Here is a 72,089-nt window from a genome sequence, read left to right on the forward strand (position 1 = left end):
TAGGTGAGAAGATGCTAGGGTGAAGGACCCGACACCTCATAGATAGGCTAGATCCTTTCCTGACTAGTCCACTCTATATACTTAGCATTGTTCTTTTTAATATGTGGGATGTTTGATCGCGACACTCCTCCTCACATATGATGAGTGAACCCATTTTCTTTGAGTGTTCTTGAGGGTATACCAGATAGGCCGAGTCAAAGCGACCGTTCTGTAGGTGTCCACTGGCGTCCTAGGTGTACTGAGTCACACACATCACACACACCTCGAGAGTTTACCTGTTTATACTCGAACTTATATGCTTGCATTAACTCTGAATGTGCCACTAATTAACTTCATGTGAGTATAATGCTCTTAAATGACATATAAACGATGAAACTTGCATGGGTGACGTGTTTTGGAGTTGTGTATACTGAATATAAACGAGCTTGTGTGAAATTCAGTTATGTTCTTGTATGTGAAGTGGTATAATATTGTCACATGTGCATTGATTTCATAATCACCGGAGTATGTAGTTCTAGACACCACCCTGAGATTCATTCACGTCATTTGCTAGAGACTAGCAAAACGTTAGTTGGGGGGTGTGATTATACGTCAAAACTGCGTAATTGGGCGTTTAACCCGAGCTTTATGGTTTATATTTTTAATTAAATGTACAAAATTGTCCAATATTTTAATAAAGTGCCAAAATCATCATTCTTGAACTTTATTGCACAATTTATGAAGTTTTGGTAATTTTTTGTCATAGGAAAATTCCCAGGAATCAAAACCGACACCTATTTGTATTTCATGCATAACTTTTCTGTCCGAGCTCCGATCGAGACGATTCAAATTTTTAGAGAAAGAGAAAAGGATTATCTACAACTTTCGTGTTTTGAGTTTTGCGAGAAAAAGACTCTAGAAGAGCAGAATTTGCAATGAACAGAGAACAAAAAAATATAATAATTCGGGTCCTCTAAATGGGTCAAATCTCTAATCTGGGTCTAGGGCACCCAATGCCTCCTATTTAAGTTCCTCTGTTTCTTCCCCCTCAACAGGCAGCCCACAAGGGCTCCCCCTCTCCCCTTCTCTCTTTTCCCTTTCTCTTTTCTCTTTTCTCTTCCATGGTTTTTCTTTTGACTACTCTCTTTTCATTCCTCAGTTTCTCTCCTTGAACTCTCTCTTGTTCTCTCCTTCCGGCAGTTTTTTCTTTGTCTCTATTTTTCTCTCAACTTTCTCCTCTGGCCATAGCAGTGCTGCCATACCAACACCATCAGCAACACAGAAGACCCCCATCCCACAGCCAACTCTAGCAGCAGCCCCGGCCTCCATCACAGCAACACCAATTGCAGTCCTCTGCCTCACCTCTGCTGCAGTTACGGCCAGCACAGCCAGCCTCCTCCACCATTCTCTGCTGTACCAGCACGCAGCAGCGCCTCCTTGCAGGACTCTGGCCCCTCCTTCCTGCTAAAACTCACCTCTACAACCAGCCATGCACAGCAACCTCCACAGGAAACCAGCAGATGCAGCAACCATGGCTAGGCTTTTCTCTTTTCTTTCTTATTTCCTTTCCTTTTCTTCTTTTCTTTTCCTTTTATTTTTATGTTAAGTACTGTGGTGTTATTATTCCAACTCTCTCTCTCTCTCTTCTTTTATTTCTTTCAATATTAAGTTGGATGCTACTATTTTAAATTATTTGCTGAAGTTATTTGGAAAGACAAGATCTTGAATTTTAAATATTTTATTATCATTGTAGTGGTTAATTATTTATTAATGTTTTTTTATTGTTTTCGGTGGTAGATTTAATTATTGTTCGAGTCATTTAGTTAATTTTGTTAAGGTTTGGTTTGGTTATTAAAAAGAAAAAATATTGTTTTTGTTTTGAAGTTTCCCAAGTTTTAGTTTTTTTTGAAGCTCGGTTTATTTACGGTCAGATTTATCAAAGTTTGCATTTTTATTGTGTTTCGTTAGTATTTAAATTTAGGTTTTTATTTGTGTTTTTTTATTTTGGTTCGAGTTCTTGCTTTGTGTTAAAGTCTTGGTTTTTAGTGTGTGCGTTTGAATCTGATTGAGTTTCCTTGCCTGTGTGTTTTTAATTCCATGTTCAAAATTATCATCTTTAATTAGCGTGTTTTGATATTTCCTTAAGTAGATTAGAGTTTCCATCCTTACTCTTTAATTCGAAGCATGTTAGTTTTAGGACTTTAATTTATGTTTTTGTTTAAGTCTCCACAATCTTGAAAAACCCGAATCTGAACTGAGTTCAGTACAATTTTGTTTTCGATTGGACGAACGTAAATTTTGAGATTAAACGCATTTCCTGAGGATACGATCTAGCCCTTGGGCTTAATATTACACGACAGAACTCCTATACTTGGGATAGCTTTCGAGCTGCTCATTTTTCGAGTGAGTCAACCACTGCCATAGCTGAGGGAAGAAACCTTAAGGAAATGACACTGGATGAGCTTATTGGATCGCTCATCACCTATGAAATGGTAGTATATAAGAGGCTGAATGAGCACAACCAAGCAAAGAAGGTGACAGCTCTAAAAGTCTCTACGAGTAGCTCCAATGAGGAGAGTGATAAGGAGCCTGACGAGGATATGGCCATGCTAACCAAGAAGTTCAATAGGTTCTTCAAGAAGAATGGGAGATCCTCTAGAAAATTCCAGAACTCAAAATCTGAAAAGGGAGAGTTGAGCAGGAAAAAAGAAAAATCAGATCCTCTCATATGCTACAATGTAACAAAGTCGGTCACATCAGACCAGAATGCCCACTACTGCAAAAGGATTCGAAGAAGAAGAAGAGAGCAATGATAGTCGATACGTCTTGAGACTGACATGGCACCAGCGGTTTAGACATCGACTCTAGCGACACTGAAGTTGTGAATCTGTTCTTAATGGCACATAGAGACTATGAGGTATACTTTTCTGACTCTTTATCATCTTATTATTCTAGTGATGAATCTGATTTGGATAACATGCCTACATATAAAGAATTACAACTTGAGTATATTTATATTCATATTCATAAATTGCTTGATAAAATGGCTAAGAAAAATAATGAGTTGAAAAACAAATGTGAGAATGGGTCAAAACTTTTTGAAATCGGAAAAATGTCTCATATTGCTTCATTGAAGGAAAAAGATTTGAAAATTGATTATCTTGAAAGAAAAATGGAGGATAACTCCAAAATCATTTTTAAATTCACAGAGGGCAAAAATAATTTTGAAAAACTTCTTGGGGTCTAAACAAACTCTTTTGAAAAAGAAGGCTTTGGTTTTAATGGGATAGAAAATAGGAGGCAAAAAAATCTCTACATGGGATACTTTGTAAAAGAATCAAAATCTTTTATCCCATCTAAAGACTCCTATAGGCATACCACATGTTATAAATGCAAAAAGATAAGCCACATTAAATTTGATTGTCCATTTAAAAACAGAGATGTGAAAAATTAAGAAAGTCTGGAGAATCATGCACTAACCCCTATGGACCCAAGAGAATTTGGGTACCAAAATTAGTTACTTGAATAATTATTGCAGGTGTGCTTGCAATTGTCCTCCACCAAGGGCAAATGGTACATGGATAGCGGCTGCTCATGATATATGACATGCAATAAGGCTAAGTTCGCTTCCATTGCACCCAAAGATGGAGGATTCGTGACATTCGGAGACAACGCAAAAGGCAAGGTCATTGGGGTAGGTAAGATTGGTAAGGAACCCTCTCTAGTTATAGATAATGTCTTACTTGTCGATGGTTTGAAACATAATCTGTTGAGCATAAGTCAGCTATGTGATAGAGGTTATAGGGTGTCCTTTGAGCATGATAAATGCATAGCAACGAATAAATCTGAAAACAATTTTTTTTTTATCGTTGGATGCCATGAAAATGTCTACACTACTAGCTTTGATAACTTAGCTTCTCAACATGTGAAATGCTTTTCTACTATAAATGAGGCTAGTTGGCTTTGGCATAGGAGACTAGGGCATGCTAGCATGGATTTATTGTCAAAGCTAGTCAAAAAGGAATTAGTTAAGGGCTTACCAAAGGCACAATTTGTGAAAGATAAAATTTGTGATGCATGTCAATTAGGTAAGCAAACTAAATCTAGCTTTAAGAAAAAAAAAAATCTTCTCCACTACTAGACTACTTCAAATGCTGCACTTAGACTTATTTGGTCCTAATCAAGTTCATAGTCTAGGAGGGAAATCATATGCATTTGTTATTGTCGTTGACTATTCTAGATTCACATGGGTAATATTTCTTGCACATAAAGATGAAACATGTGAACAATTTACTAGACTTTGTAGAAAGATTCAGAATGAAAAGGGCAATAATAGAACACACATTCGAAGTGATAGGGGCACATAATTTAAAAATAAAGATATAGAAAACTATTGTGACACTCAAGGAATATCTCACAATTTCTCAGCACCTAGGACTCCACAATAGAACAATGTTGTTGAGAGAAAGAATAGGTCCTCACAGGAAATGGGTAGAACAATGCTTAATGAACACAAATTACCCAAATATTTTTGGGCTAAAGCAGTGAACACTGCTTGCTATGTAATGAATAGAGTTTTGATCAGGCCCACTCTCAACAAAACCCCCTATGAATTGTGGAATGGCCATAAACCAAATATTTCCTATTTCCATGTCTTTGGGTGTAAATGTTTTGTGTTTAGAGATAATGAACACCTAGGTAAGTTTGATGCAAAATTCAATGAGGGAACCTTCCTAGGTTATTTATTAGATAGTAAGGCCTACAGAGTACTTAGTAAGAGAACATTGGTTGTTCTAGAGTCTATCTATGCAATGTTTGATAAGTCCAATCCCTTCTCTAGAAACACTGATGAGGATGATATTGAAATAAGAAAGGGATTAGAAAATTTATCTATTAAAAATGATACTGAAAAGAGTATAGAGATCACTTACTGAGGAAAATTAGGTAGAAAGTGAGGTGCATGAACTATCTAGAGAGTGGAAATTTGTGAAGAGTCACCCAAAAGATCAAATCATTGGTGAACCATCTCGAGGTGTTGCTACCCAATCATCCCTTAGAAACTTGTGTAGCCACTTTGCATTCTTGTCCTAGGACCCTAAGAATGTGAATGAGGTCATTGAGGATGAGTCTTGGGTAATGTCCATGCAGGAAGAACTTAATCAATTTGAAAGGAACAAAGTCTGTACCTTAGTTCCTAGACCTGATGATCATACTATTATTGGAACTAAGTGGGTCTGCAGAAACAAAAAGGATGAAAATGGAATAGTAATTAGAAACAAAGTCAGACTAGTAGCCCAAGGGTATAACCAGGAAGAAGGCATAGATTTTGAAGAAACATATGCTCCTGTGGCTGGGATGGAAGTCATTTGTATGTTAGTTGCATATGCTGCTTTTAGGAACTTCAAATTATATCAAATGGATATTAAAAGCACATTTCTTAATGGCTACATCAATGAGGAGATATATGCAGAACAACCTCAAGGATTTGTTAACCACAAATTCCCTAATCATGTTTATTGATAGACTAAAGCCTTGCATGGATTGAAGCAAGCTCCTAAAGCTTAATATGAGAGGCTTAGTGGTTTTTTGCTAGATAATGATTTTACTAGAGGAAAGATAGACACAACTCTCTTCATAAAGTCTAAAAATGATTATATGATCCTAATATAGATATATGTAGATGACATCATTTTTGGAGCTACAAATGATGAGTTGTGTAATGAGTTTGCTAAATGCATGCAAAATGAGTTCGAAATGAGTATGATGGGTGAACTTAACTTTTTCCTAGGACTTCAGATTAAACAGGCCAAGCATGGAACATTCATATGCCAATCAAAATATGCATGTTAGAGACTTACTCAAGAAATTTAATATGGAAGATGGTAAAATTTTAAGAACACTTATGAGTTCTTCCACAAAACTAGACAAAGATGAGTAAGGCATACTAGTAGATCTTAAGCTTTACCGTGGCATGATTGGTAGCCTGTTGTACTTGACTGCGAGTAGACCTGATATATGTTTAAAGTATGCATGTGTGCGAGATTTCATGCTGCACCTAAAGAATCACACTTGTTAGCAGTCAAAAGAATACTTAGATACCTCATTAAAACCATTGAGCTAGGATTGTGGTATCGTAAGTATACTTCCTTTGAAATTGTCAGCTATTCTGATGCAGACTTTGCTCGGACCAAAGTGGATTGGAAAAGCATGAGCAATACGTGCCATTATTTAGGACAATCTCTAGTTTTCTGGTTCTCTAAGAAACAAAACTCAGCTGCACTATCCATAGCTGAGGCTGAATACATAGCGGTTAGGAGTTGTTGCGCTCAAACGCTTTATATAAAGCAACAACTCATGGACTATGGATTGCACTATGACATAGTACTCATAAAATGGGATAATACTAGTGCAATTAATATCTCAAAGAACCCCATCTCATACTCACGAACTAAGTACATTAAAATTAGATATCACTTTATTCATGACAATGTGCAAAAAGGGGACGTGTCACTTGAGTTCCTGTGCACTGATGAAGAATGGGCAGATATATTCACGAAACCTCTTCAAGAGGATAAATTTATATAGATTCGATGTGAATTCGGCCTTATGCACAGTAGAGAAGTTTCCTAGAGATATGATGGAGTATATAATCCAAGGGAAGGCAACTTAACTTAAAATACTACCCTCTAAACATTTAAATTTCTCACATGTATTTACTTATATTTATATACTCTATATCTCATGTGGAGTGCAATTGCTATCCATAATGAACTGCATGTTTAATCTTTTCATGGATAGTTGATGTAATTTACTTAGCATGAGTTGCCTTGGTCTATACTGAATTGTTTGCAAGCTTGTAATGAAAGTCTTATGCAAGAATGTTGCAGATTTGATGAATGCATGTTATTAATTAATTAAGGCATTGGATGTTGGTTGAAATACTATTTTGTGCTCAAAATGATAAATTTTTTTCTCAAAATAATTGAATTTTTTTTTAAAGAAAATTTCTCTGCTTAAGGTTTGTTTAAAATTATCATTCTTTTTACCATAGTCCTTTTTGTTGATCTGGCTTGGGTCGACCAACCCTTGCGTGTTCAAAACATGTTAGTCGATCGACCACTTATTTTAGGATTTTATATTGCTCAGTTGACCGGCCTTCTTTAACACGTAAAATGCTCACTTAACTGAGAAAGTATGTCTTGAGTCATGCTTGTTCAAACTCTTATACAAATCCGTGACTACTTGTTTTGTGTGCATAATAGGGTAATCTTCATGTAATAGTAATGTAATCTTCTTTGAATATGATAATGCCTTAATTAAAATGGAGTATGAATCCTCAATTAATTTGATGTTTCCCAGTGTCAAAGCTAGAATAACATAGAAGCCTCTTTAGTGGAGAGTGAATGTTCATTAATTATTGTATAATTCACTAGCTTTTATAGAAGTTTTTAGACTATTTGCCTCCCTTACTAAGCACATGTTGCCTACTTTGGTGTAAGTAATGAATTAAGTTGCTTTATATTTTATTGTGTAACTCTCATTTGCTTTCATGATTGTTGACTTACTTCCACTTATTTTGCATTGGATGGTCATTAGTTTTTTATGTGATGACATTGCAGTGTACTTTAAGCTAGTTCCACTATTGTGTTTTAATGAGTGGTGCACGATCACTCATAAGGTGTGAAGTGTTCAATTCATGACATCTAGGGAAACCTAAGATCTACCAGAAGAGCAGAATAGGGTGTCCCCAGGATAAAATTAAGGGCATGGCTAAAAGAAGACAAGAAGTATTAGGGAAGACTACAAATACTTAGGAAGGAACAAGAAGCAAACAACTAGGCAAGAAAAAATCAAATGAGTTGAAGTGTCGCTTATATACAAGAATGTGAAAAGACATAGGTGGCCATAAGACACATGATGAGTAAAGGGCACAAAGGCATTCCCAAGTAACGACACTAGGTTAATGCATGTGTGTGCCCCCCACTCCCCTAAGGATGTGTGGGCTTTGGATAGCGCATACAAAATGATTGTATCTATTCCAATGTATTTCTTGTTAAATTGAGCAAACTAAATACTACTAGGTGCCGTGAAAGGATTTTTGGCTTGAGAACCCGATGAGACACATAAAAAGGAGACTCAATCCTTGTATAACCTTAAAACATCTTGGAGCTCGGTACTCTTCAGTCTTTAGGCTTGGGAGAGTTAAGGGGGCGTGGCTCATTTCGATTGTGAGCAAGGTTAATATAGAAAAATGAAAACTACTTAAAACTAGTTAAATGTTTCAACAATGGGCTCAGAAAATTAGGAAGAGGGTGCTGGACAATACTTCATTATCTTATATTGTTACATAAATAGTCAATGGAAGAAATTTGGGAATGAATGGAGAAAGTTATGCACATTCATCTATATAGATAAACGAGGAAGTAAAGTGACTAGAAAATCATAATTTTTGTATACTGTCTTTTTATGTCTAATTACTATATAAGTTTTCTTGAGTCTTGTTATCTTACCCCCCTTGTCTTCTCTTGTAATACCAAACATTAGACAACCTATTCTCTTCATAGAAGAACCTCAGAGCAGTCCTCCCCAAGTCGCAAGTTGAATGACTAAATTAATCCTCAGAATAGGAGGCCAATTTTTTAATTCGAGTAAAATCATAAGTGAGCATCTATACTATTAAGCAAAATTTGTTTAATTCCTATACTTTTAGTTAGTACAATTCTATGCTATTGTTTTGGTCATTCTATTTAAATTTAAAGATATTAGTGAATCTTCCTTTCATGTATAAAATGTTGGATTAATATCATACCTCGTATCAGTGCACTATTTATCATGAGCTAGCGCTAAAAAACCTAAAAAAAATTTTATTTATGAATTGATTATGACATCAAGTGCATAACTAATATAAAATAATTTAAAAATAATATATATTTTAAAATTAATAATATTCGAGTCCTAAATAGACCCACTAACCCAAGAGCATAGGGATCTTCTCTTAATTTTTATTCTCTACTTCAATAATCAAATTGATTTAAATGACAATTTTAATGGAATAAAATTAATAAATATAAAATTTTAATTATACAAATCAATAGTCCAAACTTCAATTGGTTATTCAATTACCAAGATCATTTGTCCTTCCGCCCAGCGAGGTCAACAGGGGGCGAAAGAGGGCGGATGTCGATCCTCTGGGAGAAAAGCCAGACATGGAGGTGGATTGTGCGCATGACAAAAGAATCGAAGCCCTTCTTCTTTACATTCGCCGCCGTCTGCGGTGTAATCCCAACCATAATCGGCTACGGAGTCATGCAAGTCACTAACTCTAGCAACCCACAGCTCGAAGCTCATCTCCGCCAGACCGCCCGCCCCGACTCCCTCGTACGTTCTTCTTCTCCTACTCTACCTAATGCTCCCCATAAAAGTTCCTTTTGGTTTGAATAATAAGTTACAGACTAAGATTTGCACTCAAATGTGCTTGCTGCTACTATTCTGGTTCACTCAAATGCACGCTGTTCTTGTGACCTGAAATTTACATTATTTCTTTCATTTGTCAAGGTTTCTCAGCTGTCAAACAGAGCTAGTTGATTTATTTGAGTAGGGTTTGTCGGTGTGAAGAGGCTCCGTTTATCAGTGTTTTTTTTTTCTCTTCTGGTTTTTGGCGTTGTATGAGAGGAAAAAGAAAAAAATTCAGTAGCTCATGATCTCTCTACTATTATTATATATATATTTTCTATGAGTGAGAGTAATGTGTTGGAATTGAAAGAAAAAAGGAATAGGGACTCCAAAAGGGAGTCGCTCCGTCGCCTATGAAAAGGCTCTCAATAAAATCTTTAAAAGAGACGACACATTTATTTTTTTTAAAAAAAATCTAGTGCAGACTTGTAAGACACAAAATCATCTTCCTTTCGACTCTCCCTCCACTTTCCCTCTGCCTTAACTTCTGTTTGAAACTTGAAAAATATTGAGGAAATAAAAATATATACCACATTAACAAAAAAAAAAAGAAAAGATTTTGCACATCGTTAACATTTTACTTTTCTTAGTTTCTAACCATATTAGAACTAATTTTCATATCTAATAGAATTTGATATAGAGAGAAAAACAAATGAAATGAATTTTTGTTCCTATTCTCCTTTCCTTTCCTTTCTTCCGAACAAATTCCTTGATCCAAATGGGCCTTAAAGGCTTTGGAATTCCTTTAGTTCTCTACAATAAGCTAGAGCACTAAGAGTGGGGTATCATCTTGCTGATCTATATCTCTTTCATTTCTCTTCAGAGCTTCCATGATCTCTCCATTATTATATTGTGCTATTTATTTGATTCTTTGAATTGATTGGTCAATATTTGTTGAACTATTGTCCTAATTGGTTATTGAAGAATACAACTCAATCCCTAAATTACATAGCATCTATCATATGCAATCCAATCAGGTGTTGTGGTTCACAAGAAAACAAATTGGCAAGTGATCTAAGGGGTTAATTGGATTACCTGGCAATATCTAGAACCTGGGGTGGAAGAACAACAAACAGTAAGGCAGTAATCCATAAGATTCAATACCATTCATGCTATATGGAGGGCTGTCATTGTTGGGTGACAAGGACCACCCAAATTGCAATTGGCAATGAGACAAGACAAAATTGCGAGAAAAAGAAGATTGAACAACCACAACCACAGTTCTAAAAAATCATTGTGTTACGGCTGCAACGATATCTGTGGCTTCCAAGGCCGTTATAGGGTGATATCTAGAAGGTCTTGTGATTCATGACCATACAACCATAATGGTTGTTACGACCTGTTATAGGCCGTTATAGTCTCAAATTGGTTGTAAATGACTAAAATAGGCTCTTGTGTCCTTTTTTTTTTTTTTTTTTTCGTTTTCCCTCTATTTTCCACTTTTTGAAGCTTAGAAAGGTTTATTTTTGTTAGTAAGTTTTTTTATAAAAAAAAAAATCATTTTTGGATTTATTTTCCTTGACATTTAATATGTATTTTTTTTTAAATAACTAGCATTTAAAAAACTTTTTCTCTCATTAAATTATATATGTTCATATTCTAAGTTCTTTAAATATTGGTCTCTTCGATGAAGTTTGATGTGAATAAGTTCAATGGAATTGGTAATTTCGAGCTTTGGCAGCGAAGGGTGAAAGAACGATGCAAATTGGAAGGAGCTTGAAGCAAAGGTTGTGTCCACTATCCAGCATTGTCTAGCCGAAGATGTGATGGATGACGTCATGGATGAGGAATCGCCAGCTGCCCAGTACATGTCCAAGTCGCTTACGAACAAGCTGTATCGTAAGCAAAAACTTTATTGGCTTAAGATGGCGGAGTGTTCAGACCTCACTCAACACATCAATACTTTCAATCAGATCATTGGTGATTTGAAGCGAGTTAATGTAAAGTTCGAGGAAGAGGATAAAACATTGATGCTACTGAATTCCCTGCCGATGTCTCCTACATACGAAAACCTGGTTATGACGTTGACTTGGGGGAAAGAAACCCTGGAGTTGGAGGACATCACGAGTGCATTGTTGGAGGACATCACGAGTGCATTGTTGGGGTTCCACCAAAGGAAGAAGGCCAGCGATGAGGGTTCACATGCTGAAGGGCTCGTGGTGAAGCTGAGTCAGGATCGTAGGATGAGTGGTTTCTGGGGTGGATTGAGCAGCCATAGGGCTCGGTCCAAATCTAGGAAAAAGAAGAACGTGTGGTGTTTTAAGTGCGGGAAAAGTGGGCACATAAAATTCGAGTGTCTTGAGAGGAGGAAGGGAGTTGTTGAAAGCAAAGAAGGTTTGTCAACGACGGCAAATGTAGTTGAAGAAGGAGAATTTGGGAGCGGTGATGGTGATATGCTTTCAATCTCATCGGGGTCGGATGAGTTTGCAAATTCTTGGATCTTGGACTTTGCGTGTTCGTATCATATGACGCCCAACAAGGATTGGTTCACTACGTATAGATTGGTTAATTCTGGTTCTGTTTTGGTGGGGAACGATGCTGCGTGCAAAGTGATCAGGATGGGGAATGTCAAAATCAGGATGTACGATGGTGTTGTGAGGACGTTGTGTGATGTGAGGCACATACTAGAGTTAAGAAAGACTTTGGTTTCGTTAGGCACCTTGGATTGTAACGGGTTCAGTTACAACATCGAAGGTGGGGTAATGAAGGTGAGTAAGGGAGTTTTGACCATGATGAAGGGGAAGAGAGTGTCGGGTAATATATATACGCTGCTAGGTACCACAGTTGTAGGCGGAGCTGTAACCATAGAGTCTGAGTCTGACAGTTTTGTTTTGTGGCATATGCGTCTAGGGCATATGGGTGAGCGTGGGATAAAGAAACTTTACAAGAGAAATCTTTTGAAGGGAGTAAAATCATATAAGCTGGAATTCTGCAAGTATTGTGTGCTTGGAAAGTAGAATCGGGTTGAGTTCATGAGAGCCACGCACAAGATGGAGGGAGTACTTGACTATATTCACTTGGACGTTTGGGGACCGGTGAGAGTGGCATCATGAGGGGGATATGTGTATTTTGTGAGTTTTATCGATGACTACTCACGAAAGGTTTGGGTTTACTTCATGTGTCACAAGTTGAAGACGTTTGCCAAGTTTAAACTATGGAAAGCTGAGGTGGAAAATTAGATTGGGAGAAAGATCAAGTTCCTCAGGACAGACAATGGAACTGAGTACACAAACTTGGGTTTTAGAGAATTCTGCGAGCAACATGGCATACGGATGCATTTTACCGTACACTGGACACCGCAGCAAAACGGTGTGGCGGAGAGGATGAACCGAACCCTAGTTGAAAGGGCTCGGTGCCTAAGGCTGCATGGTGAGCTCGCCATGAATTTCTGGGCTGAGGCGGTTAGTATGGTGTGTTTATTGGTAAACAGATCACCAAAGGCATCACAAAATGGGAAAGTTGCTGAGGAGGTGTGGATAGGTGACAAGGAGACTACTCTGGAGTTAGAGCATTTGGGTGTTCAGCCTATGTGCACATTCTCGGTGAGGAGATATCTAAGCTTGAGGCAAAGTCTAGACGGTGCATCTTTCTGGGATATCAGAAAGGCGTGAAAGGGTTCAAGCAATGGGATCTAGTGATAAACAAGATGGTGATTGGTAGGGACGTGGTTTTCGATAAGAAAGTCATGTCGCGACATATTCAGTAAGAAACAGAGAAACAGGTGCTAGAAAATCGGAGTAGTAATGAGCATGCGATTCAGGTGGAGTTAGAGACTTAAGGGCAGACATGCAGGGAGTCCTAACCTAAGAGGTCAACCAGCGGTGCAGGTGGAGTCAGAAACTCAGGGTGGAGATGACATAGGGAGTTCTAGCTCGGATGACCGGCAGCCGCGTCGTAGCATAGTTGAAGACAGACCCAGACGTGTTGTCAGACCACCCCCTAGGTATGGTTTTGACGATCTGGTGTCTTATGCACTTATCAACAACAGCGGAGATTTTGCTACTTTTTAGGAAGCCGTGTACAGCAAGGAGAAGGGTAATTGGATAGGCGCTATAGTGGAGGAGATGAAGTCATTGCATGAGAACCAGATGTGGGACTTGGTGGAGCTTCCAGCTGGGAATCGGGAAATTTGGATGCAAGTGGGTATACAAGAAGAAGGAAGCAGTTTCAGAAAGGGAAAGAAAGAAGTACAAGGCTCGCTTGGTAACAAAGGGGTACTCGCAGAGAAAGGGAGTAGATTATGATGAAATCTTTTTTCCTTTGGTCAGACACACTTCCATCAGGGTAGTGTTGGGACTGGTGGCGCAACATGATATGCATCTCGAGCAGATGGACGTAAAGACGACGTTCCTCCATGGTGATATGGAGGAACTGATTTATATGACGTAGCCAGAAGGGTTTAGCCTACCTGAATAGGAGCACTTAGCTTGCAAGTTGAAGAAGTCACTGTATGGACTAAAGCAGTCTTCAAGGCAGTGGTACAAGAGGTTTGATGCCATGTGAGTACGATTGTTGCGTCTATATGAGGAAACTTGTGGACGGGACTCTTATATTTTTGTTGCTGTATGTTGACGATATGCTAATTGTTGCTAAAGACATGACTGAGGTAAATCGTTTGAAGACTCTGTTGGGAAAAGAGTTTGACATGAAAGACTTGGGTGCAGCCAAGAGGATACTTGGCACGGAGATTCGCAGGTACAGAGCTGAAGGGAGACTATGGTTATCTCAGGGTAGCTATGTAGGGAATGTGCTAGAGGTTTAGCATGACTAATGCTAAGCTGGTGAGCACGCTTTTGGTGAGTCATTTCTGGCTGTTTACCACCCAATGCCCAAGGACGGACGATGAGATTTGTGATATGTCGAAGGTCCTCTGCTAGCGCAATGAGGTGTATGATGTATGCCATGGTGTGTACGAGGCAGGACTTGACACATGCTATTAGCGTGGTGAGTAAGTTCTTCTCGAATTCGGGTCAACAGCACTGGGATGCTATGAAGTGGATTCTCAGGTACTTGAGGGGTACGACTGGATATGACATCGTGTTCAGTGGACAACAGAGTGATCCGTCGGTGGTAGGTTACGTAATTGTTGACTACGTAGGAGACCTGGATGACAGGAGGTCTACCACAGGGTACGTATTTACCCTTGTGGGAGGACCCATTTGTTGGAGGTCTGTGGTGCAGTCGCTCGTGGCTTTGTCTACTACTGAGTCGGAGTACATGGCAGTGGCTGAGGTTGCCAATGAAGTGTTGTGGCTTACGGGATTGGTTAGAGAGTTGGGTATCCAGTAAGGTGGAGTTCGGCTGCAGTATGATAGTCAGAGTGCCATCAACTTGACGAAGAATTAGTTGTACCATGTGAGGACGAAGCACATTGATGTGCGGTATCACAGGGTTTGGGAACTGATTGCTTCAGGGGACTTATTCTTGAGAAGGTTCGTACGTCTGACAATGCGGATGATATGCTGACGAAGCCGGTCACAACGGACAAGTTTAAACATTGCTTGGACTTGTCCAACGTCTCCAAGTGTTAAACGGGAGACGAACCTAATCTACTGTCCCAGGTGGAGCAGCAGTTATGCTTTTAGATTTCCTCAGTGGTGAATATTTGCCAAGGTGGAAATTGTTGGGGATGTGGCTTATATTTTGAGTGGAAGCGCATGCATTGGGAAATTTACGTGAAGCGAGGAGCAAAAGCATGAGAGGAGGCTGCAGACAAAGGGATAACCATCGATGGTTTGGGCCTAAACTATTGATGGTGTCAGTCGGCGCAAGTCACGTAATTCAAATCGGGAGGCCAGTAGATTGGGCTAATCGGAGGGGATTGTTTAGACAGGATCTAAGGTTCTTGTACGTTTAGGGTTCGCATATAATAAATGATTTGTAACCCTAATGTAAGCTTTGACATTGTTCATAGTGGAAAACGAAGTTGCTCCTCCCGTGGACGTAGGCAAATTGCCGAACCATATAAATCTTGTGTCTTTTGGTTGTGTTTTCATTCTTCTCATTACTGAGTGTTTGCTTTTTTAGTAAATTTCATCATCGAGTGATTGCATTGGTTGTTTGTTGTTTAAATTGTTGTGTGATTGTGTGCTTCCGCTATGCATCCAATGAACAACATAATGATTGAACCAGTGAAGGAGCTAGAAGAGGTTGAGAATGTCTGTGCTGATTTATATTAGGAAGATATGGAATTTGATGACAACGATCAATCTATCACTTCTTTAGTTCATGCTTTAGCTAGGTATGCTAATCCTCAAACCATGAAAATTAATGGCTTCCTAGAACACCAACTTGTCACTTTCTTGAACGATACATATAGCATTAATAATTTCATGGATACTAAAAAACTGCTAAACTAGCCTATCCTATGGAGCAATGTGAAAAGTTTGATGTGATGGTTGTAGATGTAAGGACCTTGACATGTCAAAGCAACCGAAGGTTAAACTTACTATGCAGAATCATGATTTGTATGCTGGTTTCTTTTTGCTGTCGGTCTGCCACTTGAAGACTATGAAGTGGTTTGGGTATTGAATGATTACGGGCTTTAGGTGATTTAGCTTGAAATATGTTGTGAACTGCCTAAGTGACTCTTGAAGGCAAACGCTGTGGTTATGTCACTATAGTCTCTAGCCATCGTATAGAGAAGCTTCTTAAAGAGGAGCAACATTGCTGCCTTGTAAAACTTCGAGCACCAAAGGAGATATGCCATCAATATGGATAGAATGAATGACTAAAATCTTTTATTTCAGAGTTTTCTGACTTGTTTGTGGAGCCCTGAGGATGGCCACCTCAGCGAACACATGATCACCCTGTTCCTCTACTACCTGGTAGTGTCCTTAGTAATGTTTGTCCTTATCACTATCCTTATTTTCAAAAAGCTAAAATAGGAAAGATATTGAAAGAAATGTTAGATTCAATCAAGTGTAAGTCCACATGCTTCCTGTCTATTGGTGACAGATGGTTCTTGTGGCATATGCGTGTTGATTATCGAGCACCGAACAAGAGCACTGTGAAGGAGAGTTGTTAGATGAGTTGGGAGATGCCCAACAGTTTACCAAACTCGATTCCAGATCAATCTATTACCAGATTCAAGTACATGAGGATGAAATTTTCAGAATATTGTGTTTAGAACTTATAATGGCCGTTATGGGTTCTTGGTTATGCCTTTTGGGTTAACCAATGCTTGTCCCACCTTCTAGAGTCTGATGAATGATATTTTCCAACCTTATCTACATAAGTTAGTTCTCATTTTTTTATTTGAATACATCCTGATATATAGCTTATCTCTTGAAGATTATTATGTTAGTTGGGCGGCATAGCTAAGTCTGAAAAGGAAATTATTGATCAATTAGGTCAGAGCCGATCTCAAAGCCTTAGAAGAGGAGGAATGTTTTTTGCTGAAAACAACGAAGATTTTGAGGGGGAGGAGATCCTTAATAGTAAAAGTACAGTTATGATCCCATAGAAATCGAAGAGAGATTATCTTCAGCTGGACCCCAAGAACGTTTAAGCTGGTACAAATTTTATTAACAATAATTCTGATCATTTATTAGCTTTTAAATAATGAGGGGCCTTTGTCTTTCGATCCCAGCCTTAGGCTCAATATTTATTCTGTGGTTAAGTTGGCTATTTCTTCTAGTAGCATTTGGGGGGATGAGTCCAGGAAAGGTGATCTTCTCATGAAGGATCCTGGTTTATCTAGAATTAGTAAAGGTATCCTTCCTCTTTCTATTCAACACTTTCTTTTTTCGGATGCATTATGCCAAAGGGAGGTTTCTAATAGAAGGGAGGGCTGTGGGGTTCGCTTTTAGGGTGGTGAGAGAGACAACCTAGACCACAAAAACTCCTCGGGGACTTAGGTTTGGAACTATTAGACCATGCTGGAAATGTGGTGAGGGTGGGTTTTAGCCCTAGGACTTGCTAGAGGAGGAAAAATAAAGTCCAAAAAGAGCTAAAAAAAAACCTTGTTTCTTTGTGTAATCGTGTTAAGTTATGAAGATTATTAGTTGGAATGTTAGAGGGCTAGTGGGGACTAGGAAAAGGAATTTGATTACGTATTTGAAGCACTCCTCAGCCATTGTCCTCATCTTGGAAACTAAATTGGAAGTAATAGATGCTTTGGGGGGGGGGGGGGTAGTTAGAAGTATCTAGGGTGGTCATTGTAGGGATTGGGAATACCTACCCTCATGTGGAGCCTCTGGTTGTGGGATTCTTAGAATGTATCTAGGGTGGACACATTAGTGGGTTTTTTTTTTTTTTTTCTTCTTCCTTTCGGTGCAATTTGAAGTGAGAGGGAGGGGTCAGTGGTGGGTTTGTTAGTGTATGGGCCTTCTAGAGCAACTCTTAAGAGTAGTGTTTGGAATTAACTTTACTTTGTTTATGGTTTTTGCGCTCCTAAGTGTATAATGGGAGGGACTTAAATGTGGTAAGATTTCCTATAGTGACAGGGAGGGGGGGGGGGGGTGGGTTTTTGCAAGTATGATTCGTTAATTAGGGACAATGGTTTTTACTTGGTTTGTTTGTTTTATTATTATTTTTTTTTTAAGGGGGGGGGGGGTGGCTAGTGCAGTTGCGAGTAGATTGGGTATATTCTTGTTTTGCATGGAGTTGGAGGAGGAGTTTTAGAATCTCAATCAATGTACTCTCCCTAGGACCACGTCTGATCATTTTCCTATCTTGTTGAAATCCAATAGAGTGGCATGGGGTCCCACTCCTTTTAGTCAAGCCTTTGGTCAGGGAATCTTGGGGGAAGGTTATGGAAAGGGGATGCGAAGGTTTTAGATTCATTAAGAAATTGAAACATTTGAAGAAGTTAAAAGTTCGGAATTAGGAGGTGTTTGGTGATGTTAGAATTAGAAAATCTAAACTTTTGTGAGAGTCGACTTTCTTGTCTAGGAAGCAGGAGGAGACTATTCTCTTGAATTGCAAGGAGACTAGAAGAGTTTCTTTGAAGAATGAGTTGGAAGAGGTGATTTTTTCAGGAATTGAGGAGTTGGAAGAAAAAGACTAAATTCAAATGCATAAAAGAGGGTGACTGTGACTCTTCTTTCTTTCATAGGTTAGCTAATGGCAAGAGTAAAAAAATTTGATTAGGGAGTTAGATGTGAGAGGGTGGGGAGTCGCTAGTGATCAAGGTTAGATCTTAGATGTGTGGGTGGGGGGGAGTCACTCTTGATCAAGGTCCTCTTTTATTACCAACTTCTTTTAGAGCTTGTATTTGGAGGACCTTTGTAGATCAATGTGGGAGGGTTGGGTTGGAATCCTATTTCTGTTGATCAAAAGATTTAGCTAGAGACACCCTTTGAAGAGGAGGAAGTGAGGGGGATGGTTTTTGGTATGGAAAGAGATAAGGCCCCAGGTCTGGATGGGTTTAACCATATCTTTTTTCCAAGATTGTTGGGAGGTTGTAAAGGGTGATTTGTTGAAAATTTGTATTGAATTTTTTGGCTATGGGATTTTGAGCAAAAGCATTAACTCTTCTTTTATTGCCTTGGTGCCTTAAAAGTCTAGACCTATTAAGGTTATGGATTTTAGACCTATTGGCCTTGTTTCTAGTGTGTGTAAAATTATCACTGAAGTCTTAGCTAATAGGAAGTATGGTGCTTCTTGATATCATTTCTACGGCCTAGTGTGCATTGATGAGGGGGAGGCAAATAGTGGATGCTATGCTAGTGGCCAATGAGATGGTGGAGGATGTCTGTAGGAATAAGAAGAGGAGTTTCATCTTTAAATTAGATTTCAAGGAAGCCTATGATAGAGTGAGTTGGAGCTTTGTGGATAAAGTCATTGAGAGAGGGTTTTGGTGAGCATTGGCGTTAGGATTAAGGGCTGCTTGTTTAATGTGTGAATCTCGGAGATTGTTAATGGTGAGCCAAAATCTTGGTTTTGTGCATCTAGTGGCATTAGACAAGGTGACCCTTTATCCCCTTTTTATTTGTCCTTGCAGCTGATGTGTTGAGCAGGATGGTGGATAGGGCTATGATAAAGGGGCTGGTTAAAGGTCTAGATGTAGGGAGAGAGGAAGTGGTGGTATCCCATCGTTAGTTTGCTAACAATACCATTACGATCAAAGCCCTTCTTTTATGAAATTTTGGGTATTCTTCAAATTTTCGAGAGAGTGTCTGGCCTTAAAATTAATATGGGGAAGAGTCGTTTAGCAACTATGAATGTGCCCGTAGTGTAAGGGTTAGGGCTAATGAAATGGGGTGTGGCATTTTGGATTGGCCTATGACTTATTTAGGGGTTCCTTTGGGGGGATAATCCTAATGGATTTTTGGAATCCGGTAGTGGAAAGGGTGATAAAGAGGCTAGACGGCTAGAAGGAGGCTCTCTTCTTTTTAGGGGCTAGAATAACCTTGATTCAGGCTTGTCATTCTAGCATTTCATTATATTTCCCATCCGTTTTTATTGCTAGCAAGCTTGAGACTTATGAGAGACTTTTTGTGGTCTGGTTTGGGGTGGGGGGGGGGGGTGTCACAAGGTCCACTTAGTTGGAGTGAGGTTTGTTAGTCAAAAAAGGAGGGAGGGCTGGGTCTGAGAAAGTTGGTGTCTTAAAACATGATTTTTTTTTTTTTTTTAAGAAATGGCTATGGCACTTCCCTCTTGAAGAATCATCCCTTTGGCATAGAGTAATAAGAAGCAAGTTCCGGTTGGATGAGAACGGTTAAGGTACCAATGGTAATTTAAGATGTTCATTGGGGAGTCATGGAGGTCTATATCTCAGATTTATCCTTGTTTCATCCCTCACACTAAACTTGAGCTGGGGATGGGCTCTCGGATCCATTTTTGGAAAACTCCGAGCAAAATAGAGCCATATCATTCTTTGTTGATGTCCTAGGGGAATTGAGTAGCCCATTGGTTTCTTGGAACCTCCGTTTTTTAGGAGACCTCCTAAGTCCTAACAATAGGGAGTTGGTGGAGTTGTCTTCTTTGTTATCTCGTTTGAATGAGATTAATCTTTCTTCAGGGTGGGATGTTTGGTCATGGTCATTGGACCAATGGGAGTGTTTTCCTGTAAATCTTTTTTTGAATTCTTGACTCACCGGCTATGGCACTTCCCTCTTGAAGAATCATCCCTTTGGCATAGAGTAATAAGAAGCAAGTTCCGGTTGGATGAGAACGGTTAAGGTACCAATGGTAATTTAAGATGTTCATTCATTGGGGAGTCCATGGAGGTCTATATCTCAGATTTATCCTTGTTTCATCCCTCACACTAAACTTGAGCTGGGGATGGGCTCTCGGATCCGTCTTTGGAAAACTCCGAGCAAAATAGAGCCATATCATTCTTTGTTGGGGTCCTAGGAGAATTGAGTAGCCCATGGGTTTCTTGGAATCTCCGTTTTTTAGGAGACCTCCTAAGTCCTAGCAATAGGGAGTTGGTGGAGTTGTCTTCTTTGTTATCTCGTTTGAATGAGATTAATCTTTCTTCAGGGTGGGATGTTTGGTCATTGTCATTGGACCAATGGGAGTGTTTTCCTGTAAATCTGTTTTTGAATTCTTGACTCACCCCAGTTCTTCTTTCCCACTTTTTCATTTCATCTGGAAGGCAAGGCTCCTCCAAAAATTAAGACTTTCACTTGGTTGGTTGTGCTCAATAAAATTTATACTATGACTTGCTGCAAATTAGGAGACCTTTAAAGGCTCTCTCTCCCAATGTATGTGTGCTCTGTTACTAAAATTTTGAGACAGTATCTCATTTTCTTCTGCACTGTGAGTTTTCTTGGAGGATTTGGAATAAGCTTTTTAGCATTTCAGGAGAGCTGGGTATGCTTCAGTGGGTGAATTGTTAGCTATTTCTTTCGTAGGCTTTGGTAGGAGGAAGGATAAGGCAGTCCTTTGGAAGTGTGGAATACTTAAGAATCTTATGAGGGTTATGGTTGGAACATATTGCAAGGATATTCACCAGGAAAAAATTAAATTGGGCGCTGGTTTGGGATAAAATTCAGTATTTGGTCTCACTATGGTGTGCTGGATTGGGATTTTACTGAGGAAATAGTTTTCATGAGTTACAAAGAGATTGGAGGAACCTATTGGCATGTTGATCTTTTCTTTTTTTGGTATTTATTAGTTTTTTTTTTTTTCTGGATTGTTCTGATGTCTCATTCTCCCTCATGTAAATTCTCTTCCCATTATTGAAATCTTCTTTTGCTATATATTAAAAAAAAATGATTTCAACAAAAATTTCGAGGCTTAAAAAATATGGGAATTTTGATGTCTGTCTATTTCAATTTCGGTATTGCCACTTATGCCCAAAATCCTTTATCTCAAACTCCCTATCCAGAAAATTCAAACCAACCCTACGGTAGGCCTTCTGAAAGTCCAATTTAAAAATGAAGCCCTTTTTGTTTTTGCTAACATCCTCTACACACTGCCATCCTAGCCTCATCCTCTAATGGTCTCTCCAACCAAGCATACAACCCCTAGAAATGGGTCTCCAACAGAACTGCTTATAAAAAGCCTCATAAGCTCCTCAACAATAACACTTTGGTCCCTGACAACAGTCCGCAAATCCAATTTCAATTCTTTAATCACATTCCTTTTGCGTCTTCCATAAGCTATACTATGGAAGAATCTAATATTGCAATCCCTCTCCTCAGACCATTTAAACCTAACTTTTTGGCCCCAACTCGTCTCCATTAAAAAAACCTCAAAAATCATTTCTTAAGAAAAGCCCTTCTATGAGCTAGATCCTCTGAAATATTACCCAGCTATTCTGCATTACCGATCTCAATCTCTTTTGAAATATTAGATATCTTATTGCGCACGTTACCAAAAACGTCTTTATTCCATTTCTTCAATGCTACCTTTAAGAGTTTCAACCTCTTCATAAACTTAAAGCCTTCTCACTCCTCTCACAAACAATTATCCCAAGATTCCTGTACAATGGACAAAAAGAGTGAATCCGCATATTTTCAAATTGGAAAGGAGTGGGAACCCCTTTTAACAGAAGGTTTGGAAAAAAAAAATTATGAATACAAGTTGAAAAAAAATTTAAAGATTATTTTTTTAAGCTACTTTTTGGCACCATGTTAAAGCTAATAATAACATAAGAAAGTTCAAATTATGTTCATGATTCAGGTTGCAACTTCCAACTGTTTCTGGAGAGGCTTAGGTTCAAGAATTTTAGAGATGTTGATGCAGTGCCAGTTATATTTTGCCCCTTTATTAAATTGACTTAATGCCAACTGATTATGTCCAACTGTATTGGCATTGTTCATATCCTGTTGTGTAGTATTTGGTTCTGTTTTTGCTTATTGTTTACCTGGCCTTGTGTGAGACATTTTGTAACTGCTGTAAAATATCTTCTTATATAACACATTTGATGCTAATATGATATATTTGCATAGTTTCTTGTATTTTCACTTCAGGATTACATCTGCATATACATAACCGATATTCTGTTTAATTAAAAATGATGAACTTGGTATCAGTTCAAAATTTTCACGGGGGCTGTTAGAAACTGCTCTAGCATAGATCAAGTCATTGGAACACTTTGTAAAATATGAGCTAATCAGAGGGAGGGTGCTAGAAGCTTTGGAAAAGTAGGGCCTCTCGGTTTGAGTTCATGGGGCTCCAAATGAAGGGAAACCATACCTGCAATTTCACGGCCTGCTTCTGAATTGTGGAGTTTGGTGCATTAACATTAAAAACTAGCAGTAATGTTATTTTCCTCATTTTTCTGTCCTAACCAACTTTCATACATGTGCTGGTAAAGACATCGTCAGTATGACTTATGTATGGTTAAATTCTTGGTTTAATTTTCTTCCCTTCACATTTTTCTCTTCTTTTTCCTCGTTGACAAATGTGGCTGGGAAGCTGAGATGCGATCATTCTATATGCAGTATTGTTGCCAAAAGTCGGATAATATTGATGCATTATGCATGGGTTTGTGCGGAAAACACTTCTGTTTTTCGGGTTTTCCCTGGAAAAGAAAAGAAAAAAAAAAAGACAACTATAACAGGGTGTATTACTGATTAGTTGAGGTTTGTGAATGAATCAGATGATGGGAAAAGTAAATCAAGACAGGCTGAAGGAATACTTTGGGGAGCTCCAGCGGAAAGAGAATACAAATGACCGATACGTGGCTGCTCTGAGGGGAGAAACCTTGACTAGAAACCCCTACGTGAGAATTCAGCCCATGCCCAACCCAAGCCCAAACCAAAGCACCCAAGTTCAACAAGGTTCAACAACAACAGCCGCAGCAGCGGAGAAGCAGCCAAAATCCACAAAGCCAAGCCAACACTGATTATTGCAAGGAGCAGCAGAAGTATATGATTAGTTGTGATTTAGGATTGGGAGGATGCTCGGTGACAATACAGCCAGCTTTGCTTACATTTTTTTTTTTTGGTGGGGGAAGCGTGCGTGCGTGCGTTGGAAAACTTCAGTGGGTAAAAGAGATTTTTATTTTAGTTTTGTTTATTTTGGAAAATTTCAGTGGGTGAAAGAGTTTTATTTTAGTTTTGTTTAGCGAAATTAGTCATATTATTAATGAAAGTTTACGTATTTGTGTGTGTATTAAATATGAATTAAATCAAGTGGGGCATGGCCCATGGGCCAGAGATCTTGGGAGACCCAAATGGGAACTTCAACTCAGGGACTCTTTTGGAACTTGAAAAAGAAAAGAAAAATATGAAGGGGTTTACATATTTTTTTCCGTTGAAGGTTTGGTTCTCCAGGAAAGTAAGAAAAAAATTATCGAAATGTAATGAGCATTACACTTTTGCGAAAATATGGAAAGATTCTGCCAATCAAAAAATTATATAACAAATCCTTGAAAGTTGGCGTGAAAAAATGCGTTTCATTTTTTGAGCTACTTATTTTGATAACTAGGCGTTTTGCAGCCTATTTTTATGATAATCTTGATTGGAATTTATAAAGTCCAAATATGAAACCAAAGAATATGCAGTTGCATGAAACTTCAGACTTGTTATATATTTTATTTCTTTTTAATTTTCACACAAGAAAATTATGAGGGTCTACTTTGAGTACTTATTTTTTTTCATTGGCAGCCGATAAACTTATTAAAGTATCTAAAATGAGGTTTTATGGCATATGTTTTTGTGAACTATGTTATCTTGATTGATGAAAGTAGATGTAAAGAAGAATCAAAATTTGAATATGGAGAAAAGTTTTGTAATCCAAAGTTTTTAGATAAGTTAGAATAAGATAGAATATAAGAAATTAATTTTAGACAGTACAGAAGATATATTAGGGAAAAGATTAAACTTGATAGGTAAGAAACTTTTAATATTATCAGATTTCAATAGCTTGGATAAGTGTGCAAAATAAGAAGAAATTGAAGGAAATGTAATGCATGGATGTTAGGCACGTGTTTCGTAGGGGAAGTCTCAATGGTTAAAGATTGGAGCTTTCATTTCAAAGGTATCAGGTTCTCAAAGTTAGGAGGGGTGAAAAGGGATATGATATGAAAGATGAACTCCTTCTTGTTTGTATAGCTCTTGCAGAATGTGAGTCTCCAACATATAATATAAAAATGTTAAAACAAGTTGGATAAAATAGTAATATGCTTCGAGTGTATTTTGTGATAGTATAGACTCCTTAAAATTAAAGAAAATTTGTAAACCCCAAAAAGTAAAAGTTGTTGTAATGAGAATATTAAGATGGATGAGTAATATAACTCTAAAAGATAAATTAAGAAGTCATGATGAGAATACTAAGATTGATGGGTTGTATAACTCTAAAAGATAAATTAAGTAATTAGCATTTTGTGGGAAGTTGGGTGTAGCACCTACAAAAGATGAATCTAGGGAAGTAAGAGCAGTCAATATGATTTATGCACTTTTAACGTATGGCAAATAATGCACCAATGTGGAGGAATAAGTTAGTAAATGCTAGTGACAATAGGAGGGAGCTGGGGGGGGGGGGGGGGGGGGGGTAGACTTAGGATAATTAGCTAGTGCTGAGATAGCAAGAATTAGTTGAAGATAACATGTGAATTGAGATACTATTAAATTCGAGCAAGATAATGGAATGAATAAAAAGAGAACCCTAGTAGCTTGTTAATTAGAATCAAGCATGTTCAAGAAATAAACTTTCAAGTGGTGGATTAGTTACAAGAATGTGAGGACATCTTTGTTTGAATAATATACACATCACTATAAAAGCAAGTACATACAAGTGAGCATTAACTTGAAAATCATTAGAAATTATCCTAAGTTTTGCACATTACGCTTGAAACGAATAACTCTTGAGGGTATGTTTGATTTGATGACTATGCTAGATTGGGCTAGGCTAAGGATGCTTAACCTATGTCTACTGCAACAAACAAATTAAGCTTAGGATGGGCTAGGCTAAGGATGCTTAGCCTATGTTTATTGCAACAAAAAAAATTGAGCTTAGGATGGGCCAGGCTAAGGATGCTTAGATTATGTTTGTTGCAACACACAAATTAAGCTTAGGATGGGCTAAGCTAAGAATCCGCAGCCTATGTTTATTGCAACACACAAATTAAGCTTAGGATACACTAGGCTAAGGATTCTTAGCCTATATTTACTACAACACACAAATTAAGCTTAGGATATGCTAGGCTAAGGATGCGTAGCCAATGACTACTGCAACACGCAAATTAAACTTAGGATGGGCTAGACTAAGGATGCATAGCCTATGTTTACTCCAAAACACAAACTAAGGTTAGGATAGGCTAGGCTAAGGATGCTTAGCCTATGTTTAGTGCAACACGCAAATTAAGCTTAGTATAGGCTAGGCTAAGGATGCGTAGCTTATGTTTACTTCAACACACAAATTAAGCTTAGGGTGGGCTAGGCTAAGGATGCTTAGCCTATGTTTACTGCAACACACAAAATACGCATAGGATATGCTGGGCTAAGGATGCGTAGCCTATCTTTACTGCAACACACAAATTAAGCTTAGGATGGGCTAGGCTAAGGATGCTTAGCATATGTTTACTGCAACACACAAATTAACTTAGGATAGGCTAGGCTAAGAATGCTTAGCTTATGTTTACTACAACACACAAATTAAGCTTAGGATAGGCTAGGCTAAGGATGGATAGCCTATGTTTATTGCAACACACAAATTAAACTTAGGATAGGGTAGGCTAAGGATGCATGGCTTATGTTTACTACAACACACAAATAAAGCTTAGGATGGGCTAGGCTAAGGATGCTTTGCCTATGTTTACTACAGCACACAAATTAGCTTAGGATGGGCTAGGCTAAGGATGCGTAGCCAATGTTTATTACAACACACAAATTAAGCTTAGGATATGCTAGGCTAAGGATGCTTAGCCTATGTTTACTACTGACTCATTCCAAAAATGAGCAGCTCAAAGGATGTCTCAAGTATAGGAGTTTCGTCGTATAATAATTAACCCAAAAGGCCAAATCGTCTCCTCGGAGAATGCATATTGGTTTCAAACTCGCGTATTAAAAAGAAGAAAATAAGAAAACACAATTTATTGAACACAGTTCAGATTCTTATTTATGGATTTTTGGGAGTGTGTGACTAAATTGAAATAACACAAAACATAAACTAAGAACCTAACACGCATAAAAATAAATGACAAAAAAAGAGTAACAATAAATAGACGCCGATAGGTAAATGACAAAAGAACTCAATAACTAGACTCAACGACATTATTAAACTAACTCAACACAATAATAATTAAACTTCAATCCAACAATAGATTCAAACATAGGTAAAGTAAACTTAAACTTCAATAACAGATTAACAAAACTAAATCCAACAATAGTTTATCCAAAAATGGACTCACACCTTGTTATTTATGGCTCTTATACTTTTTTTTTAATAAGCAAATAAGGAAGAAGGAAAAACATGAAGGGGGCAGCACAACAGGCCTTGTCAATGAAGGCCTTCTATTCGTTGACGAGGGGATAGTAAAGGTGTGTCGACGAAGGCTCTGAAGTTCGTCGACAAATAATTACCGAGAGCAGGAAATTTTCAGACTTCTGGCATCATAGACGAAAGCCTTGTATTCATCGACGAAAATTCTTCTTGGTCTCGTCGATGAAGCCCTATGTTCATCGACGAGAGGCACTTGGACTATGGTAGTTCCTTCAAAAATTTGAATTTTTAAATGTTGGGTGGTTGGGTAAACGGGGGGAAACCTCTGAGGAACCTCTATATATGGCATCTAAGCATATTTTGAGAGTCTGAGTTATTATTTGAGAAGTGTATTGTGTACATTTTGATTTCCATAGTGAAATTTGTGTGCCATTGCTTCCGTGGATGTAGGCTTTGCCGAACCACGTAAATCTTCGTGTTGATCTTGTTCTGGTGTTTTATTTACATTTACTTGTTGTTTATTACACTGTGCATCTTCATTATTCGATCCATATTTCAACAAATTGGTATTAGAGCGACTGTTGTTATGGCATCGGGATCATCTTCTGCAAGATTTGACGTTGCCAAATTTGATGGAACCGGGAATTTCAGTTTATGGTAGAGGAGAGTTAAGGACATTCTTGTGCAACAAGGAATGGCTAAGGATTTCCTTGATACTCAACCAGAAGAAATGGATGAGACAACATGGGCAGATTTGAAAGCAAAGGCAGCGTCTACAATACGCTTGTGTTTGGCCGATGAAGTTCTCTATCGGGTGATGGAGGAGGAATCTCCAGTGGCGATCTGGCGAAAGTTAGAAAGTCGGTACATGTCTAAATCCCTCAATAACAAATTTTTTCTTAAGGAACGTTTGTATTGCCTTAAGATGGTTGAAGGATCAAGTCTGGATCAACACATTAATGCCTTTAATCAAATTATAAGTGATTTGATGAGGGTTGATGTGAAGTTTGATGAGGATGATAAGGCTTTAATGCTGTTAAATTCTTTATCCTTGACTTATACATACAAAAATTTTTGTGACCACTCTTATGTGGGGAAAATAAACTTTTGATCTGGAAGAGGTAACAAGTGCCTTATTAAATTTTCATCAAAGGTTGAAGATATGTGATAAAGGAGAATGATTTGTGATAAAGGGTAGCAATGAGCGAGGCAAAGGAAAGTTTAAGAATGGGTCTAATCAAAAATCCCGATATCAATCTAAGAAGAAGAAGGAAATCCGATGTTATAAATGTGGTAAAAAGGGGCATGTGAAACCGGAGTGTTCAGATGGGAAAAAGGGAAATGCTGAAAAGAATGAAGGGATTTCAAAATCTATGAATATTGCCCAAGAAGAAGATTTAGCGGATGGTGATGTTCTATCAATTTTAGCGGAGTCAGATAATCTAACGAACTCTTAGATACTTGACTCGGCATGTTCTTATCACATGACTCCGAACAAGGAGTGGTTAAGCACTTACAGGTTAGTGAAATCTGGATCAGTTCTTATTGGTAATGATTCTTCTTGCAAGATCATTGGCGTAGGAAATGTAAAGATAAAAATATTTGATGGTGCTGTAAGAACATTGTGTAATGTAAGACATATACCTGAGTTAAGAAAGAGTTTGATATCTCTTGACACTTTGGATTGCAATGGCTTTAATTACAAGTCCAAAGGTGGAGTCTTGACTGTATGGAAAGGTAATTTGACTATAATGAAAGGGCAGAAACTTAATGAAAATATTTACACGTTGCAGGGAACTACCATTGTAAGTAGAGTTACAACTGTGGATGCTGAATCAGATGAGACCGTCTTGTGGCATATGTGCCATGGGCATATGGAGGATATCATGGCATGAAAGAACTACACAAGAGGAAACTCTTAAAGGGCTTGAAATCATGTTAGATGGAATTTGTCAGGATATGTGTTCTGGACAATAGAACAGGGCAAAGTTTAGACCAGCTATTCATAAGATGAAGGATATTCTTGACTATCTACATTCAGGTGTTTGGGGCTGTAACGTCCCTCAATTTCTTAACATAAAATATCACATAATAAATAATATGGTCAACCCGAACCCGTGGGTAGCGGGGACACCTGTCATACACAGCGGAAAACCTAGCAGCAGTACACATAAAATCTCAAACATCCAGTCATAAAATATAATACCAGAGCTTTCTATAACATTATGATACTGTACTACTATACATCCTCATATATATCCAAATATCTCTAGGGTCAAACACAAAATAATTCTAACCCTAGTACAAAATCTTACCCTCCTCACGGGGTAATCTCACTAATCTCAACGGCGGCCTTGACCCGCCGGTCTCTCAGGGACTCCTGAAAAATGTAATAATATTGGGGGTGAGACACTTCTCAGTATGGGAAAATAAACTAAATACAGCTGTGTGGCAACATGAATATTTAATGCATTTATACGTATATAGTACATTTCATAACTCCATAAACATCATCATATCGTACTGGGTAAACATATATTTTCACATTTGTTAATAATTCATATCATACATAAAATCATTTGTTATAACTGTAGTACTGAAAATAAACACAGGATGAATAGCTAGCTAGTGTCATGTATTACCCCCCATGACGGGTTGTGCAGCCCGAAGGCGGGACCCGACAATGGCTGGCCGACCACTGCCGAATCAAATATGTCTGTAAATACGATGAGCCCGCCACACCCTGGTCCGGACTGCCAGGTGGACGTCCACACTCTACTGAAAGCCACATCGACTATCCATCTCCCATCCCCTCGTGGGACGGTAGCACTAATAAGGCCTCGTGCCAAAATGAACCCATAGCTACGGTACCGAGCTCCTGGTCTGAACTAAACTAATATCCTGGTTGTGAAAACATATAATACATGATCATACGTAACATCATTACGGCCTCGTGCCGAAAACATAGATACGGCCTCGTGCCGCAATCATACATATGGCCTCGCGCCAAAATCATAGTAAATATGGCCTCACGCCAATAATATAAATACGGCCTCGTGCCGATAACATAGATTTGGCCTCGTGCCGATAACATAAATACATGGCCTCGCGCCAATAACATAAATACGGCCTCGTGCCGATAACATAAATATATGGCCTCGCGCCAATAACATAAATACGGCCTCGTGCCGATAACATAAATATATGGCCTCGCGCCAAAATTGTTTCAGGTATATATATACTGAAAATACATCATTTATCACAACATAACTCATATTTCCATAAATGCTTGGTTCGTAAAATCTTTCACATCATAATACATTTCACATAAAATAATATTCATGCCACACATATGCTGTTAAAAGTCATACTTCATATTCTAAAATCGTGAATTTCTTACATCTCATACATACATATACATTTTAATCATCATAGCAGTATTTTCCCAATCGTACATTTCATTCGAAATACACAATATAACATATGTTTTTCTGAAAATAAATTTACTCATAATCAATAATAATTTGTATGGAAAATTACTGTTTTAGTTTATTCCCTTACCTGACTATTGAGAAATTCCTTAGAACCCAAAATTTCACGCCTTTGGCGCCCGAAATTTAATTCCTGCAATTTACATTTTTCCCCAGATCAATTAATCTATTTCTCCAAAATAATACTCATCTAGCCCTCCTTAGGCTTCATATACCTCAAATTAACATTTAAACTATTATTTAAAATCCCCACTTATTTTTCTAAATTTTGCCTGTGGGTCCCAAAATTACACCCGCGGCGCTCACCCGGGCCCTAAATTCCAGAAATCCTACTTTAGTTCCAAATGCTTAATATTTTAGCATTTCTAAATTAATGCTAATTAATTAAAAATAAGCCCCTTAATAATCGCCGCACCTCAAATTTGGGGTTTTGGCCCGACAACCCCACGAAAATTCCGTCTTACTAGACTTGTAGAGAATCATCCCTAGATTCTCGTGGTGGTGTCCGTTCGTCAATTGGGCTTATATTTTGCAAGAAATTAAAGAAAAAGGGGAAAATGGCTTACCCCAAGGAATATGCTTATGCCGCTCCTATCACCGATCTGCTTCGGTAGAAACGACGGCAGTAGCGAATGGAGTCCAGTGGTATCTTCGGATTTTCGATCGGGCGAAAATCCGTCACGAAATCGAGGAGAGAGAGAGAGAGAACGTGAGGAGAGAGAGAGAGAGTGAGCTGCGTTGCAGCAACAGAGAAAAAAAAAATAAAGAAGAAGAAGAAGAAGAAGAAGGAGATGATGATGATGTGGGGATGGGATGATGATGATGTGGGGATGGGATGTTTAAATAAAACATTTCATCCTGAAGCTTTCTGAAGCTTCAGGATGTTACTATTAATAATAATAATAATAATAATAATAATAATATATTTAATTAATATTAATAATAATATATTTTATTAATAAAATAAAAATAATTTTAATTAATTAATTTTTTTTCTTTTTTTTTTTTAAAAAAATCTGTTTAATTAATTAATTAATAATTAATATTTTATTTATTTTATTTTATTTTATTTTATTTTCTTTTTTTGAAATCATTCTATTAATCTTTTATATCTCTTTTTGGGGGTTTTTACAGGGGCCCAATTAGAGTTGTATCAAAGGGTGGAAATGTATATTATGTGATTTTCATTGATGATTACTCAAGGAAGGTCAGGGTTTACTTCATGTATCACAAATCAAGTACGTTTGCCAAGTTTAAGGTTTGGAAGGCTAAAGTGGAGAACCAGATAGGGAGGAGAATCAAATGTTTATGGTCAGATAATGAGACCGAGTACGCTGATTCTCAGTTTATGGAGTCTTGTGTAGAGTAGGGTATCAAGAGACATTTTACAGTTTGCCAGACACCTCAACAAAATGGTGTGGCAGAACGGATGAATCGGACTCTTGCTAATAGGGTTCGATGTCTCAGATTGAATGCAGGGCTACCGAAAAACTTCTAGGCCGAGATAGTTAGTATGACTTGTTTTTTGATAAAAAAATCACTAAGAGCGTCACTAGAGGGTAAAGTGGCGGAAGAGGTATGGACGGGAAATGCAGTAAACTATTTCGAATTGAAAGTATTGGGGTGTCCAGCCTATGTCCACGTGTGTAGTAAGGAGAGGTCTAAGCTTGATCCGAAGTCTCATCGTTGCATTTTTTTGGGTTATCCAATAGGTGTAAAGGGGTACGAGCTATGGGACCCAGTGGCAAACAAGGTGGTGATCAGTGGGGATGTAGTCTTCGATGAGAAGGCTATGATGAAGCATACTCAAGAATGTGATGAACAGAAACCGGAGCCAGAAAGTTGGGGCAGTGATGAACATATCGTGCAGGTGGAGTTGGAAGCTTAGGGCAACGAAAATGATCATGGTATCGTGGTTGCAAGGAGCTCTAGCTTGGAAAGTTAGCAAGTCGATGATATTCCGTTAAGAAGATCCAGACACACTATTTGGCCTCCGCCATGGTATGAGTTTGAAGAGTTAGTGTCTTATGCTTATCTTACTAGTTGCAACGATCCAACTACATTTCAAGAGGTAGTGCACGGCCAAGAGAAAGATAGATGTATGGGTGCAATGATTGAGGAAATGGAGTCGCTATGTAAAAATCAAACTTAGGAGTTGGTGAAGCTTCCAGATAGGAAGAGACCGATTGGGTGCAAATGGGTGTATAGGAAGAAGGAGACAATATTAGAAAAGGAAGGTGAGAAGTTCAAGGCACGGTTGGTGGCAAAAGGATACTCACAGAAGAAAGGGATAAATTATGATGAGATCTTTTCTCCAGTGGTCTGACATACTTCTATCAGAGTAGTGTTGGGGTTAGTAGCTCATTATGATTTTCATTTGAAATAAATGGATGTGAAGACTGAGTTTCTTCACAGTGACTTAAAAGAACAAATCTACATGGTTCAGCCTAAGGGATTCATTGAACCAGGAAAAGAAAATTTTGTTTGTGGGTTCAAGAATGTTGTGATAAAGGATCGAATAATGAAGATGCACAGTAGAAATTAAACAACAAGTAAATCAAAATACACAACTGTTGGCCTTTCAAGGCTTAATATCCTATTTTGATACTAACAAACAAGTATAACTTAACATATTTGGTTAAGTGTTGTTATTTTCAGGACTAAATGAAGAATGCAAGGATAAAGAGTTCATGAGAGCTTGTACTTCAGAAAAAGGATAATTATATCAAGCTTGAGGCATGGATTCAAGAATAAAAAACCAAAATTCAACATATAAATGCAAGTGGTCCAAATTGAAAGCTCAGAGAAGTCTTGAAGATAAGAAGTTCAGCAAAGAAGATCAAGAGATCTTAAAGCCAAGAAAATGTCAAAATAGCTTAGGTCCAAGTCTTTATAAGTACTTCTAAAGTTTATTTAAATATGAAGTTTTCATTTTGAAGCTCTTTAGGAAAAAAGACTTAGATACCTTAAAATAAAACTTGGAACAAAATATTTCAAAGTCAAACAAATTCATATTCCAATATTAATTGAGCAAAGAAGAGAGAATTTAAAATTTTGGTTGAATGATTGATTACTTGTTTGGCTAAGCAATAGTATTGTTGATTGGATAAAAGAATTTAAGTTCTTTTGTGATTAAAGAGTTAAAAAAACAAGTCAAGAATTGTTTGAAAGAAATAAAAGAAGTTTAAGAATTCTCAAAAGGAATTAAAAGAAAGTTTAAAAATCCAATTCACCCCCCTCTTGGGACTACACCTTGCTTTTCAATTGGTATCAGAGTGGGGTTATAGAAAATCTTAATTAGTAGCTATAAAAAGATCTAAATGGCTCGATTAGGCGTAGCTCCCTTTGGAGAGGGACAATCTTTAACTAGGCCACCAATCTTTTGTGGTTTGAACTATATCTTCTGAAAAAAGAGAATGCAAATATATCTTCAAACTATGAATTGGAAAGCATGGGAGGTTGTCATGGAAGGTGACCAAATTCCCACTAAGATAGTTGATGGAAAACAAGTCCCTAAGGAGAAAATTGATATGACAGACTTAGACTATACGATGTTGCAAGTAAATTCTAGTGCCATGAATGCTTTATATTGTGCTTTAGATGCCAATGAATTTAATAGAATAATGGCTTGCAAATCAACTAAGGAGATATGAGACAAATTAGAAGTAACATATGAAGGCACTATAGATGTTAGGGATAATAGGATCGATATGCTTACAAGTGAATATGAAGCTTTTAAAATGAACTCGAATGAATCCATAACTAATATGTTTACTAGGTTTACTCACATAATCAATTCCCTAAATGCACTAGGAAAAACCTACACTACTTATGAGATGATAAGGAAATTCTTAGAGGGCTGCCACCTAAATGGGAACCAAAAGCCACTGCCATAACGGAAGGAAGAAATATGAAGACACTTCCTTAGATGAGCTTATAGGTTCTTTACTTGCATACTAAATGGCAATGAATGAAAAGAGTGGTAAAACCAAAGCCCAAGAAACAATAGTTTTCAAAGCCTCAAAAGAGAACTCAAGTAGTGAAGAAGAAATAGATGAAGATGAAGTAACCTTTATATCTAAAAAGCTACCAAAAATTCTAAGAAGGAAAAATAAATTCAAAAGAAAATACAAATCTGAATCAGATGAAGAAGAAGAAGAAGTTAGTAAGAAATCAAAGAATAAAACTCCTACGTGTTACAATTGCAACAAAGCTGGACATATTAAACTAGAATGTCCACTACTAAAGAAAGAATCTAAGAAGAAAAAGAAAAAGGCCATGAAAGCCACTACTTGGGACATGATGAGTACAAGTAGTTCAGAGAATGAATCAAGTGACCAAGAGGTTGCTTATACGTGCTTTATGGCTTGGGACAACGAGGAAAGCTCTTCAGCTAAATCCTTAGATAATTCTTGTAATAATTCTTCAAATGAATCCAATAATGAGGGGATGCCATCTTATGAAGAACTACAAAATGATCTATTCAAAGTACATAAGATGCTGATCGAAGTAAATAAACAAAATGCTTCAATGAAGAATAAGAATGAAGGTATAATGAAAGAATTAGAATCCCTTAAGAATGCTGAAAGGGAAAATGATTCAAGGATCAAGAAAATTGAAAATAAGTATGATGCATCTATAAAAGAATTAGAAGCTAAAACTCTTGCTGAAAAAGAAAACGACTTAAAAAGTAAGAAATTAGAAAGTAAGAATGAACAAATGATAGAAGACCTTCGATCCCTATCTTCTACGATATATGAGAAAGATATGTATATTTCTGAATTAGATAATAGAATTAGAAAATTATCTCAAGAATTGGAGAAATCATTAAAGAAAGTTGACAACAAGAAAGAGATAGAGTTAAATGATGTCAATGATCAGATTAAAGATAATGAAAAGATCATTTATAACTTTACAAGAGGAAAAACAAACTTTGACAAAATGTTAGGCTCCCAAATAATGACTCTAAATAAAGAAGGCATTGATTTTAATGGAATTGAAAATACAAGAAAAAAGAATCTTTATATGGATTATTTTTCAAAAGAAGCCAAAGACTATGCTACCACATCTAGTAATGCCTACACTAATACAATATGCTATCAATGCAAGAAAAAGGGGCATATCAAGTTTGAATGTCCATTCAAGAGAAAGAATGTGAAAACGAAACAAATATGGAGAATTAAGGAAACATCCCTTGTGAAACCTACAAGACCCAAAAAGGTATGGGTACCTAGATAAAAAGCATTGAAAAACTTAGTGTTTATTAAAATACATTGTTGGCCAAAAAATCATAAAATGATTCATACAAACTCATAATAGAGATTTTTTTTAAAGAAAAAGTCATATGAAAGCAAAAATCAAGCTTGATACATATAAGAGAAGTTAGCTAAAAGAAGAAGAAGAGTTGGTCAGGGCAGACGACTGCCAGAGAGCTGGCAGACGATTGACAGGCTACTATCTATGTAAAAGACAGTAGACAGACAACTGTCAACATAGTGACAGACGACTGTCTCACGGCGGGTGGAGTTAATTTCACTTAAAAATATGATTTTTAAAGCCCCCATATGTCTATCCATTCGTCTTCCCTTCTCTAAATCATCTTCTCTTCCTTTTTCGTTCTCTCATAAACTGCTCCCAATGATCATCCATCATAACCCTAATCCATACACATCTAGGGTTTCTGAACTTCAACTAGTTCAAAATGGTTCGAACCAAAACCATAGGAAGAAAATAAAAAGTCTCCTCGTCTTCTTCAAAGCCTACAAGCAACGATGACATAGAAAAATGGCTGATTTCCTCGCATGTGAAAGCAATATATCAAAATCACATTTCGACAATCGATCTAATGCTTTGCAAGGTACTAGATGTCACTTTCTTTGAAGAAAATTTTCCTAAAATATCGAAATGTTCAAAAATATAGGATGGGATGAGTTCATTCTTTACCAAGTGAAAAGGTATTACCCAGATCAGATTAAGATTTTTTTATTCAAACTTGGTAAAGAAAGAAGTTGGAATTGCTACTTAAATTTATGGCCAGAAGATAACTCTTACCCCACACTCTTTACGGAAAATTCTTCACCTCAAACATGGAGATTTTGAGTGTACTCCAGTTGAAAAACAATGGACTATGGAACAAGATTTTTCACCACAAGCATTTCTGCCTCTTGTGATGAACGATGCACCTGTTTATTTTGGACATCCTCCACCATAAAAACAACTCAATCTTCAAGAGCAAATCCTGCATAAGATCATTGCGTACAATATAATTCTGAGGTCTGGATCCTTTGATCATGTGTCGTTCTTCGTTTGTTTCATAATGTGGTGCTTACTAAAAGGGAAGAAATTAGACTTAGCCAACATTATACTGAAATGGATGGTTATGAAGCTCGAATCCCCTAGAATTGGGCTTTCGTATGGCGGGATTCTTTCCTTGATCTTTGCTCATTTCCATGTCCTCTCTCCATCTTCAAAAATAGTGAAGCAAACCCATTATCATGTTTTCTCATCTACTACACTGAAACGAATGGGTTACAAAAAGTATACCAAGGGTTGGATGTTTCGGGACAATAGACCGGCAAGACCTGCACAAGAAGAAAGGAATCCAGCTCCTGAAGAAGCTGATATGCCACCGTGGTTTGTTCCGTTTTATCAGAATTATACTAGTTTTAGTTCTGAAATGCAGGAACATTTTGCTTCTCTTTAGGATAAAATCTGAACCATTGATGACAAGTATACCTTGTTAGATAATCGCATTGCTAAAATAGAGCATCATGTCACTAAAAATGACACTAATTTAGATAACGAGGGTAATGAAAATACAAATGAGGAAGAAGCTGAAAATGAAGGAGAAGATGAAGAAGAAAGCTGAAAATGAAGGAGAAGATGAAGAAGAAGCTGAAGAAGAAGGGGAAGCTGAAGGAGAAGATGAAGAAGCAACTGAAGAAATAAAAGAAGAAGAAGGCTCACAGAAATCCAAAGGAAAAGGAATTGCTAAAGATAGTGACACTAATTCTGATACGTAGACTTTTGATGTTGTTTTTTCCACATTGTATACTACATGTGCTCAAAATCTGGATGTATTTTGCCTTTTTGTTGATGTAAAAAAGGGGAGTATGTGTGAGAAAAGTCTATGAGTCTTTGTTTCTAGTTTTGAAGCTCTGAACCTATGTAATGTTTTGTTAAACAGTTTGATTTACTATAAGTTCTAATGTTAATGTTAAATTTGAAACTTTGCATCTTATGAATTATTGACTTAAAAAGAAATTATTGAGTATGCTGATTGACAGGGAGAGTGTTATGACTTATCACGTGTATATGCTCATTTCCTTATTAATCATTTGATACCATGAATCATATCTTAAATTGGATAATAACAAAGGAAGAAAAGGCTATTAGTAAAGATATGCCTATTAACACACACTACCCATGCTATATTGAAAAATAAATTGAGGTGTCCACATGGTTGATGATATACTCAAAATGTCATTTGAACTTGATAATCATAATTTTTTTTTCTCTTTTTGATCGATATCAAAAGGGGGAGAATTGTTTAGCAAAAATTGAGTTACAAAAATTAAGCTTGAACATAATATATATATCAAAAGGATGAGAAGTATTTGAACTTGAACGTTGTTAAAATAATGCTTATTGAAAGGGGGAGTCTTATTTAAGGCTCACTCCAATTTTATTTTTGCTTCTTGTTTGTCATCATCAAAAAGGGGGAGATTGTTGGCCTTACAAGGCTTAATATCCTATTTTGATGTTAATAAACAAGTATAACTTAACATATTTGGTTAAGTGTTGTTATTTTTAGGACTAAATGAAGAATGCAAGGATAAAAAGTTCATGAGAGCTTGTACTTCAGAAAAGGATAATTATATCAAGCTTGAGGCATGGATTCAAGACTAAAAATCCAAAATTCAACATATAAATGCAAGTGATCCAAATTGAAAGCTCAGAGAAGTCTGGAAGATCAGAAGTTCAATAGAGAAGATCAAGAGAGCTTAAAGCCAAGAAAATGTCAAAACAACTTAGGTCCAAGTCTTTGTAAGTACTTCTAAAGTTTATTCAAATATGAAGTTTTCATTTTGAAACTCTTTAGGCAAAGAGACTTAGAGACCTTAAAATAAAACTTGGAACAAAATATTTCAAAGTCAAACAAATTCATATTCCAAGATTAATTTAGCAAAGAAGAGAGATTTTAAAATTTTGGTTGAATGATTGATTACTTGTTTGGCTAAGCAATAGTATTGTTGATTGGATAAAAGAATTTAAGTTCTTTTGTGATTAATGAGTTAAACAAACAAGTCAAGAATTGTTTGAAAGAAATAAAAGAAGTTTAAGAATTTTCAAAAGGAATTAAAAGAAAGTTTATAATCCAATTCACCCCCCCTCTTGGGACTGCACCTTACTTTTCAACAGCCAGAACAACAACACAAAGATTTACATGGTTCGGCAAAGCCTACATCCACGAAAGCAATGAAACACAAATTTTCACTAAGAAAATCAAGATGTACACAATACACTTATCTAATGATCATCATCACTCTCATATATGCCCAGAATAACATATATATGAAAGTTTCTTGGAGGTTTCCCCCCGTTTGCCCAACCACCCAACGTTCAAAATTCAAAAATTCTGAAAAACTTCTCGCAGCCCAAGCGCCTCTCGTTGACAAACAGAAGGCTTCGTTAACGAGGCCAAGAAGACCCTTCGTCAATGAGAATAGACTTACGTCGATGAATCCATAAATATGAAATTTCCTACTCTTAGTAATTACTCGTCGATGAACTTTAGAGCCTTTGTCGATGAGCCTTTGCTGTCCCTCGTCGACGAACATAAGTCCTCATTGATGACGCTGATGTGCTACCCCCTTGTTTTTCCTTCTTCCTTATTTTCTTATAATTACAAAGGTGTTAGAGCCAAAAATAACAATCTCCACCTTGGCGATTATATGCACCTTAGGAGAGTCTTGAAAAACATGATCAGCTCCACCTTGATCTTGAAAACGTTAGGTTTGGGCTTGTCTCCCTTTAATCACTTGGAGACATAAAGCAAGTCCAAGCAATGCTTGAACTTATCTGAAGTAATTAATTTGGTCAGAATATCTGCTGCATTATCAGATGTATGAACTTTCTTTAACACAAGTTCACCCGAAGAGATTAATTCCCGAACCCTGTGAAAGACAACCCTGTTGCTTGCCGAACATGATGCCACATCCCGATGTACCCCACAAGTATCTGAATATCCATTTAACCACTTCCCAATGTTGCCTTCTTGGATTAGAGAGAAACTTGCTCGCCACGCTTACCACATGCGCAAAATCTAGTCTTGTACATAGCATGACATACATTAAACTCCCCAAAACACTAGCATAGGGGACCATTGACATGTCTTGGATTTCCTCATCCAAACTTGGGCAATCTACAGTAGACAACTTAAAATGATTCGCTAAAGGTGTACTCACCGGTTTTGCATCAGCCATGCTAAACCTCTTTAACACCTTCTGCACATAACCTCCCTGAGATAACCATAATCTCCCTGTAGTCCTATTACAGCGAATCTCCATCCCAAGTATTTTCTTGGCTAAACCAAGATTGTTAACCTTATTGGTCACACCCGGTTTTGATAATGACAAATACTTAGGTATTTGATCGTTTTCAAGTGTTTTTGTAGGCTTAGATAATCATCTCAAGGAATGACACTTGAAGTAACATGAAGACCCTGAAAATTTTAACTTGTATTGCCAATTCAATTAATGTAATATGGGTTTGTAATAGCAATTTAGGAATATGGTCTGTATACTTACCTACACATCATGCATATAGGATATTTGATAAGCTCAGTAAGACCATAGTATGACTTGAGGTCCCAACACTCACACACATATCATACAAAATACAGGAGTGTTAAAAAATAAGCTAAATTGAATAATATTAGGGAATTTGAGAGAGCTCGGGCGATCGAACCCTAGGAGTTCAAAACTACTCGGGTGCTCAAACTGTTGAGAAGTCAACAATTGACTTAGGCTCTCGGGCGACCAAACTATTTTGTGCATACTGTCCACGGGTGCCCAAACCACCTGAAAGGGTCATTCCACCAACTCGGGCGACCAAGCTATTTAGTTCAAACTGAGCCCTAGGCGATCGAACACATGAGTTCAGGCTACCGAACCTATGACCGAGCACCCAAATTTATGAAGCAATGTTTCTGACTTTGATTTGGGCCACCGAACTTGAACTTGGGCTGCCGAATTGATTTTAATAGCTTTTTATTATTGTGTCTGTTTGAACGACCGAACCACGGTTCAGCCACCCGAACCTCGCCGGGTTAAAATTATCTTAACTGCGGTAAAATCTCGTTAAGTTGGGTTAATGTTGTTTAAACTATTTGAAACGTTTCTAATAATTCCCAACAGGTCCCAAACAGTTATAATTTTACCCTTGCCTATAAATATAGGCTCATTTGTAAAGATTAGCAATAATTAGCAATTTTCATTAGCCAAAATTCTCTCTTTGGAAAACACTCTCTTTGTCCAAATACTCTCAAATTTTACTTCCTTAATACATTCTAAGATTGAGAGAGCATATTTAGAGTGCTTGTGATTGCTAGAGTTTGCTACAAACTCCCATTTGTGTGATTGATTGTGATATTATTTTTGGGGAGTTTAGCTTAGGTTTATCCCATAGATTTTCATATTACAACTCTTGTGTTGGGATAAACTAAGTAAGCCTAGGATATTTGCATCATTATTGCAAGTTTCCAATAGCTTTGATTTTTGTTGTGCAAGGATATTTCCAACAAGTAAAATATTTTCAAACTAGTAGTGTGCTTATTTCATTGAAGAAAATCTTTTTGAAGTAGTTTGAATATCTGATTGATATCTTTGGAATATTGATTTGCTATTGAACTATGCTTTACTTAAATTCCAAGATATTGCTTGTATTGAACACTTTTGAGCATTTCACTGATTATTCCATATTAAGTGTTGATAACACAACTATTTGCATCACTGAACTTACACTATATCCATATTATTGATGTGTATGTGACTACGTGTATTGGATACATATTTGCTTTACATGAAAGCGTAATCACTGTACCAGTTGATTGAGAAAATATTGTTATATTCCAAGCGTGGCCTGAGGGGGTGGTAATCCAGCCCGGTAAGAATTTTGTAAAGGTTGAGGTTAGCCCTGTGCTAATTGACCTGGTTGTTTAGGTGCCACTCCACCCGTTTAAGTGAGCATTATAGTGGTAATCCTTGTCTTTGTTAGCCAAGGCAGGGACGTAGGCAATTTTCCGAACCTCGATAACACTTCTTCGTGTCACTTCTCTTTACTGGTTTCTGGTGCATGCTTGGTTGATTAAATTGCGTTATTTAATTTCTGCTACATATTACAATTGATTTACTTTACTTACACTAGATTGACCTTAGGGTTGTGAATATACTGTTGTTAAGATATTGAACTAGGGCATTAATTTTAAAAGTACCAATTCACCCCGCCTCTTGAAATCATGGTAAAGCTAACAATTGGTATCAAAGCCATGTAGCATAGACTTATAGTTATATTGAAAAAGATCTTAGATGGCTCATAGCTCCGTGACCCCTTTCCCTGAGGGACCATCTTCCATACGACCTCTAGTTTTCAGTGGTGTTAATTACACCTTATGGAAACAGAAGATGCGTATCTACCTTCAAAATACATATTGGAAGGTGTGGAGGATCATATCTAAGGGAAATTATATTCTTATGAAAACAGAGGGTACAACTAGAGTTCCTAAAACTAAGAAAGAATATAATGATGATGATAGGAAAGCTGTTAGTTTGATTGCCACTACTATGAATATTCTGTATTGTAGTCTTGATGTGAATGATTTTAATAGAGTAATGGTATGTGCTATTGCAAAATAAATCTGGGATAAATTAGAAGTCACATATAAAGGTTCTAGGGATATGAAAGATAGTAGGATAGATATGCAGACTAGTGAATATGAGGCCTTTAGGATGAATGTAGGTGAGTCCAGTCAGAGCATGCACACTAGATTCACACACATTATAAACTCATTGCATGCATTAGGTAAGACCTGCCCTACATATGAGATGATTAGAAAAATCCTTAGAGGCTTGCCTCCTGTTTGGGAAGCTAAGGCTACGTCCATTTATAAGGGTAGAGACCTTAAGGCCATGACTCTAGATGAATTGATAGGTTCCCTGATCACCTATGAATTAGCCATAAATGAGAGACTCAATGAACATAATAAGGTGAAAAAGATGACTGTATTGAAAACCTCCACTAATACATCTAGCAAATGCAGAGAACCTGACATTGATGATGATATGGCCATGCTAACTAGAAAATTTAGCAGATTCTTCAGAAAGAATAGAAAGCCATACAAAAGATATAGGGAGTTTGCATCTGAGAAGGGAGAGTCTAGTAAAAGAAAATAAAAATCAAATGCTCCCACATGTTACGATTGCAACAAAGTAGGGCACATCAAGCTGGACTACCCACTACTGAAAACGAAGGCTAAGAAAAAGAAGAAAGCCATGAAGGCAGGCACTTCATGGGATAAATTAAGCAGCAGTGACTCAGAATTAGATCGCAGCAAATCAGAGGTTGCTAATCTGTGCTTGATGGCACATGGTGATGAGGTATCGTCCTCTTCCTTTTTATCTTCATATTAATCATCTGATGATTGTGATTCTGATTGCATGCCTACATTTAGAGAAACACAATTTGAATATATTCGTGTATCTAAACCGTTGAAGAAAAGGACCAAAGAAAATGATGATTTGAAAAAGAAATGTGAAAATTTGTCAAAATTGTTTGGAATTGCAAAAACCTCCCATGCTTCAATTTTTTTTTTAAAAAAAGGCTGTGACTATTGTTGAACTTGAGAGGAAATTGGAGGATAGCTCCAAAGTTGTTTTCAAATTCACCGAGGGAAAATGCAATTTCAAAAAACTACTTGGTGCCCAAAGAAATTCTCTAAGTAAAGAGGGTCTAGGTTTTAATGGTATTGAAAATGTTAGACGACCTAATCTTTACATGGGACATTTCACGCTTGAATCGAAATCTCAAGTCCCTTCTAAAGATCATAAGTGTAGAATGAAATGTTTTAAATGCAAACAAATTGGCTATATTCAATTTGACTATCCACTTAGGAATAAGTATGCGAAAATTAGAAAAGTATGGCTAGGTAAGGGTGATCCAGCTACTAACCCCCGTGAACCCAACCAAATTTGGGGTCTAGCATCAGTTACTTAGTCTATTTTGCAGGTATGTTTAAGATTGTTCTCCTCCAAGGATAGGTGGTACTTGGATTGGGGGTGCTTGCGACACATGACCAGCGACAAGGCAAAATATGCGTAAATTATTCCCAAGGATGGAGGATATGTGACGTTTGGCAACAACGCAAAGGGACGCATCATCGGTCTAGGTAAGGTTGGTAAGAATCCTTCCCTTGTTATTGATAATGTTTTATTAGTTGATGGGCTGAAGCATAATTTGTTGAGCATAAGTCAATTGTGTGATAAAGGATATAAGGTATCGTTTGAAAATGATAAATGCATAGTTGAAAGTAAAACAGATCAAAAAGTTCTTTTTACTGTAGATCGCCATGAAAATGTGTACACTATCACTTTTGATAACTTAGCTTCACAACAAGTAACTTTTTTTTCTGCAATAAATGAAGCTAGTTGGTTATGGCATAGACACTTAGGACGCGCTAGCATGGACTTATTGTCAAAGCTAGTGAGAAAAGAATTAGTAAAAGGCTTGCTTAAAACATCATTTGTAAAGATAAAATTTGTGATGCATGTCAAATGGGTAAGCAAACAAAATCTAGTTTTAAGAAAAGGAAATTTATATCTACCACTAGACCACTTGAAATGCTTCACTTGGATTTGTTTGGTCCTAATTCTGTGCAAAGTCTTGGTGGTAAATCATATGCTTTTGTCATTGTTGATGACTTTTCTAGAATCACATGGGTGTTATTTATTTCACATATAAATGAATCATGTGAATAGTTTACCCAACTTTGCAGGAGAATTCAAAATGAAAAATGCTATAAGATAACTCATATAAGAAGTGATAGAAGCACGAAATTTAAAACTGAAGGCATAGAAAATTATTGTGACTTAGAGGGCATATCATATAACTTTTCTACACCTAGGACCCCTCAACAAAATGGTGTGGTAGAAAGAAAGAATAGGTCATTACAAGAAATGGGTAGAACTATGCTGAATGAACATAACTCACCTAAATATTTTTGGATTGAGGCCATAAATACTGTTTGTTATGTCATGAATACAGTGTTGATTAGACCGTCAATTGATAAAACCCCTTATGAATTATGGAACAACCATAAGCCTAATATTTCCTATTTTCATGTTTTTGGTTGTAAATGCTTTGTGCTTAGGGATAATGACCATCTAGGGAAATTTGATTCCAAATCCGATGAATGCATTTTCCTAGGCTATGCTCTTAATAGTAAAACATATAGGGTTTTCAATAAAAGAACATTGACTATTATTGAATCTATCCATGTTGTGTTTGATGAATCTAATCCATTTTCTAAGAAAGATGATGAAGATGATATTGACATTAGAAAATGATTAGACAAGTTATCTATTGAAAACAATGCAAATGAAAATTCAGAAGTGAATGATAAATTATCTGAAGATAATGACAATGAAAATGAAATTCAGGAGTTGCCTAGACATTGGAAATTCATTAGAAACCATCTTGTAGATCAAATCATAGGTGAACCCCATGGTGTAACCACAAGATCTTCTTTGAAGAACCTAGTGAGTCATTCTGCTTTCTTGTCCCAAGAAGAACCTAAAAGTATTAAAGTAGCTATAGAAGATGAGTCTTGGGTGATGTCCATGCAATATGAACTTAATCAATTTGAAAGAAGTAGAGTGTGAACCCTAGTTCCAAGGCCTAATGATCATACCATTATTGGAACTAAATGGGTATATAGAAATAAGAAAGATGAGAATGGGGTAGTAACTAGAAATAAGGCTAGACTAGTTGCCCAAGGTTATAATAAGGAAGAGGGGATAGAATTTGATGAAACATATGCTCCTGTTGCTAGGTTAGAAGCCATTCGTATGCTACTTGCTTATGCCGCTTTTAAAAATTTTAAATTATTTCAAATGGATGTTAAAAGCGCTTTTCTAAATGGCTATATTAATGAAGAAGTATATGTAGAACAATCACCTGATTTTGAAAATCATAAATATCCAGATCATGTTTACCGGTTATCTAAGGCCTTTTATAGATTGAAACAAGCTCCTAGAGCTTGGTATGAGAGACTTAGTGGTTTTCTGCTAGAAAATGGGTTTACCCATAGCAAGATTGACACTACACTCTTCATCAAATCCAAAAATGATGATATGCTCATAGTTCAAATTTATGTCGACGATATCATTTTTGGAGCAACCAATGATGAATTGTGTAATGAGTTTGCCAAATGCATGCAAAGTGAATTTGAAATGAGCATGATGGGTGAACTTAGTTTCTTTTTAGGACTGCAAATTAAACAAGCTGAATATGGAACTTTCATATGCCAATCTAAATATGTCAGGGACTTGCTAAAGAAATTTAATATGGAAGATTGTATAATTCTTAGTACCCCTATGAGTTCTTCCATTAAACTTGATAAAGATGAGCAAGGGATCCCTGTTGATGTGAAATTGTATCGTGGCATGATTGGGAGTCTTTTATATCTCACTGCCAGTAGGCCTGATATTATGTTTAGTGTGTGCATGTGTGCTAGGTTTCAGGTTGCTCCTAAGGAATCTTATCTAATAGTAGTTAAACGAATCCTTAGGTATCTAGTTGGAACTATAGAGTTAGGACTATGGTACCCTAAGCATACTACCTTTGAGATTGTAAGTTATACTAATGCTGACTTCGCCGGTAGTAAGGTTGATAGAAAGAGTACCAGCGGCACTTGTCACTATTGAGGAAAATCTCTTATTTCTTGGTTCTCCAAGAAATAAAACTCAGTTGCCTTATCCACAGCTGAAACAGAATATATTGCGGCTGGAAGTTGTTGTGCTCAAACTCTTTACATAAAACAACAACTTATGGATGTTGAATTGCACTATGATACAGTACTGATTAAATGTGATAATACTAGCGCAATCAACATTTTTAAAAATCCTATCTCACATTCACGAGCTAAACACATTGAAATTAGACATCACTTCCTTCGTGATCATGTGCAGAAAGGAGATGTGGCTCTTGAGTTTGTATGCACTAATGAGCAGTGGGCGGACATTTTCACTAAACCACTTCCAGAAGATAGGTTCGTACAAATTAGACGTGAATTAGGTCTCATGTATAGTAGAGATACCTCCTAGATAATTCATAGTTTGCATAAATTTAGGGTGAGCTTTCAAATAATTTTAAAAGTCTAACAATTAATATAACTGTTGATATCTTTTATTGGCTTAGACTTTGTGAAGTTAATTGTGTTTTGCAATGCATAATTCTCATATTTATTGCATGATGATGATTACACTTATGTTTTTTTTCTTGATCATACTGGAACTGTTTGAGTTGCCTAGATGCGGATAAACTGTTAGGTCTTAAATACTCAAAACAGGTTATTTTTATACATGAATTTTTAGGAAATGTCATATTTTTAAACGGCATGCTGCCGAAATTTTTAAAAATTCCCAAACTTCTCTTGTATACAAATGATTCTTACCCATTGCCTAAGGCTATAAGTTTCATGGCCTTTTTTATTGTTACCAAAAGGGGGAGATGGATAAGAGGACAAAAATTGGGTTGAGTTGAACTTAAATGAAAAATTATTTAAAGTTTTACATAATGCACATTGTTAGGGGGAGCCTTCTAAGGCTATACCAATTTTTGCATGATGTATTTGTTATCATAAAAAAGGGGGAGAAATGTAGTAATCCTAAAAAAAAAAAAAAAATAATTTAAAATTTAAAAAATAATAATAAAAAATATTAATTAATTACTTAATTAATAAATATTATTAATTAAATAATATAATATAATATAATTATAATATAATATAATATAATATTATATATATATATATATATATATATATATATATAATATATATATATATATATATATATATATAAGGTTTCTTGAAGGATCAGGAAACAAGAATTTTTTATTTTATTCTTCTTCTTCTTCTTCTTCTTCTTCATTTCCATTTTGTGCAGGACATCCCTGAACTCCTCTGCTCCTCTCTCCCACTCTCCTCCACCTCGTTTCCATTATTCGGCTGATAAAAAATCTGAAAATACCGTTGGGCTTTGCTCGCCCCATCGACATTTCTACTGGAGCGGATATGTCGTAGGAGCGGTGTAGGCATATCTCCTGGGGTAAGGCCAAATTTCAAATTTATCTCAATTTCTCTTAGACTATAAGCTCCATTAATGAACGAAAATTGTCAAGAGACTCGTGGGGAGATTCTTTACAATCTAGCCGTAGAGAGTTTTCAAATCGGAACTACGGGGTACCAATCCTAAGTCGGGGGCAAATTTGATAATTTAGGCTTTTATTAGGCTATTTAGGGCATTCAAAATTTAGGAAAATTTTAGGAAAAGTTATTCTAAGAATTATGACGAATAATATGGTGAAATTTGAATTTCAGGATTTAGGGGTTTTTGAACACCTGGGGCGTAGGTCGGGGTGTTATTGGGTTTTTTTCAAGAATTAGGTAAGGGGATAAAGTTAAGTCAGGAATTTTATTTAATTTGAACCTATTAAATTAATATATTTATTTATTTATGTATTTATTTATTTATTCATTTGGGAATTTAAATGCTATTTTGAAAACCAACCGTTCAAAATGGATTTTACAAACTTAGGATATATGATATGATATTTTTAAATGAAATGAACTGTAGAAAGCTTGTTTGTTTATATGGATTTTTTAAAATATGGAAAATCGTGTAGCAAATGATTTAATTTTTATGGATTATTGTATATCTGGATTTGGGATTTTAAAATACTGAATTGTCTGTGAAATACTGAATTGGTTGAGAAATACTGGAAATACTTTGAAAATACTGGAACTATTTATGAAATGTAGAAGTTTGAACTAACAGCCAATGGCCGGGTGTTATTTGATTGGCCAAGGGCCAGGATTATTATTTGATGGCCGAGGGCCGAGTTTTAATTGATGGCTATATGCCGGGTTATATTTTGTGGCCGGGGGCCAAGTGTTTGGAATAACAGGAAATATATAAGAATTAATATTTTAAATAGTGATTTCTATTATCTAAATTGCATGATATGCTTTAGGAACCCTGGGGACCAGTGTATTGTGAGCACGGTACCATTGCTAGTTAGACCATGTGCACCCACACTCTCTGGATAGAAGTGCAGGGGATCCAGCCAACTGCCTGCGTGAGGTTGAAGTAAGGGCGTCGGACCTACAGCTTTGTTGTGGATGTCTGTAGATGTGTTTGCAGAGGATGTTGTTTTTGACTTTGTTTGGGCTGATCACCCAGGCTTAGTCTAGCCTTCGAGTTGCATAACCTGTGCCATGGGGATGTAAATGGTGTGTTTGTCACAGGGAGTGTCTTATATGCATATCTATTAATTTAAGTGAATACAATAAATTAATTAGATAACTTCGAGGGCTTACTGAGAAAGGTGAGTGCCTTGGTAGCAGTAATGGTACTAGAGCAGAGGGAAGCTACTTGTATGAGCTGATAATCTTCCCTATCCTCGGTTATTTAGGTGTGTAAGTGTAAATTAAGAATGTTTTCATAAATAGGTTTATCTATTTAGTGAACTGGTTATTTTTTGTACACTAAATGCATACTGGCCACACACTGACATTAACTTAGTCTTTCCCTTACTGAGCTGTGCCTCACCCCTACTTTACAAATTGTCTTTTCGGGGAATCCTAGAGATCGGGTCTAGCAGGCTAGAGGAGTCGGGCAAGTGGTGTAAATTTTATGTAGGTAGTGTGTAGATAGAGATTTTATTTTTTTTTAGTTTTATGGGATGTAATTATGTGAAAATGGATATATTCGTGTATAAAGATAGTTAGAACTCTAATGTAATTCGACGATTTTATATTTTATTTTTTCGGCGTATGTGTGTTATATATTTTATGAATAAGGTATCAGGTACACTGACGTCACTAAAGTAGCACTCCAGGCCCACGTGGCGGGTCGGGGGCGTTAGAAGAAAGTTAGCCTTATAGGTTACACCTGGTTTTGATAATGACAAATACGTAGGTATTTAATGGTTTTCAAGTGTTTGTGCAGGCTTAGATAAGCATCTCAAGGAATGACACTTGAAGCAACATGAAGAACCTAAAGATTTTAACTTGTAATTCCAATTCAATTAATGTAATATGAGTCTGTAATAGTAACTTAGGAGTATGATCTATATTACTTACCTACATATCATGTATATAGTATATATGGTAAGCTCAGTAAGACCATAGTATGACTCTAGGTCCCAACACTCACAAACATATCATACAAAATACAAGAGTGTTAAAAAATGCACTAAATTGAATAATATTAGGGAATTTGAGAGAGCTCAAGCGACTGAACCCCAGGAGTTCAAAACTCCTTGGGCGCCCGAACTGTTGAGAAGTCAACAGTTGACTTAGGCTCTCGGGTGACCGAACTATTTTGTGCATACTGCCCATGGGCGCCCGAAACCACCTGAAAGGGACATTCCATAACTCGGGCGATCGAGCTATTTAGCTCAAACTGAACCTCGGGCGACCACACACGAGTTCGGGCTACCAAACCTATGATCGGGCACCTGAATTTACGAAGCAATGTTTTTGACTTTGATTCAGGCCACCAAACATGAACTCGAGCTGCTGAATTGATTTTAATAGCTTTTATTATTGTGTCTATTTAGGCGACCGAACCACGGTTCAGCCACCCGAACCTTGCCGGGTTAAAATTATTTTAACTGCAGTAAAATCAGGTTAAGTTGGGTTAATGGTGTTTAAATTATTTGAAACTTTTCCAATAATTCCCAACACGTCCCAAACGGTTATAATTTTACCCTTGCCTATAAATATAGGCTCAGTTGCAAAGATTAGCAATAATTAGCAATTTTCATTAGCCAAAATTTTCTCTTTTGAAAACACTCCCTTTGTCCAAATACTCTCAAATTTTCATTTCCTTGATACATTTTGAGATTGAGAGAGCATATTTAGAGTGCTCATGATTGCTAAAGTTTACTACAAACTCCCATTTGTGTGATTAATTGTGATATTATTTTTTGGGAGTTTGGCTTAGGTTTATCTCACAAATTTTCATATTATAAATCTTGTGTTGGGATAAACTAAGTAAGCTTAGAATATTTGCATCGTTATTGCAAGTGTCCAATAGCTTTAATTTTTGTTGTGTAAAGTTATTTTTAACAAGAAAAATATTTTCAAACTAGTAGTGTACTTATTTCATTGAAGAAAATATTTTTGAAGTAGTTTGAATATCTTATTGATATCTTTGGAACATTGATTTGCTACTGAACTGTGCTTTGCTTAAATTCCAAGATATTGCTTGTATTAAACATTTTTGAGCATTTCACTGATTATACCATATTGAGTATTGATAACACAACTATTTGCATCACTGAGCTTACACTATATTCATGTCATTGATGTGTATGTGACTGAGCGTATTGGGTACATATCTGCTTTACTTGAAAGCATAATCACTGCACCATTTGATTGAGAAAATACTGTTGTATTCCAGGCGTGGCCTGAGGGGGCAGTAATCCAGCCCGTTAAGGATTGTGTAAAGGTTGAGGTCAGCCCTGTGCTAATTGACCTGATTGTTTAGGTGCCGCTCCACCCATTTAAGTGAGCATTATAGTGGTAATCCTTGTGCTTGTTAGCCAAGGTGAGGACGTAGGCAATTTACCAAACCTCGATAACACTTTTGTGTGTCACTTCTCTTTACTGCTTTCTAGTGCATGTTTGGTTGATTAAATTGCGTTATTTAATTTCTTCTGCATATTACCATTGATTTATTTTAATTGCACTAGATTGACCTTAGGGTTGTGAATATACTATTGTTAGGATACTAACCTAGGGCATTAATTTTAAAAGTACCATTTCAGCCCCCTCTTGGGATCACGGTAAAGCTAACAAAGATCCTTCATGTCAAATTCCTTATGCAACAGATCCTTTAATCGATTTTCCTTTGTTAAATCCTTTGGGGCTATCAACTTTTCATCGACGTACAATAACAAGAAAAATAAGAGAACCATCCTCAAGTTTATTCACATAAACGTAGCATTCATACTCACACCGTTTGTAGCCAATCTTGATCATGAAGGAATCAAACCGTTTATACCATTGCCTTGGAGATTGTTTCAACCTATAAAGAGACTTCTTCAACCTACAAATAGAATTTTCTTTTCTTGACTCAATAAATCCCTCTGGTTGTACCATGTAGATTTGTTCCTCCAAGTCACTGTGAAGAAACGTTGTCTTCACATCCATTTGTCCCAAATATAGATCGTAATGAGCTACCAACCCCAGCACAATTCTAATAGAAGTATGTTGTACCACTGGAGAAAATATCTCATCATAATCTATTCCCTTCTTCCGTGAGTATCCTTTTGCCACCAATTGTGCCTTGAATTTCTCTCATTCCATTTCCAAAATTGCCTCCTTCTTTCTATACACCCATTTGCAGCCTATCGGTCTCTTTCCATTTAGAAGCTCCACAAAGTCCCAAGTTTGATTCTTATGCAAAGATTCCATCTCCTCAATCATCGCTCCCATCCACCTATCTTTCTCCTGGCTATGCACTGCCTCTTGAAAGGTAGTTGGATCGTTATAACATGTAAGAAAGGCATAAGATACTAACTCATCAAAACCATACCTTGATGGAGGCCTAATAGTGCATCCAGATCTTCGTATAAGAATATCGTCGACTTGCTGGTTTCTCAAGCTAGAGCTCCCTGTAACCATGAGACCGTGATCATTTCCGTTGCCCTAAGCTTCTAACTCCACCTGCACAACATGTTTATCACTACCCCAGCTTTCTGGCTCCTATTTCTGATCATCAAACTCTTGAGTACGCTTCACTATAGCCTTCTCATCAAAGACTACATCTCTACTGATCACCACCTTGTTTGCCACTGGGTCCCACACCTTATACCCCTTCACACCCTCTGAATAGCCCAAGAAGATGCAACGATGAGACTTCGGGTCAAGCTTAGACCTCTTCTCACTAGACACGTGGACATAAGCTGGACACCCTAATACTTTCAATCCGAAGTAGTCTGCTGCATTTCCCGTCCAAACCTTTTTCGCCACTTTACTCGCTAGTGATGCCTTTGGTGATTGGTTTACTAGAAAACAAGCCATACTAACTGCCTTAGCATAGAAATTCTTCAGTAGCCCTGCATTCAATCTAAGACACTAAGCCCTATCAGTAAGAGTTTGGTTCATCCGTTCTGCCATACCATTTTACTGAGTTGTCTGGTGAACTGTAAAATCTCCCTTGATGCCTTGCTTCACACAAAACTCCATAAATTGAGAATCAGCGTACTCAATCCCATTATCCGACCTTAAGTATTTGATTCTCCTCCCTATTAGGTTTTCCACTTCAGCCTTCAAAATCTTAAACTTGGCAAATGTACTAGATTTGTGATGCATGAAGTAAACCTAGACCTTCCGTGAGTAATCATCAATGAAACTCACGTAATATACATGTCCACCCTTTGATGTAACTCTAATTGGGCCGCAAACATCTAAATGTAGATAGTCAAGAATATCCTTTATCTTATGAATAGCTGGTTTAAACTTTGCCCTGTTCTGTTTTCCAAGAACACATATCCTAAAAAATTCCATCTGACATGATTTCAAGTCCTTTAAAAGTTTCCTCTTGTGTAGTTCTTTCATGCCATGTTCTTTCATATGCCCAAGACACATATGCCACAAGACGATCTCATCTGATTCAGCATCCACAGTTGCAACTCCACTTACAATGGTAGTTCCCTGCAATGTGTAAATATTTTCATCTAGTTTCTGCTCTTTCATTATAGTCAGATTACCTTTCCATACAGTCAAGACTCCACCTTTGGACTTGTAATTAAAGTCATTGCAATCCAAAGTATCAAGAGATATCAAACTCTTTCTCAACTCAGGTATATGTCTTACATTACACATGTTCTTATAGCACCATCAAACATTTTTATCTTTACATTTCCTATGCCAACAATCTTGCAAGAAGAATCATTACCCATAAGACCTGATCCAGATTTCACTAACTTGTAAGTGCCGAACTACTCTTTGTTCGGAGTCATGGCATAAGAACATGCCGAGTCAAGTATCTAAGAGTTCGTTAGATTATCCGACCCCACTAAAATTGATAGAACATCACCATTCACTAAATCTTATTCTTAAATAATATTCACAGATTTGGAAATCCCTTCATGCTTTTCAGCATTTCCCTTTTTCCTATCTGGACACTCCAGTTTCACATGCCCCTTTTTACCACATTTTTAACACCGAATTTCCTTCTTCTTCTTAGATTGATTTCGGGATTTCTAATTAGACTCATTCTTAAACTTTCCTTTGCCTCGCTCATTGCTACCCTTTATCACAAATCCTTCTCCTTCATCACATATCTTCAAACTTTGATGAAAATTTAGTAAGGCACTTGTTACCTCTTCCAAATCAAGAGTTTCTTTTCCTCACGTGAGAGTGGTCACAGGATTTTCATAGGTATGAGTCAAGGACAAAGAATTTAATAGCATTAAAGCCTTACCATCCTTATCAAACTTCACATCAACCCTCATCAAATCACTTATAATTTGATTAAAGGCATTAATGTGTTGATCCAGACTTGATCCTTCAATCATCTTAATCCAATACAAATGCTACTTAAGAAAATAGTTGTTATTGAGGGATTTTGATATGTACCGACTTTATAACTTTCACCAGATTGTCGCTGGAGAATCCTCCTCCATCACGTGATAGAGAACTTCGTCGGCGAAACCCAAGCGTATTGTAGATGTTGCCTTTGCTTTCAAATTTACCCATGTTGTCTTATCCATTTTTTCTGTTTGAGTATCAAGCAGAGCCTTAACTATTCCTTGTTGCACAAGAATGTCCTTCACTCTCCTCTGCCATAAACCAAAGTTTCCGATTCCATCAAATTTAACAATGTCAAACCTTGTAGAAGATGATCCCGCTGCCATATCAACCTCTCTCTGATACCAATTTGTTGTGATAATGGCTAGGATAATGAAGATGCACAGTGGAAATTAAACAACAAGTAAATCAAAATACACAACCAGAACAACAACACCAAGATTTACGTGGTTCGGCAAAGCCTACATCCACGGAAGCAATGACACAAATTTTCACTAAGAAAATCAAGATGTACACAATACTCTTCTCTAATGATCATCATCACTCTCATATATGCCCAAAATAACATATATAAAAGTTTCTCAGAGGTTTCCCTCCGTTTGCCCAACCACCCAATGTTCAAAATTCAAAAATTCTAAAAAAACTGCTCGTAGCCCAAACGCCTCTCGCCAATGAACACAGGGCTTCGTCGATGAGGCCAAGAAGACCCTTCATCGTTGAGAACAGAGTTTCGTCAACGAATCCAGAAATCTGAAATTTCTTGCTCTTAGTAATTCCCCGTCGATGAACTTTAGAGACTTTGTTGATGAGCCTCTGCTGTCCCCTCATCGACGAACATAAGTCCTCGTCGATGAGGCTATTGTGCTGCCCCCTTCGTGTTTTTCCTTCTTCCTTCTTTTCTTATAAAAAAAAAAGTATAAGAGCCAAAAATAACAATGAAATCTCTTTATGGGTTGAAACAATCTCTAAGGTAATGGTATAAACGGTTTGATTCCTTCATGATCAAAATAGGCTACAAATGATGCGAGTATGACTACTGCGTATAAGTGAATAAACTTGATGATGATTCCCTTATTTTCTTGTTATTGTATGTCGATGATATGTTGATAGCTGCAAGAGATTTAATTGATGTGAATCAGTTAAAGGACTTGTTGTATAAGGAATTTGACATCAAGGATCTTGGTTTAGCCAAGAAAATACTAGGGATGGAGATTCGCTCAGACAGGACTACAGGGAGAATATGGCTGTCTCAAGGTAGTTATGTGCAGGAGGTGTTGGAGAGGTTTAGCATGGCTGATGCAAGACTGGTGTGTACACCTCTTACGAATCATTTCAAGTTGTTTATTGCAGATTGCCCAAGTTTGGATGAGGAAATCTGGGACATGTCAAAGGTCCCCTATGCTAGTGCTTTGGGGAGTTTAATGTATGCCATGGTGTCTACGAAACTGGATTTAGCCCATGCAGTGAGCGTGGTGAGCAAGTTCCTCTCTAATCTAGGAAGGCAACATTGGGAAGCTGTAAAATGGATACTCAGGTACTTGCAGGGTACATCGGGATATGGCATCATGTTCGGAAAGCAACAGGGTTGTCCTTCAGTTATGAGGTTTGTCGATGTAGATTATGTTGGAGATATGGATGATAGAAGGTCTACAACTGGATATGTGTTTACCCTTATAGGAGGACCGGTATGTTGGAGATCCATGGTACAGTCTCTAGTAGCATTGTCCATGACTGAGGTAGAATATATGGCGTTGTCGAAGCTACATAGGAGGCCTTATGGCTTACTAGTTTAGTTAGAGAGCTAGGGTTACAACAAGATGGCGTGGTGCTGCATTGTGATAGTCAGAGTGCCATTTACTTGGCAAAGAATCAGGTATACCATACTAGAACCAAGCACATTGATGAGAGGTTTCATAGGGTTTAAGAATTGATTGCTTTGGGTGAACTTGTATTGGAGAAAGTTCACACGTCTGATAATGCAATGGATATTCTGACCAAATCAGTAACTTCTAAAAAGTTCAAGCATTGTTTGGACTTACTCTATGTCCCCAAGTGATAGAAGAGAGACAAACCCAAACCTAGCATTTTCAAGTTTAAGGTGGAGCAGATCATGTTTTTTCAAGACTCTCCTAAGGGGCGTATAATCACCAAGGTGGAGATTATTATTTGTGGCTTTTATACTTTTTTTTTTTAATAAGCAAAGAAGGAAGAAGGAAAAATATAAAGGGGGCAGCACAGCAAGCCTCGTCGAAGAAGGCCCTGTATTCGTTGACGAGGGGACAACAAAGGTTCGTCGACAATGGCTCTGAAGTTCATCGACAAATAATTACAGAGAGTAGGGAATTTTTAGACTTCTGGCATCGTAGACCAAAGCCTTGTATTCTTCGACGAAGGTTCTTCTTGGTCTCGTCGACGAAGCCCTATGTTCATTGATGAGAGGCACCTGGACGGCGGCAATTCCTACTGAAATTTGAATTTTTAAATGTTGAGTGGTTGGGCAACTGGGGGGAAACCTCCTAGGAACCTTTTATATTTGTCATCTTGGCATATTTTGAGAGTGTGAGTGATCATTTTAGAAGTGTATTGTGTACATTTTGATTTCCATAGTGAAATTTGTGTGCCATTGCTTCCGTGGATGTAAGCTTTGCCGAACCACGTGAATCTTAGTGTTTATCTTGTTTTGGTTGTGTGTTATTTACATTTACTTGTTTTTTATTCCACTGTGCATATTCGATCCATATTTCAACACACCTTAATAACTTAAATGAAAAATAGATCCAACAATATCTTGAATAAAAATAAACTAAACTAAACAATAGATAAACTCAAACAAACTTTTGAATAAAAATAACCAAATTTAAACAAATGAAAAACTTCAACAATATATTTAAAATGACATTAAAGTAAAATAATGAAAAAGTTCCAACAATATATTTAAAATAACATTAAAGTAAAAAATATAACTAAATAATAACAAGGTATTTAGAAGTGACATTAAAGTAAAAAGAATACAACTAAATAATAACAAAGTAAAGAGAGAGAATGAGAGAGAGTGAGAGAGATGGCCGTGGAGAGCTTCTCCCAGCTGCGGCATAGCTCCCTAGAAACAGCCCTTAGCTCCTAGCCTTTCGGCCTCCTCATGTCCCCAAGGCACTCACCCCCCAAACCCTAAAAGGCCTAGTTAATAAAAAACCCCCATAGCGCATGGCCTTCGTTCACGCATGGGCCTGTCAAATCACATGCATGCGGACTGCCCACGAGTTGCATGCACACTGCTCTAGCGCATGCCCCCATTCACATGACTTGCATGTACACGAACCTTTATTTCATGAAGCTCTAGCTACCTAGCCCACTTTATGTTTGCTTGTACATGGCCCCTCACGTTCTTGCATGGGATTTCTTGTGCATGCATGGTTGCCTTCATTTAATGTTCATGACCGAAGACATATTGCCCAACTCCTCTTCTCTAAAAACACTTCAATGCACATAGCCAGCTTCTTCATGGCTTCCATATTAAACTTCATGCATGGCCCATGCATGCACCCTTAATGCTCACGACCTAGCTCACTTGGTTCATTGCTTCTTTGTATGACACGGTCTTGTTGCATGCGCACAACCACGTCATTAAATTCATGGCCCCTCTAAATTTTTGAAAATTATCCTACGATAATTAAACATGAATATTCGTAAATCTATGGCAAAAATAAGATAATTATCTCAAAATTATCAAATGGGCTTAATGATTAAAATACATGACATAATTAAGTATTTAATTAAAATTGTAACACTTAATTAATGCATTTAAATACTTAATTACGCAACTTTGACACGTAATCACACCCCCCAACTAACATTTTACTAGTCTCTAGCAAATAACGTGAATGCAATCAGACTAGGGGAGTAGCAACCATAATTCCAATACTTATGAAAATCATATGCCATGAAATATGCTTAATGAGTTTAGGAACACCACAAACATATTAATCCAAATTAAGCATCAACTGAGAAACTTATACACCATTTAGTAAACCAACCAAGGTACTATAATGTAGCAAAGCTCACGTGCATGAGAATAAGACTAGAATTCCAAGATTGACTACTAATAGACATTAACAGTTTCAATAACAACAATTAATCTGAAACAACCTCACGGTCTTACTCTAAGTCAAAACCATTGTATTGGCAACTTTCACACTATTACACTTTAGAAGGCACCCACTTTCTTGTTTAGTTAGGACCCTGGTAGTAGGTAGCCGTTTCTAATGCATGAATGTATGATGGTGGATTATACGCTACTACACTTTAAAAGGCACTCATTTTTTTTTTATTTAGTTAGGAACCTAGTAATAGGTAGCTCTTTCCAATATACAATCGTTTCCCTCTTTGTATTTCTTTTTTTTGTTCTTTTCTCTATTTTTCTTCTTTTCTTTTTGCAATTGATTACTGACTTGTTTCTCATTTTCATTTGCTTCAAGCTTTTTATTTTTCTCTTTTTTCTAAGCCATTAGGATATTGTTCATTAGAGTCCCAAACAACTGAAGTATACATCAACCAAAAACAATCTAAGGTAGTCTTTCTAAGTCTTCCGTCCTATGTAGTGATTGTAGCAAAACTTTCAACATCCTTCCCTTGGTTGAAACTAAGTGAAATGGATAAAGGTCCCTTTTGATTTAAACTCAGGTTTGCACTACATCCTACATGTTCCATATCCTCAAAAAGAAAAAATTTTTTTGGCATGTAACATTCACAAATAAGGAATTCAGTATGCTCTGAGCTCAATACCAGTATTTCCCAAGGGTGGACAAACTGACATGCAAACATCATATGCAAATATCACATTAAAACTCATCAAATGGCAACACACAATTTCACATGCAAATGCTCTCCCCCCAACTAAAATGTAGCATTGTCCTTAATGGTTGAAAAGAGAAGCAAAAGAATGATACTGAGGGAGGTAGCAACGTACCTGTTTAGAGAAGTAAGGGAAAAGAAAAATTGAAACTAAGGGAAAATGTACCTAAAAATAAACTAAAAATAAAAAAAATAAAACAAAATGAAAATAAAGGAAAGAAAAACATCACATTATGTTTGGGGGAGGCTCGGGAGGAATTTTATCTGGTGGGTGTAGGTTTATAAATTGAACTGACGAGTCTCCAAATTTGAGTCGCAACAATGAATCTGCTTTGTTACCTGCATAGAAATTGGCCTCACATAAATCAATGCTCTCTAAGGTATTAGACAAGACATGTGCAGATTGACTTCCTTGTTTTAACAAGAATGGATATTTATGCTGTATGTTTTCCAGGGAATTCATTTCTTTAAGAACTAGTCTTTGAGGAGCAGATTTTGGAACAATTACCTTCGGTGCTTCAGAAACATGAACATCAAAATTTTTACCTGGATCCTTGAAAGTTGAACTCTTACCATTCTGCTCAACCTCCTTATCTAGTGTACCAATCACCTTACCACTACGGAGAATTGTTTCAGAATTGCAATCCCTGACATTTACTTTAGTAAAAGATGATGGCTCCATGATTACAGACTGCACTTGAGTATTTAGCTGGGCTTGAAATAGGGATTTATCTTTCTCTAGTGCACTCAATGTTGTGTTCAGCCTAGTCAAATTGATGCTTATCTCGTTGATGGCTTGAGAAGTCTAAATGTAGATCACATTTTGGCTTGCCATGAATTGCTAAAATATATTTGCCATTTGTGCCATACTATCCTCAAGAGACTTCTTCGGTCAAGTGGGTGCTGCTAAAGAATAGATCTGAGAAATCTGATGTGGCTGAAACTGATGCTAAAAAGCAGCCTGATGATATGTCAGCTGAGAAGGTGGTCCATAGGACTGAGGAGGTTGATTCTGAGGTTGCTCTATACTATTCTATTTTTCCATCTCCATAACATCCAATCTTCTAGTGATTTCAGCCAGATATGCCTGAACATCAACATCATCCTTTAGTTCATACCACACTCCACCAAGTATTGCTCTCAATGGTTGAGCTGCAATTGGTCTTTTGTCAATCCTAATGTTCCACTACTGAGCATTTTCAGTTAAATAATATAGAAAACCTAGAGTGTCATCAGGCTCCTTGTTGAAGAAATCTCCTAAACACATAGTATGAACAAACTGTTTTGATTCAGGAGTCAATGTAGTGTAGAAATAGTTGACCAGACACCATGATTAAAATCCATGGTGGGGACAAATGTTAACCAGATCTCTAAATCTTGCTCAGCTTGTATAAAATGTCTCATCCACTCTGTTGACTTTGGTGTTTTCCCAAGAGGGGGGGGGGGTGAATTGGATATTTAAAAATTCTTCCTAGGTTTATGTAATCCAACAATAGTATAACTCAACCTAGGGTCATCTAAGCATTCCTCAATAACACAGATAAATAATTGAGAAAATATTTAAACAATTAACACAATATCAGTATGTCCCAAGCATTCACAGAATTTGAAATATAAACATATAATTGCGGAAAATTAAATAGTGCAGGAAAAGAGAATGACATAGGATATGTTATCGGGGTTCGGCCAACTGTGCCTATGTCCCCGCCTTGGATCACCAGTACAAGGATTCCACTAATGCTTACTTAACGGGTGGAGCAGCACCATTTACAACCAGGTCAATTAACGGGCTAACCTCAACCTACAATAGCACCTTACCAGGATGGTGCACCTAACTTTCCTAACCGGGTCTAAGCCAATTTGGGACTATTCAACAGGGCTAGTCTTCCTCTTTAGGCCCACGCCTGGAATATAATCAATACAGTACAAACCAAACAGGGTACAATGATTGTGCTTCTCAATCAAACAGATATGTACCAATTACAGTCAATCAATACACATCAATAATATAGGATCTATAAGCTCAGTGATGTAAATGTGTGCAATCAACACTCAAGATAAAGAATGTACTCAGTCAAGCACAAGAGTGTATCAATAACTTTTTCTTTGAAGCAATGTATGAAATAATCTTAATATCAATTTAGGGTTTCAAAGATGCTAGCAAGATGATTCAAACAAACTCAAAAATATTTTCTCTATGTACTTAGCACAAGAGATGTTTGAATTCAAGCTTATAAAAATATTTTGCACGAAAAAAAAAAAAAAAATATTGGCTAAAGAATCTTGCAATATCAATGTAAAGACCCACAAGCCTCAAAGTTCTCCACACATCGAATTTATTAAGTTAAATCGGTGGAGAACTTTATACTTAACTCTCAATAACAAAATCAATAAACAATCACTATGAGAGTTATAAGCAATATGGAATGATACACAAGCACTCTAAGCACTCTCACTAAACTTGGTTAATCAATAAAATCGAAGTCTTAAGAGTGTATGGAAGTAGTATAAGCAAAAAGGGGTTTGAAAAATTTGAGAGAGTTTTGGCTTAATCCTTTTTTCTAATCCACCCTTAATCAAGACAAGTGAATGTGTATATATAGACAAGGGGGAAAAATTAGCCGTTGGGGACATGTTGGTAATTTTCAAAAATGTTTTAATTATGCTTAATAAAATTAACCGTGTTTAACCGCGATAAAATTTGGACCAACCTGAGAGGTTCGGTTGACTGTACTTAAGGTTTGGTCAACCACTTTGGGTCATTCGGTCAACCAGCTCATTTTTGAACTGAATATATGGTCGACCAGACTTTGGGTGATTGTAAAGTGTCTATGGTTCGGTTGGCCAAAACTTGTTTGGTTGACCATATTCCGAACTTCGATCGACCAGCATGAAAATAAACTAGTTTGGTCGGTCGACCATAGCATTGGGGTTTCCCACGTAGGGATTCGGTTAATCAAGTTGGTGAAGTTAAAAATGGTCCGATTTACCGTATCATGGTCAACATGTTGACCTCCCCAGGGGTTTGGTCGACCAACAAATTTGAACTGGGCTGGTTCGGTCGACCGAACTTGCTTCTTTTATGTGATTTTGATCCTGATTATTATGCATCAAAGTGAAGGGACCTAGGGTCTTTTCTAAAGCCTTTTTGAGCCTCTTAATTAAGCCCAAAAACTTGACGGTCGACCGAAGAGTGATCTCTAAGGTCTTTCTAGGGTCTTGAACTTATAGTCCTATATGCATGATATGCAGATTATTACAGACCCATTTGAAATGAAATTATTACAGACCCAATAATATTATAAAAATTAACGAATAATAGATGTGTCGAAGTCTTCATTTTCTTCAAGTTCATGTGCATCATATGATTTTGCTAATTTGTCTTGCACACAAACTAGATCACACATAAGATTCTTGTGTTTCATCAGCATCAAAACCAGAGATCGGACTAAAAAAGTCAACAATCTCCCCCTTTTTGATGATGACAAACACACATAAGCAAAATGGGGTTTAGCTTAAAAAGGCCCCCCCCCCCTTAGAATTATGAGTATGAAGGATATAAAAGATATGCAATCATTTTGCTCAAACAATTCTCCCCTTTTTGGCAACAGCAAAAAGCTCATGAAAACAAATATGACTGTTTTTGAAAAGTATGGCAATTAAGCACACAAACAGTATATCTGTTCATTTAAAGATTTAAATAACATGAAAACAAGGTTAGACCACAAATATACACAAACCATTGCAATTGAAACATATCATAAGACCTGTGGAAGATTTGAGTTAAAGGCACGTGACATATGATACCAAATAGAAGGTTTGAGCATAAATCAGTCTAACTAGTTCGCATGCATTTTCATGTGAAGTTACCGAACCAGTTATGCAATTTAAAATATATAAATATATATATATATATATATATATATGTATGTATGTAATATTAAGGCAAGATATAAAGGATTTTTTTGATTTGAAAGAATTTCTTGCCAAATAATAAAGATATATGTAAATGTATATATATATATATATATATATATATATATATATATATATATATATATATGTCCCCCTTTACAATGTTGTCAAGAGATATTGGGGGTGTGCTTGCTGAAAAAGAAGATTTTAATTTAAATCAAGCAAGCCCAAATTTTCTGATTTGTCAATTAAGCACATACTAAGATATAATTAGAAAACCACAACCATAATGACCCTAAAAATTTAACAATCACATGCAAGATCATATGACAAATCAAATGACTGTGGCAAATCAACATGTTTTAGATTATGATTTTCAATAAAACAATTCAATTAATCACATGCCACACTTGATTCAATAACAAATCTAAGCTAAAAAATTTGTGAGTGTAATATGATAGGCATTTTAATTTTTGGATGCTCCCCCTATCAATTTGAGTTTAGGTTTAGATGTAATAAGCTGCTTATACCAGTTAAAGACCATTTTCAATATGCTTAGTAGTATAAGTTGTTCATTTTAAAACCTTTAAACCAACCATACTAATGATTTATCAACTATGTTCTGATTAGTATGGTCGTCCCTATAGGCAAGAAATGCATCAGAAATAGATATTAAGGCATGCAATGTAGTTCATGAACCAAGAATATTCCATATCGTTTCATAAAGCATTAAGCACAGGATATAATGTTTAGGGTTTTTTTTTTTTAAGAGCCCCAATATTCAAGAAGCACAACATGATGCATATGAGGCCATTATGCTCTTTTCTAGGGATGGAGCTGAGCTCCTCACAATACTTGATGATTATGTGAGGATGAAATTCAAAATTTTCAAATTTCACTCATCATTTCAAAAATATTTTAACGTTTATTTTATCATAATCATTTTTGTACAAGGTTTTACTTTTGGGAAAAATCCTATCGAAATTTTGGCAGTATGCCATATGTAAATCGGACATTTTCTCATAAAACCTGTACCCGATAGGTTCAAACAAACAATTTATAATTCAGTTTCAAGGCACACAAGAACCTATATCCATTACCAGCATGCAATTCACATCAATTGCATCCGCCATGAAGGAGGCATTCTAGACTACGCATGAAATGAGGTAGCAATTTTTAATTCATAAACAATAATCTATCCATCAAAGAATGTGAACACTAAAGAGCAGTGTGACTCACTTAGAAAATGAGTAGCTCGGAAGCTATCCCAAGTATAGGAGTTCAGTAGTATAATACTTAGCCCAAGGGCCAGATTGTCTCCTCAGGGAATGCAGTCTAATTCCAAATTTTGCGTAATTTTCGCAGAAAATAAAAAACCAAAGGTTTACTGAACACAATTTAGATTTGGGTTTTTTGGGATGTTTGAGATTTTTTTTTTGACGAATTAAAGCAACATGAAATTTAAATTACGAGTCCTAACATGAGCTAAATTTAACAACAAAAAATGGGAAAGGGCACAATAAAATAGACTATGACAAAATTAAATACTAACCACAATCCTATGTGTGAAATTTTGGACAAAAGCCTAAAGATCAAAACTTTACTACGTGCTTCAAGCATGCAACTCTAAAAAAAACTCAATCAAACACAAACCCAAAAACAAAAACCAATTTTTAACGCAATCAAGAACGCAAACTTAACTCTTTAACAATTAAACAATAAACGAAAACACGACAAAAATTTGGACTTTAATTAAACTGAACTTAAATTAAATAGAACCCAACAAAATTTAATTTCTAAAGAAGATTTTTTTTAGTCATCAAACCGAACTTTAACAATGCAAAATAAACCAAGCAAAAATTAACTCTAGTAATAATGTTAAATAAGAAGAGAAATAAAATAAGTTAACTTTAATAATAATAGCCCAACATGAATTTAAAAGCTTAAAATTTTAATTGAAACTCTACTAAAAATTAACAATTTTCATTCAAGTATTTCAAAAAACAAGAATAAGAGTAGGAGAGAGAGAGAGAGAGAGAGAGAGAGAGAGAGAGATAGGAGAGAGAGAGAGAGAGAGAGAGAGATAGAGAGAGAGAGAGAGAGAGAGAGAGAGAGAGAGAGAGAGAGAGAGAGAGAGAGAGAGAGAGAGAGAGAGAGAGAGAGAGAGAGCAAGCTGGCCCGTGAAGTCTTCTAGCTATAGCAAGGTCTCGGATCCACACAATAGTAGCAGCAATGGAGTGGAGGCTGGCCATGGAGAAGAACGGAGCAGGAGCAGTAGCCGTAGGGTTTTCTCGGGTCTTTCAGCACAGCAGCGGCAGGAGCAGGGGTTTAGGTTGCAGCAAGAGGAAAAGGAAAGTAAGGAGAAAGGGGAGAGAAGAGAGGAGAGGAGAGAAGGCCAAGAGAAGAGGGAGAGAAGGGAAAGGGAAGAGAGGCTGGGAAAGTTTGGGGCCGTGAGGGAGAGAAGAGAGACTGAGAGTGAGAGAGAAAAGAAAAGAGGAGAGAAGGCCAAGAGAAAGGAAGAAGAGAAGGCGGCTTGATTGGGAGGAGAAGAGAAAAGAAAAAAATAATATAAAGAGTGTCCCTCCGAGCCCTACACCTAGTGCAAGAGGACTTGGCTGCATGGCTGGGTCAAATCACAATTTTTTTTTTCTTTTCTTCTCTTTTCTCATTTCTCCTTCTTTCCTTTTTTGTTTCCCAGTGAACAAGCCCAAGTTTAACCATCCTAGATCCCATATCTCTCAATGCTTGAAACACAAAAGTCGTAGAGCACTCCCTTATCTTTTCCTAGAATTTTGAATCGTCACGATCAGAGCTTGAACGAGAAAGTTACGCCCAAAATACGAAGTAGTGTCAATTTTTGCTTCCAAAAATTGCCCTGCGATAAAAAATACCAAAAATTCACAAATTAATCAATAAAACCCAAATGTTATAAATAGAACACAATGTTGAAATATTGAGAGTAATTAGGTATTTAATTAAAAATATATGCCTCAATGCATGAATTAAAATATCTAATCACGCAATTTAAGCATGTATTCACAGTGGATGGATTTGAGTTCAGTGCAGTTCTTATGAAGGCATATAGACATAAATTTTATAAGATAATGAGAGTAGTTTAATTTATATGACCATGAAAAATATATGCTCCCCCTGAGTTATGCACTTAATCATTTTAAGCCTTTTCAAAATTTTCAAATTCTTAGCCAAGTGTTGTTAAGATTTTCAATGACTTGAACTTGGCTTTGGAAGCCTGGGCTAAGAGGACCAAAAAGTCATAAACAATATTTCTTGGGGGTCATAAGCCAGCTTTTGCCTCTTTTTTGATGAACTTTAATACATGAGAGGCACAAGATGAAATGGCTTTCAATTTAAATTGCATGTGCATAGGTCTACTTGAATTTTTTGCACTCATCTAGATTGAGACCTGCTGCAACCAACTTAGCCATTCAACTCATCTCTAAGGATATAAAGATCTAAAGGATATGATTTTACGATTTTAGAGCTTGTGAGAGAAGTAAAGAATAAATACTCTTAACAATTGAATTTTTATTAAGTTTAGAAGAGTATTTAGGAGAGGTAGGAAATTGTTCAAAATGTATTCATGCTAGCTAATATGTCCTAACAGTTAGACTAAGAGCAACTAGAAGTATATTATTATTATTTATGGAATAGTGCTCTTTGGAGGTTGGAAAGTATCCTTTAGATATGATCACAATTTAGAGCAAGGATACTAACCAAGGAATGGGAGAAACCTTACTGAATATGATCGTGGTTTGATAAGGAGTCCTATGGATGGGACGATGAACCAAAATAGAGGATTTTTATATTTTAAGTTCAAAGGGAATATTTTGATTTAATCAATAAACTTGAATCCCTTAGTGGTTGCCTATAATCTTGATTATAGCAAGATTTCTTATGAAAAGAACACTTAATATATATTAATCATTTATGATCAATAGGGCTTTAAGCCTAAAGTGATGACTTGATTTTGATTTAGGCTTTTCATATTCAAAAGTGAGTTTAGGGTATAGTGATATATGATATAAGATGGATCCCTAACACTCAATCTTGTGCAATGGACAATAGTGGCTTAACTTAAAGTATTATATTTAAGCATGGGTTAAGCATTTGGAATTATTTACCTAACAATGATGCCTAGTCCATTTGGAAGTGAATTTTATTCAATTTTTGAATTGGCTTGCAAATCTTATTTCATTTTAAGCACTAATCACTTCCTAAGCCTGCAGTCATCACAAACCCTAAAGAAACTAAGGAAAGATTAACTAGAAAATAATTTCAATTTGAATCCGTTTTTCCTTAAGTCCTACGGGGTTTGCTTTGCTGATTATCTATTTCATTTCTTTTTCCATACCTCTAGTACCTCTAGCTAAAAAACTAAACCTGCTGTGCTCTTTTCTTTTATGTTGTAAGCAAGTTTTGAATTTTCGTAAAAGGCTATGCTTACTAATCTTATGATTCCATGATGAGGCATGATAATGGGATCATATGATAATCCTCAATCCTCTTTGAAAAGATTTTTCTTTTTAATCTCTAAGGATTTATTATGATTATTCTTTTCATTTATAACTTTAAGTGTAGCCCAAGAATAATCATTCATTTCTTCTTCTAATAGATAATTTTTAAGATCTTCTTAATCTTTCTCTTTTCTAAGATGGCATGATAATCTTTTATTTCTCCTAATTGCTTTGCCATGCTTTTATTTTCCTTTTTCAAGAAGAATTTCTGCTTAGATAACTTTGCTAGAAATTTATTCATTTTCAATAAAGTTTTATCTAACTTTTCATACAAAGGCATGCTTTCATTTTTCAATCTAGCACATGATTCATCATAAGATATATCATAGTTATTATATGAATCATTGCATGCAATGTCAACAGTATTATCACAAGTTTTAGCAGATGATCCATCACAAGTTATATCACAAAATTCTTCACGAGAATCATCGCATGCATTAACAACAGAACTATCATTATATTCAATAGATGATTCAGCATAAAGTGTATCACAGAATTCAGCAAATGGATCATCTATAGAGGCTGAGATGGGATCGTATACCTTCTGTTCTATAAATGCATTATCCCTGTGATTTACCACTTCCTGATCATTAGAGCTTGGAGCTTCTAAAGTGGCATTACCCTTTTCCTAGGTCACTCTATATTTCCTTTTCAGTTCTACCTAGATTTCCTATGCACTTTTACGAGCGATGATCTTATGAAAAACATTAGTCTCTAAAGCATAGTACATTATATCCATGGCATTAGAATTAATCATATTAAAGTCATTTTCATTTATTTGTGCACGTATTCACTTAAGAGTCACAAGCTAGACCCTTCAGTCCATATATTTTATAAATATGCTCATTCTAATTTTCCAATGGGTGTAATCTACATCACAAAACAATGGAGGGCTAGAAGGTGACTATCCCTCGTCGAATGGGGATACACCAAAGTGAGCAATTACGATCTTTTGAAAAAACGTTTAAGTCTATGCAACGAGGCTCTGATACCAATTGTTGACTTTGATGTATTCACAAGAGGGGAGTGAATTGGATATTTAAAATTTCTTCCTAAGTTTATCTAATCCGGCAATAGTATAACTCAACCTAGGGTCGTCTAAGCATTCCCCAATAACACAGATAAATAATTGAGCAAATATTTAAACAATTAACACAATATCAGTATTTTCTAAGCATTCATAGAATTTGAAATATAAACAAATAACTGTGAAAAATTAAATAGTGCAGGGAAAGAGAATGACACAGGATATGTTACCGGGGTTCGGCCAACTGTGCCTACGTCCCCGCCTTGGCTCACCAGCACAAGGATTCCACTAATGCTCACTTAATGGGTGGAGCGGCACTGTTTACAACCATGTTAATTAACGGGGCTGACCTCAACCTACAACCGCACCTTACCAGGATGGTGCACCTAGCCTTCCTAATCGGGTCTAAGCCAATCCGAGACTATTCAATAGGGCTAGTCTCCCTCTTCAAGCCCACGCCTAGAATACAACCAATACAGTACAAATAAAACTGGGTACAGTGATTGTACTTCTCAATCATGTAAATATGTACCTATTACAATCAATCAATGCACATCAATAAAATAGGATCTATAAGTTCAGTGATGTAAATGTGTGCAATCAACACTCAATATAAAGAATATACTCAGTCAAGAACAAGAGTGTATCAATAACCTTTTCTTTGAAACAATGTATGAAATAATCTTAATATCAATTTAGGGTTTCAAAGATGCTAGCAAGATGATTCAAACAAACTCAAAAATATTTTCTCTATGTACTTAGCACAAGAGATGTTTGAATGCAGGCTTATAAAAATATTTTGCACATCCAAAAATATTGGCTAAAGAATCTTGCAATATCAATGCAAAGACCTACAGGCCTCAAAGTTCTCCACACACCGAATTTATTAAGTTAAATTGGTGGAGAACTTTATGCTTAACTCTCAATAAAAAAATCAATAAACAATCACTATGAGAGTTATAAGCAATATGGAATGATGCACAAGCTCTCTAAGCACTCTCACTACACTTGGTTAATTAATAAAATCGAAGTCTTAGAGTGTATGGAAGTAGTATAAGCAAAAAGGGGTTTGAAAAATTTGAGAGAGTTTTGGCTTAATCCTTTTTGCTAATCCACCCTTAATAAAGACAAATGAATATGTATATATAGACAAGGGGGAAAAATTAGCCATTGGGGACACGCTTGTAATTTTCAAAAATATTTTAATTATGCTTAAGAAAATTAACCGTGTTTAACCATGGTAAAATTTGGACCAACTCGAGAGGTTTGGTCGACCGTACTTAAGGTTTGGTCAACCACTTTGGGTGGTTCGGTCGACCAGCTCATTTTTGAACTGAATATTTGGTCGACCAGATTTAGGGTGATTCCAAAGTGTCCATGGTTCAGTTGACCGAAACTTGTTCGGTTAGCCGTACTCCCAACTTCAGTCAACCTGCATGAAAATGAACTAGTTTGGTCGGTCGACCATAGTGTTGGGGTTTCCCATGTGGGGATTTAGCCGACCAAGTTGGTGAAGTTAAAAATGGTTCGGTCGACCGTATCATGGTCAACACGTTGACCTCCCCAATGGTTCAGTCAACTAGCATATTTGAATTGGGCTGGTTCAGTCGACCGTACATGCTTCTCTTATGTGATTTTGATCTTGATTATTATGCATCAAAGTAAAGGGACCTAGGGTCTTTTCTAATGTCTTTTTGAGCCTCTTAATTAAGCCCAAAAACTTGACGGTCGACCGAAGGGTGATCCTTAAGGTCTTTTTAAGGTCTTGACCTTATAGTCCTATATGCATGATATGCAGATTATTAGAGACCCATTTGAAATGAAATTATTACAGACCAAATAATATTACACTCAATAATAAAATGTGTCAGGGTCTTCATTTTCTTGAAGTCCATGTGCATCATATGATACTGCTAATTTGTCCTATACACAAACTAGATCACACTTAAGATTCTTGTGTTTCGTCAACATCAAAACTAGAGATCGGACTCAAAAAGTCAACACTCTCTTTGCATGAATTGACTAATTTGTTCCTGTGAAAATTGAGATCTCTGTAAGGGAAAAAATTTATGCAGAAATTCTTTTTGCATATCAGCCCAACTAAAGATAGAATTAGGCCTCTAATAATTAAACTAAATCTTTGCTTTATCCTTTAAAGGGAAAAGAAATAAACGAAGTTTAGTAAATTCATCAGTTCTGACTCTAGCAATAAAAGTAGTGCAAGCCAACTCAAAGTCCCTCAAGTGCTGGTAAGGATTCTCAGAATCCATCCCATGGAACTGAGGTATCACTGACATCATCCCATGCTTAATTGTGAAATTATGTGCATCATCAGAAAGAGCAATGCAAGATGGTGTAGTGGTTCGTGTAGACTGCAAAAAATTCATAAGAGTACGTGGTGCAGGTGCAACCATCTTTTCTTCAAAAGACTTTTTTTTTTTTTTTTTTTCATAGGAAAAATCAAAATAACGGGAAAAACACTAGTTTGAAACTAAATCTAATATCCTAAGAGCGGCGCCAAAAACTTGACTCTCTCTAAAATTGAGCAGCCTAAAGGCTATCCCAAGTATAGGAGTCCTGTCATGTAATAATTAGCCCAAAAGGTCAGATCATCTCCTCAGGGAATGTAGATCGGTTTCAAACTCACGTAAAATAAAAAGAAGAAAATAAGAAAACATAGTTTACTAAACACAGTTCAGATTCGTATTTATGGATTTTTAAGAGTTTGTGACTAAATTGAAATAACGCAAAACTTAAACTAAGAACCTAACACGCATAAAAATAAATGATAAGAAAAGAGTAATGATAAACAGACGCCTACAGGTAAACAACACAAAAACTCAATAACTAGACTCAATGACATTAATAGACTCAGCACAATAATAATTAAACTTCAATCCAACAATAGATTCAAACTAAGGTAAAGTAAACTTAAACTTCAATAACAGATTAACAAAACTAAATCCAATGATAGTTTAACCAAAAATGAACTCACACCTTAATAACTTAAATGAAAAATAGATCCAACAATATCTTGAATAAAAATAAGCTAAACTAATCAATAGATAAACTCAAACAAACTCCTGAATAAAAATAACCAAATTTAAACTAATGAAAAGATCCAACAATATATTTAAAATGATATCAAAGTAAAATAATGAACTAAACTCAAG

The 72,089-nt window shown here is 36.6% G+C and overlaps 1 protein-coding gene across 1 annotated transcript; it reads left to right on the forward strand.

Annotated features, from left to right (window-relative positions):
* The first annotated feature begins 8,983 nt into the window (after positions 1-8,983).
* On the forward strand, positions 8,984-23,951 carry LOC131144840 (uncharacterized). Its single transcript, XM_058093732.1, has 2 exons — positions 8,984-9,357; positions 23,432-23,951. Exons 1-2 carry the CDS (start codon positions 9,157-9,159, stop codon positions 23,675-23,677), a joined length of 447 nt encoding a protein of 148 aa, XP_057949715.1. The 5' UTR covers positions 8,984-9,156; the 3' UTR covers positions 23,678-23,951.
* Positions 23,952-72,089: the final 48,138 nt, after the last annotated feature.

The sequence above is a fragment of the Malania oleifera genome, chromosome 12 (assembly GCF_029873635.1).
Source record: "Malania oleifera isolate guangnan ecotype guangnan chromosome 12, ASM2987363v1, whole genome shotgun sequence".
NCBI lineage: Eukaryota > Viridiplantae > Streptophyta > Magnoliopsida > Santalales > Ximeniaceae > Malania > Malania oleifera.

Coding starts and splice junctions, on each gene's coding strand:
- LOC131144840 (XM_058093732.1), top strand. CDS start 9,157: ATGTCGATCCTCTGGGAGAAAAGCCAGACATGGAGGTGGATTGTGCGC. Junction 9,358..23,431: donor CCGCCCGCCCCGACTCCCTC/GTACGTTCTTCT, acceptor TGAATGAATCAG/ATGATGGGAAAAGTAAATCA.